At 36.3% G+C, this 72,089-nt stretch overlaps 5 protein-coding genes across 7 annotated transcripts in view; 1 reads left to right on the forward strand and 4 right to left on the reverse strand.

Moving 5' to 3' along the window:
* The window catches only part of LOC126715641 (nucleoid-associated protein At4g30620, chloroplastic-like), a 7,445-nt gene extending 4,660 nt beyond the window's left edge, over nt 1-2,785 (reverse strand). The window contains exons 1-2 of the mRNA XM_050416357.1: nt 2,597-2,785; nt 454-608 (exon numbers count right to left, since the gene is read on the reverse strand). Of these exons, the coding sequence (XP_050272314.1) occupies nt 454-608; nt 2,597-2,687 (246 nt within the window). The 5' untranslated portion in view covers nt 2,688-2,785. The remainder of the gene's footprint in view (nt 1-453; nt 609-2,596) is intronic.
* Nucleotides 2,786-10,061: 7,276 nt separating this feature from the next.
* On the forward strand, nt 10,062-13,065 carry LOC126715643 (uncharacterized). The gene is made up of 4 exons (XM_050416358.1): nt 10,062-10,983; nt 11,990-12,060; nt 12,165-12,558; nt 12,656-13,065. Exons 1-4 carry the CDS (start codon nt 10,855-10,857, stop codon nt 12,848-12,850), a joined length of 789 nt encoding a protein of 262 aa, XP_050272315.1. The 5' UTR covers nt 10,062-10,854; the 3' UTR covers nt 12,851-13,065.
* Nucleotides 13,066-15,520: 2,455 nt separating this feature from the next.
* On the reverse strand, nt 15,521-33,184 carry LOC126715646 (uncharacterized). Of its 2 annotated transcripts, none has more exons than XM_050416363.1 (3): nt 32,728-33,184; nt 31,747-32,162; nt 15,521-16,552 (listed from the first exon to the last, which is right to left on the reverse strand). In XM_050416363.1, the coding sequence occupies exons 1-3, from the start codon at nt 32,831-32,833 to the stop codon at nt 15,746-15,748; spliced, it is 1,329 nt and encodes a 442-aa protein (XP_050272320.1). In that variant the 5' UTR covers nt 32,834-33,184; the 3' UTR covers nt 15,521-15,745. The 2 variants fall into 2 exon arrangements, with proteins under 2 accessions (XP_050272320.1, XP_050272321.1); XM_050416364.1 differs by having other exon boundaries at nt 31,747-32,147; nt 32,728-33,179.
* Nucleotides 33,185-35,478: 2,294 nt separating this feature from the next.
* On the reverse strand, nt 35,479-59,700 carry LOC126715644 (uncharacterized). Of its 2 annotated transcripts, none has more exons than XM_050416359.1 (9): nt 59,281-59,700; nt 58,330-58,745; nt 40,361-40,750; nt 39,649-39,717; nt 38,679-38,770; nt 37,653-37,740; nt 37,182-37,532; nt 36,470-36,715; nt 35,479-36,353 (listed from the first exon to the last, which is right to left on the reverse strand). In XM_050416359.1, exons 1-9 carry the CDS (start codon nt 59,582-59,584, stop codon nt 35,769-35,771), a joined length of 2,541 nt encoding a protein of 846 aa, XP_050272316.1. In that variant the 5' UTR covers nt 59,585-59,700; the 3' UTR covers nt 35,479-35,768. The 2 variants fall into 2 exon arrangements, with proteins under 2 accessions (XP_050272316.1, XP_050272317.1); XM_050416360.1 differs by having other exon boundaries at nt 58,330-58,730; nt 59,281-59,698.
* A 3,105-nt stretch (nt 59,701-62,805) lies between these two features.
* LOC126704977 (uncharacterized) overlaps nt 62,806-72,089 on the reverse strand; it is a 14,993-nt gene continuing 5,709 nt past the window's right edge. Inside the window, 9 exon segments of the mRNA XM_050403954.1 lie at nt 62,806-63,390; nt 63,510-63,755; nt 64,236-64,586; nt 64,699-64,786; nt 65,553-65,644; nt 66,516-66,584; nt 67,208-67,365; nt 67,773-67,824; nt 71,507-72,043. Coding sequence (XP_050259911.1) covers nt 62,806-63,390; nt 63,510-63,755; nt 64,236-64,586; nt 64,699-64,786; nt 65,553-65,644; nt 66,516-66,584; nt 67,208-67,365; nt 67,773-67,824; nt 71,507-72,043 — 2,178 coding nt within the window.

A 72,089-nucleotide genomic window follows, 5' to 3' on the forward strand; every position in this document is an offset into this window, starting at 1 on the left:
CATGCAACAGAGAAACTTCTAACTACATCAAAATATCATCAAATTTGGTTAAGAGGTTTCTCAAGAACTTCAAGATGCACCTAAAATAAAAAAGTTCCTCCAAATGTTCATCATTAATACTTATGTTCAAACAAATTTTGATCCTTGATAGTTTGTGTTCTAATATTGACATGAATTGAATTAGGAGTACCAGTTCATATGAAGGAATGGAAATACAAAGAATCAGAAATACATTAAATTATGGTCAATCAAAGAAGCTTTACAAAGAATGTAATTATATGAATATTTTAGGCATAAACAAGGCATATTGAACTAGTCTAAAAAATGGATACAACATCTGTCTAGACATGCAAAATGCAAACTTGAATCACTAAAACTTACTATATAGAAACAAGCAAACAATTTAAACCTACAAATACTTCAGGACCAGAAGAAAAAGTTAATTTCATCAACCTTTGAAGGTGCATCTTCACTCTTCTCATTGTTTTCTTTTTTTCCTCCAAATAGACCACATACACGAAGAGATCTATGATTATGGCCATATTTTCCCCTACCACACCGAGAAAACATCTGCATACCCACTGAATTTGAGCTTGAAGTTAGGTTACCTGTAATGAGCAGGACAAGAGTCAGTTACCACCAACTCTTTTACTATCATAAAATAACTAGAAAAGCCAAAATTAAAGAATGAATTGTTATAGGCATGAATCATTATAGAGAATTTGAATGCCAAACTTCTATTGGCATAGTTTCCTAAGCCACAATACCACATTCTACAAACATATAAGAAACTCAAGAAAGCATCATATATCCAATTAGTTATAACAAAAGTAAGATCCATATTTACTTTTCATCTTCTAAATCCCATCTTCCTATTGTTTTTCCTTTTTCCTTCGGGGCTGGGGAGGGAGGGGGGGGAGGTGATTTTTTTCATTACAACGTTAAATTTTTAACCATTTTTTTATGAATGAGTTGATTTTATTAGACAAACAAGACTATTAAAAATCCTAATAGCTATCATAATACACTTTTCAGAAAGTATTCCACTCCATAAAATCTACCATTTCTTTGGATCCACAAATGATAGATGGTAGAAGCAAAGACCACTTTACTGATAGTTTGCAATCCTCCCTTTCAAGTTATGCAGTCCCCACTACAAAATATTATCCCAGCTGAAGATCAACCTTCTACAGAGACACATTTTCATCAAACACAGCCAGATTCTCCTAAAAAGGACATTCAAAGAGATATGATCCCTACACTCAATTGTCCCCCTGAAAAAGAGACAAAATGAGTCACCTTGATAACTCCAAGAAACCAATTTTTCATGAGCAGTTAAAGGATTCTTAACGGTCAACCAAGACATACATGCATGCTTTGGCATAGAACCCAAGAACCAAATTAGTTTGCTCCATTCAACATTTTACTGCCCAGCCCTGAAAGCAGATCTACAAGTGAACTGGGAGGGAACCATTGAACACCGTCTGTATCAACAAAATCATCTTGAAAATTGCTTGAACAGTGATTAACTCATGTGATATAACTGGAACCCCCCCCCCCCCCCTTCCCCCAAAAAAAAAAAACTCCAATAACCATTCTGCAAAACATTTGAAACCCAGGCATTAAAATTGCCAGCAGCATCATCTACAACCCCATAGCCAAATCTATCATAAAGATTTCCCTCATGAGTGCCAGTTATTCAGCCGTAAAATCGAATCTCCTTTGCCAACCTAATTAATAATTAAAGGTCTAATAGCATACCTTAATTTTAATATCTTTATCCAAAGTACAAGCCAAGTTTTTCACTTGCATCTAATCTTAAGTTGTCCATCTTCTCCAGCATCCAGTTCATCCGTGTTACATAGTGTTCCAACTTACAAATCTAGGGTAGCATGTCCTAAAAATTAATACCTACACAGATGGTAGATTTTCTCTTCTCATTTCAAAGATTGTTAGGTCATCCTCATCCTACATTCTTTGTGCAAAGGTAATTATTTTGTCAAAGACACCATTGTAGAGACATTAGCTGTTCTGTGAAACTATAATATCCCATTTCATTGTGTAAGTAATAACCCATTGGGCAAAACTTAAGCACAGTACTTAGGTGTTGTTCCATAAGTTCCCCTCTAAAAATTCAACCATGTGGCTTTTTTTCTCTTTGTGGAAGTGTATTTTAAGTTAAGTACAGCCAAATGGCTGAATCTTAAGAGATGGAACCAAAAACAGCACCTAAGTACTTCTGTCAGTGTAATAGCTTTAACCCACCAAAACAAGACACTCCCTAGACCCATAATGGCTCAATTTAATAACTTTGGAATTAAAAAAAGTACCCAAAATCATAAAAATCTCAACTTGAACTGGCTATCAAATCCATAGAAGTGCAATTACATACTCTAAAAACAATCCCAGAAAATAAATGCAAAATGAGCAATACATGATTGATCTTAACTAAAACCCACTACACAAAAGAAACCCACATCCCAGAAAATACTGATAACAATATATTTTGTTTCCCATTTGAAAGCATTATTCCCTAATATCCTAAGTTTTCTCAGCAAACAAACAGGTAATAAAGAAAGAGAGGAAAGAGAGATACAGAGTGAGAGTGATGAAGGGCAAGGCTTTCTCCAGTCATTTACTCCTTGTAGGTTCGATATCTGACCAACCAGAGACATCGTCGACGCCATTGCTCAACACCGTGAAAAAAAGTGAGAGAGTTACTTGGTTTTTGCTTCGAGAGGATAATGTATAGGTTTTTATTTCTTTGCTTCCTTTTGATTTTTTTTTTTTTTTTTTTTTTTTTTTGAGCGTTGAGAATTACTGTCACTTGCAGTTCAGCTGACACAAAGGACAGACAAATTATAGTTGAACACGTAGACTGAAATTCTAAAAGGTAAAGTTATTTTATTTGGGCAAAGTCATTGAACCCGTTGCGATAATAACATGTTGTCGTAACTAGTTCAATGCACTACTCATGGAGACTAGAACCAAACTAAGGCTGTATTTGGCAACATGTAAATTATTTTCCAAGTGTAAAATATTTTTGGGAAAGGAAAATATTTTCTAGTGTTTAGTTGCATTTTGAAAATTGTATTAAAAAATATTTTCAAGTGTTTGGTAACATTTTGAAAATACAAATTTTCTACTAGTTTCTTACATTTTCTCAATCTTTTTCTCAGCTTCCAAATAAATTTTAAATAGAAAATTGCAATATATAAACTTTTTAAAGAAACAAAAATCAAAATAAAACCATTAAAACTCTCAAACTCGATTAAACCAGAGAGAGGGAGGAAGAAAGAGTGAGAGATTAAGGGAAAGAGAGAGGTAGATCGAGAAACTTGGTTGAAATCAAGTCAAGGGGGGTTGATCTAGAGGGCAGCAGTGACAAGATTGAGAGAGGTGGAGGAGACGAGTTATAGGGGCGGCAACGAGAACGAGATGGTCAATTCGGGGTGGGTTTAGCTAGGTTCATCGAGGATAGATCGGTAGCTAGGTTCATTGGGGGAATGTAGTGCTCGAAGATGGGTTTGAGCACGACGGAGCAACTGAGGCGACGCAATCAGGAGAAGAAAAGCCAAGGAAGATAAGGAAATAGCACTGATCGACACGTGGAGGGGAATGAACAACATGATCTAATCAATGATGGGTTTGGGTGGATCGAAGACTAGACCAACCTTACTGCTATTCTCTCTCTCTCTCTCTCTCTCTCTCTCTCTCTCTCTCTCTCTCTCTCTCTCTCTCTCTCTCTCTCTCTCTCTCTCTGTTTTCAATTCGTAAAATGAGGTTTGAAGGTAATTCTAACGTGTAATATATTTTACACTTGAAGGGCTCTCATTTTACAGTCAAAGGATTTGATTTTCCCTTTGACTGAGTTTTACATGTGCTCCCAAACACACATGACAGTGTAAAATATTTTCCAACTTTTATTTTCACCCGAAACAAACACAACCTAAGTCCTCTTTATTACACTCCTTTGGATATTTTTACTTAGGCCAACTCAATACAATTGGAGGCTAAAAGCCTAAAAGTGAACACTAATATCTTAAATGAACTCTTTTATATTTAAATATGTATTAAATGATATTTATTATTTAGTTAATATTTTATATTATAAATTTTTTTAATTCATTATTCTTACTTTTCAATATAAGTAATTCATTTAATGGTGATCGCTTTGATATAAGATTTATATTAATCCATACTTTTTTTTTAATATAAATATATTTGTTGGCATTTCAACAAGATAATATAAAATGAGTACATGGTCTTATTATAATCAAATTGAAGGTCTTGTCCAGTGTTATTCAAGCATGATTTGGGCATTGGGCTGATCCGGAGTAAGCATGCACACCGATAGCCATTGGACTTTTCCTTTGGTCCCAACATTGAGTTCTGGGCTAGCTCCAAAAATCATCTTTGCACAGAATCTCAGAAAACACCAATTAATAAAATTACCCTAATTCATTTCGGCTTAGCATTGTCACCCCTAAATTGAATTCTATAATTGAGTAAATAAAAGATATATAATGATTATATTAATAAATTCTCCATTGAAACTCATAAAGTCTTTTATTCCTTTTATCTAAAACAAATGGAGAAAAAGTCTCTTTTCGCTTTATCAAATGAGTTGAAATGAGTTATATTGTGTCAATCCACTTATTAGGATATGTTTGGTATGGTGTAATATTTCTTGTAATTGAATAATTATTTACGTATAATAACAATTCGGTCATTTGGTTGCATTTTTATTACATGGATTAGTTATTACAAATGAATAACTTTTCTTTAAATTAAAGAATAAAAATTCTTCTTTAAAACGGATGTAATAATTATTTCTTAATGCTTATAATAGATCTTAAAATTAATATATTTTCAAACATATAATTTTTCCTTATACATCACATTTTACAAGTTTTTTATATGTAACAACCAAACTTATGAACAATAATAGTTATTCCCACTGTTTTAAAAACCGGACCGGACTGGCCGGTCCGACCGGTTCAACCGGGAACCGGAGGCCAATCCGGTCCGGTTAAAAGGTCAATAACCGGTCAAAAACCGGTCAATAACCGGAAAACCGGTCAAAAACCGGGGTTGAACCGGAAATTAAAAAAAAAACGGTTCTTTGACCGGTTCGGTTTTTAAAACCATGGTTATTCCATTACAATATTTTTTATTCTTAATAATAAAGATTATTATTCTTAATGTAATCTTCATTTAGTGTACTAAACATGCTCTTAATAAATGGGTTATGTTAGAGTTGAGAGGTTTTGACATGATTATTAAATGAGTTGAGTTAGGGTTGAGCTATATATTTTCAACTCACCTTACCATGACGCAAGAGGAACACAACCGCTAACAAATTGCCACCCCTATTCAAATTCCCTCCACCCTCACTTGTTATAAGCCGAAGGAAGAGAAACAAAACCCACATGTTTGGTCTCACTTTCATCTAAGCCAATAATTTTATTATACTCATCTTGAATCTACTGTTGACTTTACAAAATGCGATGCATGAATCAACTATCAATAGATTCTAACAATATGTTAACACAATAATACAAGAGGGATTTAGAATAAGGACTATTGCACCATGCAATTACCACACTTAGTGAAATATAAAAGTTGATGGGATTTTATATTAAAGAAAAATATATAAAATAACTTTTTTACCATATTATCTTATACATCTCATATGGGTAATGGGTGTGGTAATTTCATGGTGTAAGCCCTAGCTACTAAACCGGATTTCAATGCATACAGGAGGTTTGTTGTTTAGATTTATATGACTATGTCCACGAAGGTACTTATGTTTTTTTCTACTCTTTTTTTTTTTTTTAATCTATATATTTCGAATCCAAAGCATCCTCTCTTTTTTTTCTCTGTCCATTTCTCTGAACTTAAAGTTAAATACAGTTGCAACTTACTACTGCCTAAGGCATTATACATTCAAATTTTCGAAGTCTTTTGAGATATAGGGCAGGCAAGCAAGCAAGCATGTATTTAAATTCAAATTGTTCATCGAGGATTGAGCAAGATTTTCTAAACCACATTAATTTAGCAGATGACATTCAGAACTGCATTACAATATTTTCATTTTTCTCTTTAACCATGGTTTTAAAAGACCAAAGACTAAATGAAAACGACAGTCACTTAGCCCCTACGATACCAATTTTTATTTTATGTGATCGAAATATATCACAATTCCTTCACATGAGAACGGATCCGGGTAAAATCCATTCCCAGGTGGAGTGATATATCTCAATGATACTAAATACCTTCTATCATACGGTTATCAGCCTCAAGATCCACCATTGAATTAAATCTGAAAAAATTGTACATCATGGGTTTGTTGAAACTTCTGTGTTGGCCAATCTGTATGCAGCTCAACATCTTGTTCATAAAGAAAAGTCTAGCATTCAATCCATGTATTCAGGAACTATGTCTATGTGTGACTAAATAATTAATTGAAAAAAAAAATCATAATTCCCATATAATTATAGTCCTAAGTAGTCCTAACTCTCTTAACAAGAGGTGGCTTAGATTATTATTATTTTTTTTAAAGCAAGTCATTTGAAAATTCTCAAACACTATTGCTCTTCAAAGTCATTGTTGCGAATTATCTTCTTTTGATAAGCGGTGTTGGATTAGGAAAAAGAAAATTTAGCCAATGAAAGATACTTCGTCCTTATTAGCTTGAGGGAGTTGTCAACTCTTACAGACGGCTACTTTCTTGACTTGTTCCAACACATAGTTATGGTCATTTTGGAGTTTTACTTCTCTTTACAAAAAACGACATGACAATTGACAAAGCATTCTTTGCAATCATTTTGAATTTGATCACACACTACATGGTTGAGGTAGCAGCAAAAACTGCAAACACAATTAAATACAATGATAAAATAACATATCATTAGCCTTTAGGTATAAACCGTGGTTGTTTCAAATAGTATTGCACCTTGTTTAGTGCGTTGTTGAATGCATCAGCGTGGGGAGATGGTACTCCATGATGCCTGTGGGGGAGAGTTGCTTTGTCATTTTCCTTAAAATTTTCCTTACAAGTCATAATTAAACATTAATACCATTTCTCATACTTGACCTTGCTCATTTAAGAATTAATGCTTGCGGTGCCTCCAGTAGTGTTTGAGAATTTTCAAATGATCTAGCGGATCAATAATTTTTTATCCAGATTTGATCCAAAATTCTCCAACACTATTTCTCATACTTTTAAGTCTTTTTTTTTTTTTTTTTTTGCAATATGTTGTGTGTTTAATTTTTTTTTCTCATTTTTAAATTTGGTTACTTTATTAAGAATTTTTTTTACTCCTTGAGTATTGAGTAATTACTCATAATTATATTAACATAATATCAACACTACTATAATAAACACAAAATTAAAATTTTCTGCTCCACTCTGTACTCTATCAACTATTTTTTTTTTTTTTTTTTTTTTTTTTGAGAAGGCTGTACTCTATCAACTACAATATGACATATTTGGTTTTATTTCATTAAACTTTGATTACTTTGTAAGAAATAAAAAAGACATATAGTAGACTACGATTAATAGAGCATAAAGTGGAACGCTCAAAAGTGAATGAGGTTTTATTCTTAAACACATCTAACAAAATAAATTTTTTTTATCCCACTAAAATTGTTCCATTTAAATTCCACTAGTTGCAATATAACATATGTCCTCATTTTTCTTTTTTAAACTTCAGTTACTTTGAAAAAAAAAAAAAAAAAAAAAAACATGACAAGATTACAATTAATGAAGCTTATAATGGAGTGCCCAACCGTTATTATTATTATTATTTTTTTCTATTTGGCAATGATAATAAGTGTATAATGAATAAAAATATTGTGTCCACTTTAAGTGTTACATTTTATCTACTAAAAAAAAGCATTACCTTTTATGCCCCATCAATTGATTTGTCATGAGTAGGGGTGGCAATTCATGTTAAGAGCCATCATATTTGTGTTGTATCGAGGTAAGTATTTCAAATATATGTGGCTCAATACTTACTCAACCCAGTTGATTACTGTGTCAAAACTCCTCAACTTCAACCTTAACACAATCTGTCTATTAAGCGGCTCAACACAAAACAACTTATTTCAACTCATTTAATTCTTTTCAAAAAAAAAAAAAACTCATTTAATTAACATGTGTTGGATGAACATAGACCTAACCCATTTCTGTCCTTTTAAAAAATAACCCAGAATTATTAACATATTTTATATTTAGTCAACACATAGTTATAATAATTATTTACAAATTATTTTTTATAACAGCATCAATGAAGTACTAATAGCATTTCAAAATTTTCTTATTACAACCCAATTAAGTTCCACTCAAATTTAGAAAACACATAACCTAAAAATAAAATGAAAAGATTTTTTTTTTTTTTTTTAAATATATAGTTATGGGCAAATCGCCTTAAGGACTTTGGAGTTTCAATTAAGAATTTAGCAATTTAACCATTAAAGTTATTTTAATTACTTAATTTTATGTTTAAAATTTAAATTTATGTTGGATAAAATGATATTTATTTATATGTATTACGATATTTTGGATTGATTGTGACTTACATGAACCGACAAATTTATTAATCGTGTCAAAGCAAGTCATTTCGCCTATGACATTGAACTCATTTATACTCAACACTAAACCACAGAAAAGTCATGTTGTGTTCTAGGACCGTGTTACACTGGACACCCTATTCATGTGTCTATTTCTTTCTTTTTTCTTTTTCCATGTTAAACTCGGTGCTTTATTTGGTTGGGAGATGAAAAATTAGAAAAATCAAAATATTCGTGTATTCATTTTTTTTTTTCTTTTCTCTTTTCTCCTCAATTTGGTAGGAAAAAAAATGGTGACCCGAGTGAAACCTCATTTTCTTTTCTCTCCTCCTTTCACACCAATCAAACAAATAATAGTGTATGATTTAAGCACGCGTATCATCTTCCATGCTCTCCCTAACGGAAAAAGACGAATACTGTTAATTACCAGTTACCACCTATCTTCTGTATCACACTCACATGTCCACGTCACACAACGCACGTCTGTACCTTCTAGCAAATGAAAAATAACTTAGAAATACAGCCAAACACACAAGTCCTTTCTCTCTAAGAATCATAGTGAGGGCAAGGATCAAGGACTAAGGAGTGGACACCCACAACATTGTTACATAAATTAAGAGACCCATCAGTTTTTTTTTTTCTTCTCTTTCACCTTCTCAGCTTCTATGGAGGCTCCTTCCAAGGTTCTGTGACATTATATATGTTACATACTTATAATAAAGCTCCTACCATGGTGGGTATTCACAGTGTTTACCACTATGGCAGTGGCACAAGACAACTACTTCATGTAAAATGGAAATGGTTCCTGATTTCTTTTGGGTGTAAATGACTATTTTTGGTTGAAAGGATGTGAACTTTGTAAAATCTGGTAGAATCTTTGAGCTTTAGTTGGCCCCAACAACAATTCACCAAGAGGCTATGAAAAGCTTTTTCCATCATCTATTATTACTAGTGGTTAGGCAGGTAGAGTGGTGTCACACAAAGTCCAGAAGTTAGGTGTAGATATGGGAAACCTTTCTATTCAATAGGAACAGTGACACAAAACTTAATTAGTTTACCCCCTAGAAAGAGAAATTGTAAATGTCAAAGGGATACCCTTTCCCAATCCCAAACTATTCAGTGAATTTAATTATGCAAAGGACAACTTTGTATAAGTTTTTGGCTGGAACCAGAAATTGGGTATTGTTCTTACTTTTATCTGCTGAGTGCTGGAAAAGCTTATTGGGTGTAAAAACAGAAAAGAGACAGACAGCATCCTTGACATCAAAGCAAGACCAAAAACAAGGGGTACAAAAGTAAATTCACATTCATTGACCTAGTATAATTATAATAATGTGAAAAGGAAAAGAGGAACCCATTGAGAAAAAACACCACCATCACAAAACCAAACCCAAAGCCTAAAAATAGGGGGTAGTACCAAAAAAACAAAAGAGCAACTGCAACAGCACACATCAGATACATATATCAGTAACAGGCTATCATTCATACCCATTTAACTCTCTCTGCTTTTTTTCAGCCAAGTCCTCAACTTTCTCTCTCTAAAAGACTCTTATCTCTATCTCTCTCTGTCTAACACACAGGCCAACAACACATACAAAGAAAGAAGAAACATGGAAAATCCACGCACCCTCACCTCCCTATCAAAAAACAAAGGAAGAGTCCACACCACCCAACTCTCTCTCTCTTCTCTCTCTCTTCAATGGCCCAGCTGGACCAAAATTTATGTAGAAGAAAAACAAAAAAGAAAGAAAGAAAGAATGGGAAAGAAAAGAAAGAGAAGATAGATTTAGATGTCTTCAAATGTCCTCCAACCAAACCCACCTCACATACTCACTCTCTTTCATTTAAAAAAAAAAAAAAAAAACCATGTTGCCAACAATACCCTTCTGCAACCCCCCAAAAAATCCCCATCTTCATCACTGTCTCTCAAAAGAACATTATTTTTCACCGAGTTATGTGGGCTTTTTTGGGTTTCTTTGTCTAGGTCAGAGTTTTCACAGAGAAAACAGGGAAAGCAAGAACCTTCTCACCACTTCCCTTCTATCTATATCTTTCTCTTTCATATTTGTCTTTCTTGCTTCTTTCTCTCTTATCTTTCTTCCTCTCCTTCTCTCTTTCTTTCTCTCTTTCAAAGTTTCATTCTTTATCACCTATCTCTCTCTCTCTCTCTCTCTTCCTCTTTCTTTTTTTTCATTACCCATCATCTCTCTGTGTTTCTCTCTCCCTCTCTGTTTTCTCTCTCTTTAGTTTTTGGTTCTTGGCTTTTCGGTTGATCTGATGAAGAAGATGAAGATGAAGATGAAAGGGGTTGTTGCTAAAGAGTCTTCTCCATATGTTGTGGGTGAGGACCCAAGAACCAGGTTGAGGCATCAGAGTCTCTTACTGGACTTTGAAGAGCTACAGAAGGTAATTTCTATTGTGGGTTTCCAGGGATTTGTAATTTCTTTTGTGGGTTTCAACAGATCTGATGTTTTGTTTGATATTCTGGAGGTTTAGTGTTTTCTTTTTCTTCTGGTTTTATGGTTCTCTTTGATTTGGCTTTTTTATGGTGTTTGGTTGCTTAGAAAATCGAGTGCATGAAAGAGAAAATTAATATTTTGGATCTTATTTTTGATTTTGTAGTTTTAAACTTTTGATTCCAGGAAGCAAAAGATCTTGACTAAGCAAAGCCAAAAAAATTGATTTCTTTTTTTGTGTGTTAAAACTATTGGTTTCAAAATTTTATTTGCTTGATTTTCTTACCCTATCCTCTGTTTAATTGCTAAGAAAATTTGATAAAGAAGAAGTGGAATTGAAGTTTTATATAACATTTTTCCTGTTGGTATGTCTGGTTTTTTTCAAATATAATGAGCACCCATCAACATTCCTAATACAATTTTCTTTTCTTGGGTGTTCAGATTGCTATCTTCTTTGTATTCCAATTTTTCCCATCATCCTAACTGATCAAAGGGGAGGTTTTTGTTTTTAGTATTTAGTACTCATGTGAGTTCAATCTGTTATTCCCTTGCTTGGCACCTTTGCTGTTGTCGTTGCTGACTTTTTGTTCTTTTTTATTTTTGATGAATGAGTTTTGGCTGAGGGGAGGGAAAGATTCTATCTTCTGGTTATTGTATTTGTTAATTGGCAGTCCTTTTACATTGATTATATGCTTTAGATTCCCGTAAAATTCTTTTATAGTATAGAAGGTTCAACTTTAATTTGTAGGTTTTTCTTTGTAGTTTCTGAGAAAATTGCCTTTGGGTTTTCCTTGGAAATTTTTTTTGCCCCTACATCTGTTTGTGTTCTCCTCTTGCTAACTTGATTAGATATGTCTTGTTGGGTTTATGAGCTCTTGGCTACTGTGAATTATGTATGGCTTTTATCTTGAGATAGCCAGATATGGGGATATTTATAATATTGAAGCATATTTCAGGAAACGGAAGCCATGAAGAATAAACTGCAGATGATGAAACAGAAAAAATTGACTCTCTCAACGGAAGTCCGGTATGAATTGTGCCTTTTTAAATTTGGTAAATTGGGATAATGTACAATCATTTATCCAAGAAGGTAATAACTGGGGCCACATTTTATTATCTCTTTAATTGCAGATTTTTGAGGAAACGATACAAATACTTGATTACAAACCAGTCTCCAAAACCACAGCCAAAGCAAGATTTTGTGCAACCACAGAAGTTTGATACACGAAATAATGGTGCTACAAAGGGAAAGAAATACAGTAAAAAAGAAGTGGCATTGCGCCACCCAGTTCTAGTTTCTGATTTAAACCGAAAGGAAAGGATTTACAATGGAGGAGAAGCCACCTTGAGGAAACCTGCTTCAATTTTTGACTTAAACCAGAAGGTTAGGGCTTTCAATGGAAAGGAAGCCGCTTTACCAACTTCTGCACCAAAATTTGACCTGAACCAGAAGGAAAGGATCTATAGTGGAAAAGATGCCGCTAAGCGGAACAGTACTCCAGTTTTCGACTTGAACCAGATTTCGGTAAATATTTAGCAACCATTGTGAATGATGAGCTTTAAGTTATAGCATTTGCTATTTCTGCGAGCTAATGGCTTCTGTTGATTTTGTTTTACTGTAGACAGAGGAAGAGGAAATACAGGCTGATTGTGAGCCATTGAGAACAGAGGAGTCAAAGAAAAGTTTACTTAGAGGTGGAAGTGATGAGCAACTCAATGATATGAAGATATCAATTTGTAGGAATGTCGGAAGTGGGTCAAATCGAGCAGGAAAACGGAAGATTTCATGGCAAGATCAGGTGGCTTTAAGAGTTTGAGATGTTTCTTCAATTGCAATTGAAGATCCTATACTTTCTTGGGGGTAAAAAAAAAATGTTGCCATATCTTGTTGTGTACTTAAAATCTTCATTTTTCTTTTGTAGTTTTGTTGGGGTTCTTCCCTCCAGTGTAAAGTCGAAATAGTTTTATATATATTGAACATATAGATGAAACAATGGAATTGATGCTCAGGAATCGAATAGGTGTTGACATATCTTTGAACATCTCTTTTATGATTCTTTTCCTCCATTTAGTTTATGAATGCATGTGGCTTTTAAAAGGAACTTGCAACTCTATTCATTCTGAGAGGGTGGGCTCTGGGTATTTGCAGATGGTCTCAAGTCTCAACATCCATGTCACAACAAATAATATGACGTGAAACTTAGACACAGTTTCTTTCTTAGGTGTTGTTTTGTAGGTTCTTAATTAAATTTACGATGTGACCACATTGGCTAATGTATTAGGAAAGATGTTTTCTTCACCTAACAACAATTAAATTAGTCACATCGGGTAATGTATTAGGAAAGATGTTTTCTTCACCTAACAACAATTAAATTCAAGTCATATGAATGAATTTAATTGTGAAACTTAGGTTGTAACATATTAGAAAAAGTTTTATCCATTTATGTTGAAACAATGTCTACACCCTTTGTTTAACCTCCGTAATCATGATCATGTAACATGAATGTTCCCTCCCTTGCTGTTAAAATAGCACTATAATTTTGTGTTGACTGGGGCATTTCTTTTTTATTCTATCTAAAACATAATACCCCTATGCCAATTATGGCTGTGACAAAATAATCTCTTACCTCCCCAAGAAACAAAGATGATTAATTTGGGCTTGGGTAGGAACTGCCACATTTTTTTTTTTTGGGCTGTTACATTTCCAACTATTTCTGGAGGATACTAGTAGCATTGTATAAAGTAATTGTTAATACATATTGTTAGTTGTTGGTTTGAAAGGAAGGAAAGCAATGGCCACTAAGCAGATGAATGTTTGTTTTCTTGGTGGAAACAAAAGGAGTAATAATGTTGCTTCTTCTTATTCTTTGGCTACTCCTAGTAACGTTGTTTTCAGCTTACGTAGGGAACTACCACTTTTATGTTACTTTACTGTTAAGCGATTGGAAATTGTTTTGTGGAAAAAGGATGGGAAAGCAAAGGCCACTACTAACCAGGTCGACGTTAGTAAGTCTTGCGGTGGAAAATGAATCGGAGAATATTAATATTGGTAGTTGTGGTTCAAATGATATCTAACTTATCAATAGCAGTTGACGCTGTAGATTGTAATCGATGCATACAGTATACTAAAAGCAGTGTTAATGATGATTTTTATAAGAAAATAAAGTTACATTAATCACAATCTCCTGCTTATAAAATTTGTTATGTTTGTATATTATTATGTGTCTATTTGTTTGGCATCAACTTATAAGCTTTTTTTTTTTTTTTACAGCTTTTTAACACCTCACATTTTCCAGCATTTTTTTTTCATTTTTAAATTTTTTTTTCAAGATACAGGCATACTTTTGTACACTTTCATAGTATCTTGTGATCCTATCTGCAGCATAATGATAATGATATGTCATATGGGGGCAAAGAAATATTTACTTTGTACGATTAAGAAATTGATGCACTTTGACAAGTCATATATTAGTGGCCTTGACTATAGTGGACAGAAGACTTCACATCATCCTCATTGCCGGCAACTAAATTCAGCTCTTTGTTTATTGGGAAATATACTATTAACAAAAAAAATCCAAGTTTACAGCCTCATAACGTTGAGCAGCTAATTGTAAACAAACAAAAAGACTAACCAGAAAACAATTAGGACTTTTTCATTACAAAACAACTGTTGGGCTATAATATTTTTCATAACTGTTTTCCATGCAATAATGTGTAAAGAAAGTGGCGTTAACGATAGACTTAAGTGAAAGTAATATTCCAATTACTATAGGTCATGTCAATAATGGTAAAAAAATGTTATATCCCTAGCATTACTTTTTTCTATTTAATGCATACGAATCCCTGATCCCTTAGGTTGGCTACCAATTGAAGCAAGCTTGTCAGCAAATCAAACTGGCCTAATTTTAGAGTAATATCCTACAATCCCCTCCAGTCAAAGTAATATCCTACTAAGTATTGTAACAAGTAGTCCAGTAATGAGGAATTGATGCGGAGATAGAAGGAATTTATAAACTACAATTGAATCAACTACCAATATGAAGTTGAAGTCTGCAAAACCTAATAACTATGCTAATCTGAGAGCTCCGTGAACCGCCTACAATTCAACTAGGCAATTGGAAGTAAGCGAGCGTTTGGATCACGTCCACGTTTGAATGTTTTGCGTTTCAACACCCCCTTTTTTCTTTTTCTTTTTTGGAATAGCACTTGGTGCACTGTTTATGGGACATGAACAGTGTATCAAGGCATATGAACAGTATTTTTTAAATGTGAACAGTAACCGAAAATTAATTTTTTTATTATTTTCAGTTTTCAATTTTCAGCAAAATAAGCAGTATCCAAACGCATCCTAAATGCAACTTTAAATTAAAAACTCACCAGCCAGGTGCAATTGGGATCACATATAATACCTCTTGCTCTAGACAAGCCTGAATTACCTTTAGAGCCATCATATAGACCTGACCAAATTCTGGAGGGGTCCAGAAATCTAAGTAGGAATTTGACTTACTAAGAGAGTAGAGAGAGTCAGAAACAATGTAATCATCATTTAGTCTGTCGGGTTAACAAATGACAGTTGTCCTAAATGGAAACTGACCAAACTTAGGGACTAACAAGTAAAATACAGGGTCTAAATTGAACAGATATATTTCACAAGTTAAACAGAACCATAGTCGCAACCCCAAACCTGAATCTCATACTGGATATGAACCTGATTAATCTGCATCTACAATAACAATTACTGGTGTCCTCTTAATTGCTTCTTTGGCCATAACATCTGCTACACCTTTTGCCTTTTGAGTAGCATGTGACTGACTTGTTTTTTCAGCTACCAAATTTGTATCTTGTGCCTTTTGAGCAGAACCAGATGATGCTGTACTGACAACTCCATCTTTTTGACCACGTTTCTGAAGCCGAGCCCTGTGCTTCTTCCCCTTTATATGAGTCTCCATCACTACTCGAGAGTATGCACCTTTTTGACACATTTCACACCAAAACTTAAACATCTTGTTCCTTTCAAACCCTTCTGTTTTAGCAGATCCCTGCTCTGCTTTTGTACTGTTTGTCTTCTCAGAATCTTCTGCAGTTTGGTTTTCTGGCAGTGTAACTCGCTGATTTTTACTCTTCAAACATCCTGTCATCTCCATTTTCTGGCCTGAATCAACCCCAGTTTCATTCTGCTTAAGTGATTTCCCTTCTACTTTTGCCTCCTGTCCTGAGGTCCCAAAATCAGGGCTCTCTGTAAGCTTTGAATGCATTGTAGCTTTTTTTGTTGATGGTGTAGAGCTGGTACTCCTGCCCGTTCTCTGAGCTCTAAGCCCTGCTTCCTTGGCCTTGTGCTTCCTACCTTGAAGGTGTTCATTCAAAGCTCTCTCACTTAAGGCACTAACCTGACAGATAGCACAACTCCACTCCTCCTTGGGTCTCTTCTTTAAACCAAAAGGTGGGAGCTCACTAGTGTCCCCTGCAGATGCTGTTTCAGCTTTCCGCTTTGCTCCAGAAATATTTGGAGTGGGCTTAGCCTGCAATAGAATACTCAAACACAATACATAAGAGGAAACTCTTGTATATAATCACCTGGTGAATAGTGAAACCTCAAGCATCATTTCTCATGTAAATCCCACCCGCCACATTTAACAGTATAGGATAAATCTAACTTCCAATTACCTTATTTCAAGCAATTTAACAAGAAATATAATGTTTTGGAAATTTGACCAGATCTGAACATTGGAAAGGAGAACTAAGGATTTAGCATGAAGTATTTTTTATTATAGAGTTGGGGAATGTTGCTATATGTCATTTCTCAAGGGGTAAATCCAGTTCCTACCCATAACACTTTCATCAACCACACCCAATTCAACAATAACCAAGCCTTAGTCCCAAAATTTTGGGACCGGCTATGAATTCTCTACAGACTAGTCAAGATCAGCCACATGTATTGTTTTCCGCCATTCTATTCTATTTTGGAGTTATTCTATCTATGACTTCCTTAACTGATATGTCATTTTCACTCACTTTAACAAAACTTTTGGTATTTCAATAACTATTTCGTTCCCTCAACTTAAATTAACTTACTCTTTCTCATTGTCACATTAATCACTTTCCTCTAAACATAACCAAACTATCTTAAGTGACTCTCCCTTAATTGGGGACTCCCTATCTTTAACATTGTGTTTGAATGAAGAAATTGTTAAATACACAGAATTTTACAAATGACAAGGTTTACATCTCCATCATTTACAAATTTCATAATTTGGATGTAATGTGAGACTAATACTTCATATACTACAGAGACATCGTTTTGCATACGCCATCATTTTGCATAAACCACCATTTAAGGAAAAAAACCAAATTGTCTTTGATCAGATTTAAACCCATCATTTTCACAACAACCCTTCTCTCATGGTTGTGCTCCAATCTGTTCTGCACTAAATCTTCCTTCTCCCCCTTCCTCTTTTTCTAATCTTCTCTCTCACTTGACTTCCATGGCCAAAAACCTCTCCTCTCTCTCTCTCTCTCTCTCTCTCTCCTTACATTGATGATGGCGGCACAGGGTGGTTTGGCAGTAGCTCTTGGCTATATAGCTGTAAGTAGGTTCGGGCTGGGGAGGGCTTATTCTAGGATTTGGGCTTTCACAACCACATTCAACGGTCATGGGTGATGGTTTTGCAATGGGTTCTGATAAACTTACAATAGTCAGTAATATGCCGGAGGCAGTGGTTTTGATTTGTTCCTTGAACAATCATGGTTTTACTGTAGTGGGTGTTTAGGCTGGATTTGCCTGATTGAGGTGGAATTTGTGGTTGGGATTTTGGCCTTACAAATTTTGGCCAAAAGTTTTTGAGGATATTTTAATTTTCCACCTTTACAGCCAATCTCAGAATTTAAAATGATGGCTTAACTTCAAATTCTAGGCTTCTAGCTACAAATACCTTGCCCAAACACACAGTAAGTGGATTTCCTCATTTTGAATCGTATGTTTACTTTTATTTACTTATCATCTTGAACACTTTCAATTCAGCTACACTTCTCTACTTCATCCACCTTGCTATTATTCTATAATTCACATTTTCTTAAATCCCTGTATCTTTATAAATTATTTATCTAAGATATCAAAATCTTTCGCTCTTAGGTATCTCTTGGCCATCAAGTCTTTTACAGCCTCGTCATCTTTTTTCTATTTTGCTAAACTTTTTTTTTTTTTTTTGATAGATAATGGAATTGTATTAATCAAAAGTCCAGGTACACCGGGGGTGTACATGGATAACAGTGCATCAAACACATAAATTACAAAGATCAAGCATTTCTAAAAATTTAGAACAAGGAAAGAGATTAAAGGAAGAACTCCACTCCAGCAAGGTGTGAAGAAGAGATTTAAATTCTGAAATAGACCGTTCCTTCCCTTCGAAACATCTTGAGCTCCGTTCTCACCAAATACACCATAGGACAAAATGTGGGATAGCCCTCCATAAATCAATGCTCCGAAATTCTAAAGTGTCTCACCAAAATTCTAACTTGACATTAATTCCACATCTAGTTCCATGCACAACCTATATCATCTACAAAGGGCATATACACCAAGCAACTTCCTCTTGAATTGATTCAGTGAGCTTATCCATCACTAAAGCAAAGAAATATTGACTTAATGATGATTCTTGGTGCAAATCTAAAGTCATAGGAAACTCATTTGTGATGCCTCCTTTTCTTATCACATAAGTTACAACTCTGTCATACATATTCTTAATCAACTTAATATATAAAGATCTTTACTTTTTATATTTTTCCATTAGGAGTCTAAATACGAAAATTGCTTCCGTGGTAGATACCCTAGTATTAAACCAAATTATTTCTCTGTTGTTCAATGTCTTAACCTATATTCAATCACTATCCCAAATTTTTATAACGTAACTCATTAGTTTAATTCCTCAATAATTTGCAAGTTTTGAATATCTTCCTTGCTCTCATAAATAGGTATTAGACTACTTTGCCTCCACTCACAAGGCATTTTTGTTAACACTTAAGATCTCATTGAAATTGTTTGTCAATTAGTGTACATCCAAGCATTTCCAATCTTTAATAAAATTTCATAAAGTCCCATGACCTTTCATATTTCCATTCTCCTCAATGCGTCCTTTACTTGCTCATCAAAATTCTTTGAACAAACCTATGATTTATATTCTCAATTGGGTTACTCAATTCGCGCTAATCTTTTGTATTGCTTCCATTAAAAAGTTTGTTACAATAATTTTTCATCTCTTTTTAAAAAGCTCTTTAATGCAATTGAAACCGTTCAAGTCTCTTCTTTTCATTTCCCTTGTTTTGGCATGGTTATAAATGTTCTTTTCTTCATCATTCATCCCCAACTTGCCATACAATTTACTAATAATTTGCTTAGCCTCTTGGACAACTTTTTTTACTTTACTCTTCACCACTATATTATTTTCACAACCCAAATTTTCTCTACATCTAGGTAGGCTTCTATAGCTTCTTTTTAATCTAATTGATGCTTGAACCTCCTTACTCCACCCCAAAGTCTCCTTAGTTGATCGCCCAAATCCTTTAGATTCTCCAAAAATTTCTTTAGCCACTCCTTTAATACAATTAGAAATGTCATTCCATCTTATCATCATCTTTGTCTAAATTTCACTTTCCTTCTTTGATCATTTTATCTTTAAACACATTTTGTTTCTTCCCCTTCAAACCCCACCATCTCATCCTTGGGTTTCTTTGTCTTTTCCTTCTTCTAATGCAAATATTACCACCAACCTATGGTAAGTAATTATCTATTCTGGTATACCTTACAATCGTTACAACATCTACTACAACATCAATCCTTAGTTCCAAATTTTTGGAGTTGGCTATGGGACTAAGCCTTAGACCTAAATCATTACAACATCTCATGATGAAATTTATTTGACTAATGATTTAGGTCAAATATTAACTAACATCTCAAGTGTTAGTTAATATCCAATTATACACTGTTACAAAAAAATTTAGGTCTCCTCCAATAAAAATCTTTTCCACATTTGGTAACCCTTAAATCAATTCATCCATATCCTTCCCAAATTTTTGCTTTATGTATTCTTCCAATCTTATTTGAGGAGCATAAGCACTAATTAAGTTAATGGCCTCTTCTCCTAGGATAAGTTTTATTGACATAATTCTATCTCTTATCTCCTAACCTCAACAAGTTCTTTTTTAAGACTTTTACCTATGATTATATATACCCCATTTTCATTCTTATCTTGCATGTTCAAAATTTGTAGATTTCTCACCAACCCATTCAATCCCCAAAAGACATTATATTTATTCTCCACCTAGTCATTGTATATACTATTTCCATTAGTTTCCCTTATAAAAGACCCTATATTCTAAGGCTCTGGTTGGTTGGGAGAATGGAAAATGTTAGGAGGATAAGTGGAAGAATAAAAAATATTTGTGTTTGGTAGAGAGGATGGAAAAGTTGAAGGATTGAGAGTAAATTACTATTATGCCCTCATTATAAAAAGTAGAAGGATGGAAAGTAGGGATAATTTTCCATTTTTCTTCTCAACAACATTTTCCTTGCTCTTTTTTACCCAATTTGGAAGGAAAAAAACTGATGAGCCTAGGTGGAAAAATCCATCCACCCCATTTTCTTTCCTCTCCTTTTTTCACTCCAACCAAACAATAGAAAATCACATTTTTCTCTCCTTTTTCTTTCCCCCTTTATCCATCCTCCCCTTTTCACCCCAACCAAAGACAGCATAGTGCATACATCCTATTTTCTTGGACTAAATTATTTACCCGCATCTGTTCATCAAAGTGCGGTCACTTACCCATCTTTTACTAACCCTTCCCCCTTTTTCACTACATCTGGGGTTCAGTAAAGGACACCCTAACATGTATCTGTAATGCATTCATATTAGAGTGACTATATTTAATGATGAACATCAAACCTAAGGCAACCTATATCCATTTTAAAGCTTTAGACCAGTTGTGAACCAAATATATGAAACAAAACACAAACACAGACAGAGTTATCACCTACAAAAAATAACAGGTGAAAGTGAATTTCACAGGTTTTATTCCAGAAAATATGCTCATTGACTGCCTGCATTTAAAACTAAGGAGTGCATTTGAGGGATTGCTTGGAAAAAGAATACGGAAAATGTCAATGACTCTGACAGTGGGTACCTCTAACATCTAGCACAATAACTGTGTCAGGCCTAAAATGACAACAGATAATTTTCATTAATCACTTCCATGTACTACGAAGCAAATAAGGTAACAGTTCCATCAAAATCAACTTGTAATGTCATAAAGTGAATTCAAATCAAATTGTGATTCAAGTTGTATTTAGAAGGATACTTTAAAATGTTCAATCCATTAAAATAGGACATTAGATGCACATAAAAATAGACTGTTGATTGTTTAAATTCATACAATTACCCTAAATTTTAAAATACGCCTTAAGATTTATTAGGTTATACCATATCTTGTTCATTTCATAATCTATAGAGCCTAAAAATGTCACTCACATGTGGAATTTGACACATGACACGCATAAGCAAATTAAATTTTTTGAAAAGCCTTTTTTTTTTTTTTTAAGAAGCAGGCACACACAACTCATATATGAATTGATAAGATACGGGATTAATTACACAACAATGAATACGTTACACTTCCTCAAATTAACTTCTTAGGAAAAATTTGTAAAATAATACTTTTTTTAATATTAATTACTTAAATTGCCATTGTTTTGAAGTTGTTTGGGGATTTAGCCTTTTTCCTAAAATCATGTTTGAAAACACAACTTCACAGAAGCTTATCCAATTGAGGACAATTTTAAGTGAAAATGTGTTTTGAAAACATGATTTTATAAATTAAAAAAAAAAAACTACGTCACCAAATAACTTCAAAGCAGTGTTAATTTAGATAATTATTATTAAAACAATATTATTTTACAAATTTCTTCTAACTTATTACATATACAAAACAAAACAAAAAGGAACAAAAAAAAAAAAAAAAAAAGAAGCAAGTACTTTTATCCATACTTCTTGTTAACATAGGATTTGAGGATGCCAGTTTTTTTGACAGCATTAAGGATTTCAAATCATAAATCTTAAGATCTTTGAGACAACCATAGACTTCTATCAGAAAGGATTCATGACTAAGATTCTTTAAGTCCGACTTGCATGTGTTAAGCATGCCACCAGCGTTCATCCTTAGCCAAACGATTCATGACTAAGATTCTAATAATTGTGGTTAAGTTATTTGATTCAATTTGTAAATCATAGGATTTTGACAACTATAATTTATAATCATATTTGACAAAATCTTATGATTTGCAAAAAGAATTCTTTCAACTTTAGCCAAAATAATTTGAACTACAGATTTGAGAAAGTTTAACTTAACGTAATTTGAACAACAGTTATAAATCCGTTGTAGGAGAATCCTTCAGTTTTCTCTTTGAACTTAAGATAACTTGAATTTTGAATACCATTAATGGCTTATATATATATATATATATAATTTTTAAAAAGACAAAATTGCAGTTTCTACCTTTGTGTTTAGTAAGGAGGATGAAAAGGTGAAATGATGGAAAAGACAGAAAGGATAGAAAGAAGGAAGGGTGGAGTAGATACTAATTTTTCATTTTATGTGTTTGGTTGGTAGGATAGAATGTTTTTTTTTTAATTAGCTAAGAAAGTGTAATGACAGGAACATTATAAGAGTGTGGGATTTAAGGTTTTACAGAGCTTTCGAAGATTGGGAGCTTGCTGCATCTTTTTCCCTACTTCAGTTTATCCAACCTCGTATTCCACGGGGTGATAGGAGGGATTCTCTTTGTTGGCGGCTCAAAGGTAATGGTAAGTTTGACACTCGATCGTATTACCATGCAATCCAGGGTAATCCGAATTCTCAGTTTCCTTGGAAGGATGTTTGGAAACCTAAGATTCCTAAGCGAGTGGCCTTCTTGTGGACAGCTGCTCATGATCAGTTCTCATGTTGGATAATCTCATGCTTAGGGGTCGCATTTTGACAAATTGGTGTTGTATGTGTTGTTGTGATGGGGAGTCGGTTGACCATCTCCTTCTTCACTGTCCTGTTACACATAACTTATGGGCCTTCATGCTTCAGGCTTATGGTATTCATTGGGTTATGCCAAGATCGGTGGTGGGATTGTTGTCTTGTTGGCATCAGTGGCTCGGGAAGCACAATTCGAATATTTTGAATTTGATTCCAGGGTGCATAATGTGGATTGTTTGGTTGGAACGGAATCGTCGCTCCTTTGAGAACAAGGAGAAGACGTTGGATGAGTTGAAGGTTTTAAGCCAACGTAGTCTTTTTGAGTGGTCTCGTTGTTGGGATTTTACTGAGTCTTCGTCTCTTCCAGAGTTTTTGTTTTCCCTTAGATTATCTATTTGATTTCCCTCTTCTTCGTCTGGCTGTTTGTTTCTTCTGTTTCTTTTTGTTCATCATCATGAACAGCTTGTATTATTCATCTTTTATTTATTAATAATAGTTCTCATATTACCTATAAAAAAAAAAGAACATAAAATTGAAAGGCTAAATTTAAACTCACTTAATTATGTACAAAGGAGACTTGTTCGAAGTACAACTTTACATGGTACGATGCAGTCAAATTTTGCCGAGGTTTTTTCACCACAACGGCCTCATTGGTTTCCCAAAATTGGGAAATGAGCTGCACGACTCAGTTCTACTGATTTTGTCAGTTGACTCAGTTACAAAACAGAAGTCCAGAATTTTGTTTTTTTTGATAAGTAATAAGGATTCATTGATATCAAAACAGAGAGACACCCAAGTACATAGGAAGTATACAGGGGTGAACAAATTAAAAACGAATATTACAAAAGTCAAGTAAATCCAAAATAGTAGAAAAAGGTTGGTTTCTCCACACAGAGAACCAGTCAAATAAGGTTCGGAGAAAAAGAAGCTTGAGATCAGGCATGGAACGCTCAATGTCTTCAAAACACCTACTATTTCTCTCCTTCCAAATACACCACATCAAACAAAGAGGAACGACCTTCCAAATATCTCCATTACGATGGCGACCAAAACGACCTTGCCAACAAGCAAAGAGCCCAACAACAGACAATGGCATGACCCAACTAACTCCAAATAAACCAAAAACCATATCCCATATCTCCGAAGCAACCAGGCAATGAAGGAAAAGATGGTCAATACTTTCACTATTACACTTGCACATATAACACCAATCCAAAATACAAACCTTTCTTTTCCTTAAATTGTCAATTGTCAGACATTTCCCCAAGGCTGCGGTCCAGACAAAAAAAGCCACTCTAGAGGGGATCTTCTGCTTCCAAATGCTTTTCCAAGGGAAAAACTGCTCACTATGGCCAACAAGAAGATGGTAATATGCACTAACTGTGAACCCCTTACTCTTACAAGGCAGCCAACATCTCTTATCCTCCTCGATTCCCCTTACAGGAGTGCTATAAATGGAATTGATGAAGCTCCTGAAAGCTTCCAATTCACGATTATGCACCTCCCTACAAAACTGAATCTCCCAATGGAGGACTCCATTGGAGTACCTCATTAGATCTGCCACACTTGCCTCTTTACTACAGCTAATCCTATATAATTCAGGATAGTGGACTGTGAGCGAAGAAGTCCCACACCAACAATCTAGCCAAAACTGCACTTTTGATCCATCTCCAATTTCATACATAATAAACCGAGATAAAGAGTGCCACCCCCTTCTAATATTTTTCCACAAACTGACTCCATAAGGACCAGAGAAAGAGCTAAAACACCAACCACCCCAATCACAACCATACTTCACCTCTATCACTTGACGCCAAAGAGCATCCCTTTCTTGCCCAAATCTCCAAAGCCATTTCCCTAAAAGAGCTACATTGAAAGTTCTCAGATTCCTAATCCCTAATCCACCTGAAGAAAGCGGTGTACACACCGTAGACCAATCAACCAGATGAAATTTGGGCTCATCTCCTAGGCCACCCCACAGAAAATCCCGCTAAAGTCTAGCAATACAGTTGGCCACAGAAGCAAGAATAGGGAATAAAGAGAGAAAATAAGTAGGAAGATTAGAGAGTGTGCTTTTAATTAATGTGACTCTACCTCCCTTGGATAAATATAATTTTTTCCAACCTGCTAATTTTCTTTACATCTTCTCAAGAATTGGATTCCAAATAGACTTGTCCTTAAATTTTGCCCCCAAAGGAAGACCCAAATATTTCATTGGGAGGGACCCTTGCTTGCAGCCTAAGACAGCCACCAAAAGATCCATGTTATGAACAGCCCCCACAGCCACCAGCTCAGACTTACCCCAAGTAACCTTCAGACCAGACACAGCCTCAAACCAAATGAGCACCATACGGAAAATCAGCATTTGATCAATATTAGCATCACAAAAAATTAGAGTATCATTAGCGAAAAGGAGATGAGAAACCATCAAAGATCTACCAGCAGAAGCACCTACATTAAAACCTAACAAACGACCTTCATGGACAGCCTTATCCAACATTCTACCAACGGCTTCCATAACCAATACAAATAACAAGGGGGACAAAGGATCACCTTGCCGCAACAACCTTGAACTTCCAAAGAACCCATGGGGAGTACCATTAATAAGAATAGAAAAACGAACTGTGGATAAACAAAAAGAGATCCATTGCCTCCACTTATCAGAAAAACCACAACGCTCAAGCAAGAGAGTAAGAAATCCCCAGTTCACATGATCAAAGGCTTTCTCAACGTCCAATTTGCATAACAACCTTGGCTAACCATACTTCAATCTACTATCAAGACATTGATTAGCAATGAGAACAGAATCAAGAATCTGCCTATTAAGAACAAAGGCATTTTGAGGAGCAGAGATGATCTCTCCTAAAACCATGCGAAGACGAGAAGCCAAAACTTTAGCAAGAATTTTATAAACCACCCCCCCCCCCCCAAAACAAGGCTAATAGGCCGAAAGTCCTTTATGTCCACTGCTACAGCTATTTTAGGAATGAGAGCAATGAAGGTTGCATTCAAGCTTTTTTCAAATTGACCAGTGACATGGAAGTGGTGGAACACAGCCATGATGTCTGATTTGAGAATCCCCCAGCAAGCTTGAAAGAAAGCCATTGAAAAACTGTCAGGCCCAGGAGATTTATCCCTATTAAACTCCTTGATGACTTTTAAAACCTCAGATTCCTCAAAAGGTTTCTCTAACTAATCCACATTATCCCCAGAAATCCTTGGAAAATCCAATACATCCGGGAAAGGATGCTGCACATGCTGCTCAGAGAATAGGTTCATAAAGAATTGTTCAACATGGTCAATGATCCTATCTTGGTTGGTACTCACAGCCCCATCAATCATAAGGTTTTCAATACAATTATTTCTTCTATTAGAATTAGCTATCCTGTGAAAAAACCTCGTATTGGAATCGCCCTCCTTTAAAAAAAAAACACTTTGTGGACTTTTGTCTCCAACTAATCTCCTCAAGCAAGGCAACCTTCTCAAGATCGGCGCGAAAGGTAGCTTGATCCAATTTTTCCTCTTCAGATAAAGGTTGATTGTCCTCTTTTACATCTAAAGCATTCAACTTACTCCATAGTTGCTGCTTCTTGACTGTGATATTGCCAAAATCTGTTTCGTTCCACTTCTTTAGGTCCGTTTTTAGAGCAGTCAACTTCTTGGCAAGAATGTAACTAGGAGTCCCTTGAAAATGGTAATTCTCCCACCAGGACTTCACCTTATCTAAGAACCCCTCCGCCTTCAACCACATATTCTCAAAACGAAAAGGAATTTGCCCTCTTCGATGACTCCCACTCTCCAAAATAATTGGGAAGTGATCGGATAACACTCTAGGAAGCCTTTTTTGGGAGAAATGAGAGAAGTATTCTACTAGAGCCGGAGAGAAGAGAAACCAATCAATTCTAGAGGCTGAGGTGGAGTTAGACCAAGTGAAAAGGCCTCCCTCTAAAGGATTATCCATAAGCCCATGAAGAGAAATAAAATCCAAGAAATCATACATGCAGCGAGTAAATCTACCCGCCCCTAACCTCTCCGATGGAAAGCGAATGATATTAAAATCACCTCCCAAACACCATGGCAAATTCCACCAACTGATCAAGCCTGCCAATTCCTCCCACATAAGTTGACGCTTCCTATTCAAATTTGGACCATAGATACCTATGAAGGCCCACTCAAATTGGTCACTGACATTTTTGAACCTACACGAAATCGAAAAATGCCCCACTGCTTCCTCTATCTTTTCAACCACCCTTCTATCCCACATGAGAAGGATTCTACCGGAAGCACCCTCAGAGCCCAAATATAACCAATCAATGTAAGGACAACTCCATATGCTTCTAACTAGACCTCTAGTAACCCATTCCAATTTTGTCTCTTGCAAACAAACGATATCAGCCCTCCAAGAGCATAAAAAATTACGAACCTTGAGCCATTTTTCCTTCTCATTCAAACCTCTAACATTCCAAGATAAAATCTTCAAATTCATTGGGAAACAATAAGAGCTCTGTCCTTACCATAACTAGTGCGCCTTGAAGAAGCTAAACCATAATTGACAGAGCTAAATAAGCCCCTCAATTCCCTTATTCCTTTCCTCCCTGAGCTCTTCTCGGCTTTGTCAGTTTTTTCCTTAATAGCCCTCTGCTGTATCTCAGCCTCAACAGCCAACAGGAATTTGGTTGCTGGCTCTTCCAAACCTTTAAGGGAAGTCCCAAGAAAGTCATCAAAGCCACTGAATTTATCCTGAAACCATTCCGAGTAAATTTCCTTACCCAGCAAAGTCTCGACATCCAGAGTAGCTGGCTGATCAGAAATATCCATGGCACCCAAAGGCAAAGAGAAAGCCAGAGGATCGACATTGAGGGGTGGCGAAGAATCAGCAAACTGAGAGGCATCCTCGGAGCAAATATCTGAAACCCAAACCTCCACAATAACATCAATCCCTTTTTCCAGTTCTAAATTAAGCTCCTTAGATTCTAAAGCCACCCCCGGAACCATTGCTAACTGGTTTGAGTCATCCACTCCGACATCGACTGCTCCCGGTGGCAAAGAAATTTGAATCGGGACTACCACCCTCTTCCCATCTTGTAATTCGAGAACCCACTGCTTGGAATTCCCCCATTTCTTGATGACATTGTCTGTGTGCTGATGAATGATTTGTTGGATGTTACGTTGCAAAGCCACATCACCATCGGAGCACAAGGACTCATCCACAGAAGCATCGGAGGACATAGACTCAGTGTCGAAGGCATCGGAGTTGTCGGGCACTGAGAGAAGCTTCTCGGTGCACGTCGGTTCCATGTGGGTCAGAGTAGGCTCAGCGTCAATCATATCGCTACCCGTAATTGAAGATGCTGAAGAGAAAAGGTGAGAGGGAGGGGCTTGCGAGGAGTGTGGGTGGGTCTAATATTGAGTCAAAGAGGGCCGGTGGGGTTTGGGCTTCCATTTATAAACAGGTTTATGATTGGGCTTTGGGTTAGAGGCTGGAAGGGCTTTGGGTTTGGTATTAGGCCACCCGAAGGCACTGGTTTGAGTGGGCTTTGGGTTTGAGATGGGCTTTGGGTTTGAGGCTTGAAAGGGCTTTGGGTTTGAATATTGGCCAACTGGAGGGGTGGGTGTGTGTTTGGGCTTAAAGGAATCAATGGGCTTTGGGTTAGAGGATTGGCTAAATGAAGGGTCCACCTCAGTGACTTTGGACCAACTGATCTCCCATGTACCAAGAGGCCCACAAACCAACCTAATACAAAGGTCTAAGTGCACCTCACCTTCAGTCCCATCTGAGAAGACAGGAGAGTGCAGCGCCCCGATCAGAGCATTCTCCTTCCCAAGGTAGCTCTCGCGAGAATCCTGGGTCTGAGAACCCAGATTTGCTATGTTAGGAATTCGAGAATCCAACATTAAATGTTTAGGATTTACTTTGTCGTGAGAATCCTGGGTCTGAGCAAGCTCCTCCGCTGCCAGCCTGTGAACTTTGGGTTCACTCTGACGGCCTTGCACCACCGCTACCGCAAAGGATTTGGAGGCTTGAAACTCAGACCCAGGTAAAAGTTTTGGGGGCAGATTAATGGCAAGGTTCCCCAGAGCTAAAGCCTTCTTCAAGTGACAAACAAAACCTCTCCAACCACTGCCCAATTTTCCTTCCGGAACTACTATGAAGCCTTTCCAACGACCATGTGAAAGTTCAGAAATCATAAGAAAAGAGCCATGTGCATTGGAACCTGATTGTAGAATAAACACCGTCTCGCCATCTCTAACAGTACGCGCAAAGTGTCCAGGGGACTCAGAGTAAATAAAATTCTCCATCATAGAAAACAGTCTCTTTGCACTCTCTTTGCCCAAGAACACTGATCGAAGTGAATCTCTGCCTCTCTCAAAGATACGTAATAAGAAAAAAGAACCCCCTTCTTCAACAGAAAATTCAAAAGATTTTGACTCAACGAAGAAAAAGAGAGAGCCACCCATGACTCTGATAAATTCTTGCACTTATTAGAACTACCTGTCCAACTAACCAACAAACTAGAAGTCCAGAAAATTACAAACTCACAAACATCACCAGATATATAGTGGTGTGAAAAACTAAGGAAACAAAAACGGAGGACTCACTGCCAAAAATGGCTTTTATGGGTGGCAATGTTGAAAACAATCAACGATGACTATGCACAGCATCACCACAACCACAAGGCCAGATTGGCAGATCACATTTACATCTCTCTATCCTAGTTGAGAATTGAGATCGGGTGCAAGATTTGACAAAAGAGAAGGGGGACTTGGGAAAAATTATATATGAGAAGGCCAGTCAGCGAAATTTTAAGCAGTTTTCTTGATCTCTTGCCAACCACTGCATCGACCTAGTCGGTTTTGGCATATTTGGGACTGATCACCACCACCAACTCGTCGGAAACTGTTGTTTGCCGATCAGTTTGGTTCTGCAAGAAGGTCAATGCCAGTTGGTGTATTTGGTGACCTGAAGGTCCTGAACAGCTCTAGTAAAGTACTTAAAAATGTATGGACGAAGGTAGGACAGCAACCAGTAGAGCCTACTGCATATGCACATGGTAGCTTTCTCCAAGTGAACCCACACATGAAAAATCAATAACCAAGGATCATCAGAGGCATCAATCTAGATTATTTTGTGTCTAGATCACAATAACATCTCTATAAAAAATGTTATAGCAAACATTTGTAGCTGCAGTGATCTAGCAATATAATCTACCTAATCAATGACTATGATGCCCCTTTAGGACTGACTTTTAAAGTGATGTTCCAAAGTAGAAGGGCTACCAGATGCATATTAAGCAAGCCTAAATACATGTGATGCAATTCTAAATATGAACTCTTAAGCTCATTCTTTTTATCTCTCATTCATATTCAGTTTCACATCACATGTATTTAGGCTTGCTACATATGTTGCTGCTCTAGCTATCAAACTAGTTAGTTCAAACAAGAAAAGGAAAATCATATAGCTAGTTCAAGCTATCAAACTAGCAAGAACACATAAACTCAATCCCTAATTGAAAGGGAGCGAAAAACCACAAAAGTTCGTTAACAATTCTTTCATTTCTCAAGAACAAGTTGCCATTTCAACTACAGAAAACTCTTAAATAAGACAACATGATGCTGCTCTAGCTAAAACGAGATCATAACCACTAATTCAAATCTAATCTAACGATTCTACATCTGTGCAACTATCTGTGCTGCAGTTGCAGACTCAAGCACGTACATATAGCATGCATTAAAACATGGATACATTATGCAAATGTGCACACAAACATGCATGCAAACGCACATGTTTATGTAATGCTAGTATACTTTTCTATATATTTAGATACATCTACGTACATATTAACCGAGGAAAAATGTAAAGAAAAAAATTATAACAAACTTCCAATGAATATATCCCCTAGGAACGCATTTGTTTGCATTTATTGGCCTCAAAATTTTTTTGAAGTGGAGGCCTTTTACAATTAAGTGTGAAAAGAGCGTTTGTCAACCTAGAGCAAAAGGTAACTTTGGATCCATTCATTTGACAAGAACCTCATTATGTATAAGTGAAAATTTGACACCTTTCTCTTTATACGACCTAAATCTAGCAATATTTTCCTAATATTAGGAAAAGCTGTACGTCACAGCTACATTGACAAACTTTATAACTTCAAGAGGTGAATATAGCAATTTCAAATTGGACAAAAGTTTTCTCCATACCAATTTGGAGGAATTTCCTCTAATCCATTACATGGTGATTCATAAAATCACACACATTATTTAAATAAGTCACACAACTCATTTAAGAAGTCATGTGACTAAAAGTATATATGGATGGTTTTATCAATTGCCACATGGTGGATTAGAGGAAAACTTTTTCCTTCCAATTTAAGATCCCCAAGAGTTCTTGGAGTAACTACACCATAAAGTTTATAAAATCATATCCATTCACTTTGAAAGAAAGGATTGAATTTTGATACATTATCAATAATTTAAATAGATACCAAAATGGAATAGTCAAAGTTTATTTAAACTTTTGATGATGTGTAAAAATCCAATCTTTCTAAAATGAATGGATAAGATTTTAGTAACTCCAAGGTGGAGTCACAAAGGAACTCTGGAGGATCTCAACCCTAGTAGTTTCACCAAAACTAGTTGAAAACACATTGAGACAGCATATAACATAACATCAACAATTAGGCGAGATGTAAGATTGGTAACTAACCAGTACAATCAACTTATCCTTGTTGGTCTCCGATGGGGCCCTGACATCGACTGGCATAGCTTCCGGTAACCTTGGCGGTGGCAGCATTGGAAACATATCAAATGTGTTGATACAACTGGGAAATGCAAAGCCACCATCAAATGCGTGCATTGACAGTCCATACTCGAACGAAATCCTGCCCTCAGCTGAGAGCCTCCGCAATGCCATCTCTCGCTCTATCATCAGCTCCCTCCTCACCTCCGCTTCGAGCAGTCTACGCCGAGTTATCTCGGCTGCAATTATTTCCTCTCTAATCCGCGCCTTCTCCAGCTCACGCTGTACTATTGCTTCCCGGGTGTCATTAGGGTTTTGAATTTGCTCCAAGTTTGGTCTCGGACTGGTGGTTGAAAATCCAGCTGATACTGATATAGGATTTGCTAAAAAATTCAGTCAATTACATTAAGGAGAAAGTTGTGCTCTGTTTGCTAAGAAAGTTATGCTTTCAGTAATTGGGCCTAATCAAAATTTCATAAATTTCCTTTCCTTTCTTTTTCCTTGGTTTTCTTAGCAAACAAACAGAAGAGACAAGCATTGTATATACATATATAAAAGAAAACAAAAAAGATTATTTTATAGTAAAAAGGTTCTCTGAAAGCTTTATAAAATTAGCTAAAAATAAAATCATTCAATCACATGAAAGAGAAAGTTATGCTTTGTCAGCTAAAAAGTTATGCTTAATTGAACCTCATCTAAATTTCAGGTATTTAAGTTCCTAGGTTTTCTTAGCAACCAAACGGAAAGAGAGAAGCACTTGATAAATCTTTCATAATAAACCAAAAAAAAAAAAAAAAGCAGTTCCATTCACAGGGAAAAGCAATTCGGAAGCTTAAACTTGGAAAAACATTCTTTTTATTATTATTTGTTTTGGGATATTGAAATATAAAACAGGAAAAAGGAAAAAAAAAAGGTATAGAGGAGGAATAGATAGAGAAAAGAGGAGACCTCTCAAAGCTTGTTTGGAGACGTAGTTGAAGGTGGAAGGAGCGGTGGGATGCGGTGGTGGTGGTGGTGGTGGTCGGTCATCAACAGCTCTAAACTTGAACTCCATCACAGACACAGATCTATACACAGAGAGAGTGAGAGAGAATTTGAAATTTTGAGAGTGTGGGTAGTAGTGGAATCAATGAAGGATGTGTGACTGTGAGTACTGGAGTGGGGAAGATAAAGTAGGCGCGTGACTGGAGATGCCAAGGATGTGCATGGTGGGAAGGTCAAAAGGTTAGGGCAGAGAGAGAGAGGGAGAGAGTGGCGTATCGGTATGTCCGTGCATATGTATGAAATTGTGAAAATAAGGTGTCGTGTCGGAAGTCAAAATTGTACTCTTGTATGTGTGAGTGTCCCAAGTCCCAACCCGGGAACCAGTTTGAGTTCTTGTGGGTGCGTCCACACTGCGGAGAAGTGTGATAACAAATTCCGCAACTTTTCTTTTTTTTTTTTTTTTATGAGAAACAATTCCGCAACTTTATTCACAAGTCTCACGTGTGTCCCTCTGGCCTCCATCTCATCTTACTTGTATTTTTTTTTTTTGATAGTCCCTCGTCTTACTTGTATAGTTCATACTAGTAAACTCACTTGAATTTGAATTTGAATTTGAAAACAATATTTTAAAAAAACCTCACCTGTACATCTCATAATCATGATTAGGATTGCATAGAAGTTATTTCGCAACCGACATTCCAATCGGGTTTCACACAGCTCAAATTGTTAAAGGAGGTGGTTGATAGGGGCAAAGGTGGTGATTGATATACTCCTTTCCAATGTCGGTCAACTAGTATGTCAATCATATGTTTTGGATCTCAACAATCATCAAACCGATTGTCAACCTTATATATATACCTATATATTTTACAAAATACTTTAAAAAATACCCAAAAACCAAAGTTCAAATTTATGTTACGAGATTTCCACATCAACCCAAGTCAAATTTGAGACTTCCTCCCTCACACCCACAACAAAACCAACTACCATTTCATATGTTGTCTTTGATCTTCAAGCAAAAGTTGGAGTTGTCATATCTTCCATTGTTTCTTCCTTTGCCTACCATTTTTCTTAGATTCAATTACTTGGATTGAGCCCAAAAAACTCACTCGACCAAGACCAACAAATCGACACCTAATGGGGTTGATCAGTACAGTTCGGGCCTAACCAACTAGAATGGTTCAATTACATAAACCCAAAAAAATCCAATCATTTTAACCAATGAACAATGCTAATTATGACCTTGTCAAGCAAAGTAAAAGATATTTGAATTATACAAAGGGGGGGGGGGGGGGGGGGGAAGAAAAGAAAGAAAAAGTAGAGATTGAGTGCAATGCCTCAAGTGCATTGGACCAGTCGCAATAATACACATAGTAAAAAATGAACACGTATCATCATCAAAATGAATCTAATATATTAGAGTGCACTAGACTCAAGTCAAGTCCTCAAATCAAAATCCAAGAGGTTTCAACCCCTCACAAGATTTTATCTTACACTTACACACCATTGCTCTTTATTATCAACCTTGAAATTAAAAACGAATTGGCACCAATATACGATGTTACAGTGGATGGCTTCCCATGAGCTCATGAATAACAAGATTAAAAGAAGACAAGGAGGTAGAGTCGATGAGGTTGCCCAGACCTACTCGCATAGCCCTTTCACTTCCAATTTGATCCAGTAATTGAGATCGCAATGGCAAGATATAAGGATTGACTAATTTGTAAGATCGTGAGTTCTATTATGGTAACTATTGTACCAATAATATCTTAAAAGGAAACACATTGAATTCAAAAGGAATGCATATTTCATTGTTCATTAATCCATAAAAATATAATTTTACAACAACCTTCTCCTATAAAATGTAATTTGGGATGGGGCAAAGGAGGTCAAGCCCCCGATGCCAGACAAAATTGTCATCTCAATGTACTTATGCTAATAAGTATTACATTATGGACAAAATTTAGTTACAAAATTAGTTATAACATAAGGTTATAACCTTACTTAATATTTTTTTATTAGATATGAATTTTGATAAATCTACCGTTGGATTATTTCTTCTTTATATGTCCCCCATACTTGTAAAATTTATAAAAAAATTAAAGATCAATAGTTATGTCATCAATAAATTGTTTAAATTGTAAGTTTTTGTAATTTAAAATTATGCATAAAATATAAGATTATAAATCATATAATAAATAACATCCAATTAACACAAAAGTTGACATATGTATTAAGAGTATAAAGAAAATGCAACTCACCAGTTAAAATTTCAAAATATGCAATAATATTTATTTTATTGAGTAAGGTTGTAACTTTATACTACAATCAATTTTGTAACTAAGTTTTATCCTTACATTAGGGCTACTTACTAATAGGGTTGTACATGAACTAAGTGTAACCATATATTACACCTTTAGAATTGCTTATTTAATTTGATTTTGAATATGAGTTGAACTCAAGTTAATTACCAAACTAAATATATAATATGGTTAAGCTTGATTCAATTTTTTTGTCAAAATAGGTTTGAGCTTGTTTATGAGCTACATAATTAACTTATTATTTTTTCATATATAATGAACACTACAACTACATTTTTTTATCACCCACAAATCTATACTAATAATTTATAAAAATTAAATTCATCAACCTTATATTATTAAAAAATATATACCATTTTTTACTACAAAATAAACTATCTGTATTATCTATAAATAACAATTAATAAGTTGATATTTTATCAACCTATTATAAACTTATAGTTTACACAGTTCCATCTTAAGTCTATATAATCTAAAGTTTTATACCAAGCTAAGCTTGGTATAACATCTTGAGTCATTTAGGCCCTATTTGGTAGAGTGGTTTTACAACACGTTTTCAGTATTTAAACAACATTATATTACACACATTTCCATACACTTTTTCACCCACACAAATTTCAAAAAAATACAAACAACGTTATTAGAACAATATTTCCAAATGACCCTTAACATTCTACTAAAATATCACTCATCATCAGATGCTTGTGATTCCAAAACACTCTGTCCAGGAGTGGAATTAGCAAGCCGCACTGCTGCACCAGATATAGTTTTTTGCAACCGCTCATCTTCCACCTTCATAACCACCTTATTCACCACTGTAAAATCCAAGACCCCAGCCAAAACTAGTTTCCCAATAATTTCACCAAAACCATTTGGTGCTTTGGGTACATCAAGACTAACATCATCCAACATTGAGCCATAAAGTAAACATCCAAGCTCTATGTCTCCATCTGCAAGAACTTTCTCAGCAAACAGATACTCAAGAAGCTTCGCAACTGGTTCAGCACATGGTGGACTTTTCTCTAGTCCAAGGGAAATAGCTTCCTTGACAACCTCAGGGTGGTAAGCTGGATAATTTAGTTCCTTCACACACTTTAGCGCTTCGTCCAAAAGCCTGACAGTGAAATATTCCTCAACAAGATAGACTGTTTTTCTCTGAAGATTATTCAACCTTGCAGTTGTTTTGGTCATGGGGAGGAAGCCACCTGGGCTGCTATCCCCTAGATTCTGTGATTCTGAGTATTTTTCAGGGATATTTTTGGCTTTTACCTGCAAAAAATAAAGATACAGAAAAGGGATAGTTACACATTTACAAATCAGTACAACAAGAAGCAAATCAAAAGTTTATGGACACAACTTTTGTATAAGAAATTAGCTATGTGTACCTCTTCAGGCCTGGCAACCCAATTGTTTGCTCTCAAATCGAGCAGATCACGAATCATGAACCTCAGTAGTGGGGCCAGTTGCATGCTGGTGCTCATATCATTCAACTGCCTAAAGTACACATCATTTTTACAGCGTGATGTTGGGCTCTCATCAAACTGCTTACCAACAGTGATTAATAACTGGCATAAGGCTTCAACATTTTCTTCATTGGGTTGAAACTTGCTATCAGCTGGTCCAAGAAGATCCTGTTCACGTACACAAGTAACCATGAGCCATATAAATAACAATCAAAATATTTACAATGTATTTGAACAATATATGGCATAAGCCTATTGTATAAAAAAATATTACATTTAGAAAGAAAATAAAGAAGGCAAAGAGAAAACACTATGGATTTAACATGGTTCAACCAACATCCATGACAGAAAATTTTTAACAATTACATTTTTAATATATTTTTGTTGGCTTGATGATAATGAGCAATCATCATGAAGTAAATTGAAAATTTATCGTCTATAAAGTTTATATTAAAAAATGTATATATAGTAAACTCTTGAAAATTCTATCTTATCATAAAATAAAATTCATCTTTTATCAAATTCCATAATGGAACCTTAAAATTTTCATTTTACCAATTTGGACAATTCTTTTTTAAGAGTACCATTGGACTAGTCCAAATATTTGGACCTCGACTAATATCAGAATGAGAACCTGAACAACATGATGAACAATCCTTTCAAACATTATCCTCTGCTTCATGAGCTCTCCAATTAACTGAATGTTTCCAAGAAAACGACGCTTGAGCATTCTTTCTCTAACCCTACGGCCCATTGTTTGCTCTGGAGCAGTCATACGCCGTATTTCTTTTGTCAGTTCATCAACACCCTCAAATGTCTCCTGGCATTTATTCAATAGGACTCGCGTGACAGTTATGTTTCTACCATCAGGTTCATCAGATGGGAAACTCGGGAGCTTTTGATTAAGATCAGAACACAGGAGAGCGTACATGGGACAATATGCAGGTTCTGTCACAGCCTTGTTATATATCAGTGTGACAGTCCCCTGTATTCCAAGTCACAGGAAAATTTTCACATAAAGGTAAACAAGACAATGTTTCTAAAATGTGGCATTTGGATGTGTTAATTAATGAAACTTAGAAAAAAAAAAAAAAAAAAGCTTAACCACTAAGGTTTCAGCTGAATTAATTCCACTGTAAACTGGGTGATCCTGTAGCCGATCAAACTTAGCTGGGGTATGCTTGTTCAGTATCCTGCAACGGAATAGAAATTAGTATTTAGCATCACCTGCATCTTTTATAACTAAATGCTTTAAAACCAAGGCTATACATTTGGGTTGGGGTTTTTCTCTGGTGGGGGGTGTGCAAGTTACTGATAATAAAATGGAATTACCATATGACATTAAACAATGCTGTCATTAGGTTCCAGATTAATAGATTATTATGATATAAGTTATCTTTACTGTTTTGAAACAAGTGTCAAGGTCAACAGTGGCAGCTAACAAAAAGTAAGGATATAAGAATGCAATGATTCGTTTAATCATATAGGCAATAGTGAATGCATCATCAACATCAATTTTATCCTATCTAAGGAAAGGTTACTGTTAGAATTGTGTGGTTAAATGATTAAATTTACCATATCCCAGGAGCTTTTGGGACAATTGGTAATTTAATAGTTACAATCATTTAAAACATACCCTGTACATCACATCTTTTGTTAAGGACAGTACTAGTAAAGAGTCTTTACAAAAGACGGTTCAAGGGATGGGGGTGGAGATTTGTTAATTCTAATCCATGAAAGGAATAAATTTGGAGGTTTTCTAGTTAGTTTTGCAACCCCACATTAGCTAAAAGAATAATATGGAGGTGCAATATTCCTATATATTAAGAATTTAAGAGTACTGTTAATCCCAAATTGATAATAATAAGGTAGAGAGGTTGGATAATCCCTATAAATAGAGTGATGGTTTTGTCTGATAGAGCATTTTTCTGACAGCATCTAGAAATTTCAAGATTTGGATTATTGTTAAAACTTGAAAAGGCTAACAAGGTTCAGAGTCAACAATCCATGTTAACTATTGATCTATTCATAATTTCATATAACAAAGGGAAATCAAAGAGTTAATCAGCACATGAGGTAAGAATCATATATCCTGCAGAAGCAGCACAACTATGATATTTTAATATATCACCTATCTGCTGCTGTTTTCAAGATACGTTCGTTTTCAGAGAGATTTTCACTTCTAGCTGACCATAATAAGTCAGATTTTTGTTGAGGTCCTTCCTGATAATTAAAACAACAGCAACAATTAAACTCAAGTATTCGAAGTAAAGCCAAAGGAAAGCTACAAATACACAAAGGCATAATTTTGATGTAAAATTTGCCCAGAAAAAGAGGCAAAGGATAAATTGCTAATTCTGACATTCATACATACTTTCAAAATTAAATGTTGACATTTCATTTAGACACAAGACCAAAAGTATCCATTCTAAAGCTATTTTATATACAGTATAACAGAGTCTATTTCCTATCAGAAGTAAGGGAAGGATGTAAGCAAAGTTAAAAAGATCCAATTAATCATGCTTATATTCATGCATGTTTACAGCATGACCTACATACATACATGCATAGTCTCAATTCAGCCAATCAAAGAAGAGAAAGTGAATCTATGATAATATATCTTTCTTTTAAATCTTGACACTTGAGAGGTTGCACAACTCAGTATAGACTTTGTGATGGCTACAATGTTAAACTTTTGACTTCAGGATATAAATTAGTAATTTTATGAGTGTGTTTAGATTTTGCTTATTTTCAACACCTTATTTGCATGGTGTTTATCAAAAAATACAATTTTTGATAATTTTTATGTTAAATGTGTTACACAAAAAGTTAAAAGTTAGATTATTTGCAAAAAAAAAAAAATTTAGACAAAAGGCAAAAAAACAAAAAAAATTTAAAGCAATTCCCCAACACACAATCACATGGTAATCTGTTTACCTCTAGTGACAAACTTTTAGCTTTTATGTACAACTTTTTAAAATCTAATTCTTTCTAATTTTTCAAAGTACAAGAATATTTCAGCGCATTTTCAATAAAAGCCATCAACAAAAAACTAAATAAACTGATACTAAAGTAATATAAAGTGCTGAAAGTTTATTTACTTTTTTTCTTCTAGACAACCATCGGTTTCTGGTCTCCGGATTATTTGTCAAATGCTGATTAAATTGTACCTAAAAAAATGAGAATATATGTTAGTAAATAAGATTTTTCTTTTGTTGAGAAGTGCAAGTAAGAAAGTTACGGAACCAACCAACCGACACTACAGTGTGTCCGATCGTGACAGTAAACTCATTAACAAAAAGTAAAAGATTCCTAGCACGTAAATTTCCTACTTAAAAGACCCAACCAACCAATACACCAATTTAACACTAAATTTTATAACTTGGTAAACTGGCAGATCATGTAAGTTGTGAGGGAAAAAAAAAAGCCCTGTTCATGAAATCTAATATAAGACATATGGCAAGTGGTGTCATATTGGGTCTAGTATACTGGATACTAAATCCAAGCCATGTTCAAGAAAAATAATAATAGGTCCATATAAAGAGTGGCGGGCAGAAAGCATTAATATGAGCATGTGTGCTATTTTTATCACATGTCCGCATCGTGTTGACTCTAGCGCATTGGAGCTAAGTCTTACTCTTATGAAATGGGGTATGAAAGCTTAGGGGCTTGTTTTTTTAAAGGGTATTCTTAGGGACCCGAACACAAAATCCTGCAGTGTTTCACTATTTAAGAGTATATAATCTAAAAGATTCACTAATAATAGTTACGTAATAATACAAGTTAGTATGAGATTTGACGATAAGTACTGACCATCTTACTCTTAGTAACATCCGAGTGAGGCTTAACATTAGATGCCACTAATTCCGGAAACATATCTAGCTCTCGTGGCTGCATTGTTGCTTCTTGGATGTTGTTTGGATTTTGCTTTGAAGGCATTGTAGTTTTTTTTGTCGATGGTGTAGAGCTGGTACTCCTGCCTGTTCTCTGAGCTCTAAGCCCTGCTTCCTTGGCCTTGTGCTTTCTACCTTGAAGGTGTTCATTCAAAGCTCTCTCACTTAAGGCACTAAACTGACAGATAGCACAACTCCACTCCTCCTTGGGTCTCTTCTTTATACCAAATGGTGGGAGCTCACTAGTGCCCCCTGCAGATGCGGTTTCAGCTTTCCGCTTTGCTCCAGAAATATTTGGAGTGGGCTTAGCCTGCAATAGAATACTCAAACACAGTACATAAGAGGAAACTCTGGTATATAATCACCTGGTGAATAGTGAAACCTCAAGCATCATTTCTCATGTAAATCCCACCCTCCACATTTAACAGTATAGGATAAATCTAACTACCAATTACCTTATTTTAAGCAATTTAACAAGAAATATAATGTTTTGGAAATTTGACCAGATCTGAACATTGGAAAGGAGAACTAAGGATTTAGCATGAAGTATTTTTTATTATAGAGTTGGGGAAAGTCGCTATATGTCATTTCTCAAAGGGGAAATCCAGGTCCTACCCATAACACTTTCATCAACCACACGGTCCACACCCAATTCAACAATAACCAAGCCCTAGTTCCAAAATTTTGGGACCGGCTACAAATTCTCTATAGACTAGTCAAGATCAGCCACATGTATTGTTTTCCGCCATTCTATTCTATTTTGGAGTTATACTATCTATTACTTCTTTAACTGATATGTCATTTTCACTCACTTTAACAAAACTTTTGGTATTTCAATAAATATTTCGTTCACTCAACTTAAATTAACTTACTCTTTCTCATTGTCACATTAATCACTCTCCTCTAAACATAACCAAACTATCTCAAGCGACTCTCCCTTAACAGGGGACTCCCTATCTTTAACATTGTGTTTGAATGAAGAAATTGTTAAATACACAGAATTTTACAAATGACAGGGTTTACATCTCCATCATTTACAAATTTCATTATTTGGATGTAATGTGAGAATAATACTTCATATACTACAGAGACATCGTTTTGCACATGCCATCATTTTGCATAAACCACCATTAAGGAAAAAAACCAATCATCTTCAATCAGATTTAAACCCATCATTTTTACAACCACCCTCTCTCATGGTTGTGCTCCAATCTGTTCTACACTAAATCTTCCTTCTCCCCCTTCCTCTTTTTCTAATCTTCTCTCTCACTTGACTTACATGGCCAAACTCTCTCTCTCTCTCTCTCTCTCTCTCCTTACTTGATTGATGGTGGTGGCACAGGGTGGTTTGGCAGTAGCTCCTGGCAATAGCTGTAAGTAGGTTTGGGTTGGGGAGGGCTTATTCTAGGATTTGGGCTTTCACAACCGCGTTCAATGGTCATGGGTGATGGTTTTGCGATGGGTTCTGTTAATCAAACTTACAACAGTCAGTAATATGAGCGGTTTTGATTTGTTCCTTGAACAATCATGGTTTTACTGTTGTGGGTGTTTAGGCTGGGATTTGCCTGATTAAGGTGGAATTTGTGGTTGGGATTTTGGCCTTACAAATTTTGGCCAAAATTTTTTGAGGAAATTTTAATTTTCCACCTTTACAGCCAATCTCAGAATTTTCAGTTAACAGAACTTAAAATGCAGGCTTAACCTCAAATTCTAGGCTTCTAGCTACAAATACCTTGCCCAAACACACAGTAATTGGATTTCCTCATTTTGAATCATATGTTTACTTTTATTTACTTATCATCTGAACACTTTCAATTCAGCTACACTCATTTATGAATATGTTACTTCTTAACAACCAACATTCAATACACTTGAGCATAGCTTATCTAGATTCTAGTAACTTTCTTATAAAAATTTTCCAACTTAATAGGTTTTTTACCACACAACACTCCCTATATGCTTGTCTACTTCATCCACCTTGTTGTTATTCTATAATTCACAATGTCTTAAATCCCTGTGTCTTTATAAATTATTTATCCAAGATATCAAAATCTTTCGCTCTTAGGTATCTCTTGGCCATCAAGTCTTACAGACTCTTCATCTTTTTTCTACTTTTACTAAAGTTTTTTTTTTTTTAATAAGTAATGGACTTGTATTAATCAGAAGTCCAAGTACACCAAGAGTGTACATAGATAACAGTACATCAAACACATAAATTACAAAGATAAAGCATTTCTAAAAAATTAGAACAAGGAGAAAGATTGTGAAGAAGAAAAGATTGGAATTCTGAAATAGACCGTTCCTTCCCTTTGAAACATCTTGAGTTCCATTCTCACCAAATACACCATAAGGACACAATGTAGGATAGCCCTCCATAAATCAATGCTCCAAAATTCTAAAGTGTCTCACCAAAATTCTAACTTGACATTAATTCTACGTCTAGTTCCATGCACTAAAACTATATCATCTACAAAGGGCATATACACCAAGCGACTTCCTCTTGAATTGATTCAGTGAGCTTCTCCATCACTAATGCAAAGAAATATTGACTTAATGATGATTCTTGGTGCAAATCTAAAGTCATAGGAAACTCATATGTGATGCCTCCTTTTATTATCACACAAGTTACAGCTCCGTCATACATATTCTTAATCAACTTAATACACTTAATATATAAAGATCTTTACTTTTTATATTTTTCCCTTAGGAGTCTAAATACGAAAATTGCTTCCGTGGTAGATAGCCCCAGTATTAAACCAAACTGATTCTCCGTTGTTCAGTGTCTTAACCTATATTCAATCACTGCCCCAAATTTTTATAACATAACTCATTAGTTTAATTCCTCGGTAATTTGCAAGTTTTGAATATCTTCCTTGCTCTCGTAAATAGGTATTAGATTACTTTACCTGCTCATCAAAATTCTTTGAACAAACCTATGATTTATATTCTCAATTGGGTTACTCAATTCATGCTAATCTTTTGTATTGCTTCCATTAAAAAGTTTATTACAATAATTTTTCATCTCTTTTTAAAAAGCTCTTTTATGCAATTGAAACTGTTCAAGTCTCTTCTTTTCGTTTCCCTTGTTTTGGCATGGTCATAAATGTTCTTTTCTTCATCATTCATCCCCAACTTGCTATACAACTTACTATATAATTTGCTTAGCCTCTTGGACAACTTTTTTTGCTTTACTCTTCACCACTATATTATTTTCACAACCCAAATTTTCTCTACATCTAGGTAGGCTTTCATAGCTCCTTTGTAATCTAATTGGTGCTTGAACCTCCATATTCCACCCCAAAGTCTCCTTAGTTGGTCGCCCAAATCCTTTACATTCTCCAAAAATTTCGTTAGCCACTCCTTTAATACAAGTAGACATGTCATTCCATCTTATCATCATCTTTGTCTAAATTTCACTTTCCTTCTTTGATCATTTTATCTTTAAACACAATTTGTTTCTTCCCCTTCAAACCCCACCATCTTATCCTTGGATTTCTTTGTCCTTCTTCTAATGCAAATATCTAGTACCACCAACCTATGGTAAGTAATAATCTATTCTGGTATACCTTATAATCATTACAACATCAATCCTTAGTTCCAAATTTTTGGAGTTGGCTATGGGACTAAGCCTTAGACCTAAATCATTACAACATCTCATGATGAAATTTATTTGACTAATGATTGTCCCATTTTTGAAGATAATTAAGTGTGATTCCCTCTTCTTGAACCAAGTGTTAGCTAAAATCCAATCATACATTGTTACAAAAATATTTAGGTCTCCTCCAATAAAAATCTTTTTCACATTTGGTAAACCTTAAATCAATTCAACCATATCCTCCCCAAATTTTTGCTTTATGTATTCTTCCAATCTTATTTGAGGAGCATAAGCACTAATTAGGTTAATGGTCTCTTCTCCTAGGATAAGTTTTATTAACATGATTCTATCTCTTATCTCCTAACCTCAGCAAGTTTTTTTTTTTAAGACTTTTAACCATGATTATATATACCCCATTTTCAATCTTATCTTGTATGTTCAAAATCTGTAGATTTCTCACCTACCCATTCAATCCCCAAAAGACATTATATTAATATATTTCTTCTCCATCTAGTCATTGTATATACTATTTCCATTAGTTTCCCTTATAAAAGACCCTATATTCTAAGGCTCTGGTTGGTTGGGAGAATGGAAAATGTTAGGAGGATAGAGAAGTTGAAGAATAAAAAATATTTGTGTTTGATAGAAAGGATGGAAAAGTTGAAGGATTGAGAGTAAATTACTATTATGGCCTCATTATAAAAAGTAGAAGGATGGAATGTGGGGATAATTTTCCATTTTTCTTCTCAACAACATTTTCCTAGCTCTTTTTCCCCCAATTTGGAAGGAAAAAAACTGATGAGCCTAGGTGGAAAAATCCATCCGCCCCATTTTCTTTCCTCTCCTTTTTTCACTCCAACCAAACAATAGAAAATCACATTTTTCTCTCCTTTTTCCTTCCACTTTTATCATCCTCCCCCTTTTCACCCCAACCAAACATAGCACAAGTGCAAACATCCTATTTTCTTGGACTAGATTATTTACCCGCATTTGTTCACCAAAGTGTGGTCACTTTGGCCCATCTTTTACTAACCCTTGCCTGTTTTTCACTACATCCGGGGTTCAGTGAAGGACACCCTAACATGTATCTATAATGCATTCATAATAGAGTGACTACATTTTATGATGAACATCAACCTATGGCAACCTTTATCCTTTTTAAAGCTTAAGACCAATTGTGAACCAAATATATGACACACAACACATACACAGACAAAGTTATCACCTACAAAAAATAAAAGGTAAAAGTGGATTTCACAGGTTTTATTCTTAAGACGGAGATTGAGGCAGCAAAGTTGGTGCACAGGAAAGATGCTGCACACCGAAAAGCTGTCTCTAAGGTCAAAGGGAAGAGGGAGTTGAGGAATTTGATTTCCTCGGTTAATTATGATGGGAGATAGTTTCCTTTTCTTTGATTTTTTTGACTGAGGTTGTAGTAGGGAGTCTACAGTTTCAATGAAGTTAAGAATGGTGTCATGGAATGTTCAAGGTTTGAATGATTCGCAGAAATGTTTGATAGTAAGAAATTTATTACGAGAATGGAACTGTGATGTAGTTTGCCTTCAAAAAACCAAGCTTGCAGGCATGGATAGACAGTTGATTTGCAGTTTATGGAGTTGTCCCTATGTAGACTGGGTAGCTTTGGATGCGGTTCAAACAGCTGGTGGGGTTTTGACGATGTGGGATAGAAGGGCTTTAGAAAAGTTGGAGGTAATAGTGGGTCAATTTTCTGTCTCAATTCGGTGGCAGGGTTTGGGGGATGGTTTTATTTGGGCATGCTCTGGGGTTTATGGCCCAAATAATAATAACTTGAGGGGGCAGATGTGGGATGAGCTAATTGGAATTCAGCAACTTTGGGAAGTTCTATGGTGCTACATAGGGGATTTCAACATTGTTCGGTTCCCAAGTAAACGGCTGGGGGATTACATCTTACCCCAGCTATGGAGAATTTTTCTGAGTTCATTGAGGAGCTTAGCTTGATAGATTTTCCATTGGAAGGAGGGAGTTACACATGGTCGAGTGGTTCAGATCAGCCTTCGATGTCTAGGATAGACAGGGTTCTGGTTTCTAATGATTGGGAGGATCACTTTCCGGATATGACCCAACGAGTTTTATCTCGTCCCATTTCAGACCACTTCCCCATATTAGTGAAGGCAGGAGGGATCTAAAGGGGGAAAAGTCCTTTTAGGTTCGAGAACATGTGGCTAAAAATGGATGGATTCAAAGATAGGGTTCATTCTTGGTGGAATCGATACTCCTTCTTAGGTACTCCCAGTTTTGTTCTTGCCAATTGCCAAGAAGCTGAAGGCATTGAAGGAAGATATTATTCAGTGGAACCGGAGTGAGTTTGGAAATGTAGAACGTCAGAAAAAAGATTTGTTGGAGGCTTTGAAATTATTGGATGTTAAGGAAGGGGAACTTGGCCTTTCTGAAGTGGAGTTAGGTGAGAGGGCGTTGTTGAGATCTCAAATATAGAACCTTCTCTCATTGGAAGAAGTCTCGTGGAGACAGAAATCGAGGATGCTTTGTATTAAGGAAGGAGATAATAATACCAATTCTTCCACAAGGTGGCCAATTCACGGAGAAGGTATAATCATATTAGTATGTTGGAGGTGAATGGGGTTACCTATGAGGATGAATCCGAGATGGCAGACCAAGCTGTACAGTTTTATAAAAGCTTGTACAAGGAGACAGAGGAGTGGAGGCCTTTTGTGAAAGGTTTGGAGTTAGATCAGATTGAGAGGTTGGACAGGGACTGGCTTGAACGGAGGTTTGAACAGGAGGAGGTTCTTCGAGTTGTCAAAGAGTTGGAGGGAGATAAAGCTCCAGGTCCTGATGGTTTCTCTTTGGCTTTCTTTCACCATTGTTGGGGAGTTGTGGAAAGAGATGTCTTAGCCGTGTTTGAAGAGTTTTATCAACACAGTAAGTTTGAAAAATCTCTTAATGCAACTTTCATAGCCTTAATCCCTAAGAAGAATGATGCCTCTAATATTTGAGATTTCAAACCTATTAGTTTGGTGGGGAGTGTTTACAAGATTTTGGCTAAGGTGTTGGCAAACCGCTTGAAAGAGGTTTTGGATGAGCTGATATCTGAGTCTCAGAATAGTTTCATGGGTGGTAAACAGATTCTTGATTCAATTCTCATTGCTAATGAGTGTGTTGATAGTAGGATGAAGAGTAAGATTCCGGAGGTTATTTGTAAATTAGATATTGAGAAAGCCTATGATCATGTGAACTGGGAGGCTCTTCTTGATTTGTTGAGGAGAATGGGATTTGGGGTGAGGTGGATCCACACATACATATCTACTGTCCAATTCTCTGTCTTGTTTAATGGGTCTCCAGCTGATTTTTTTGGGAGTTTGAGGGGTCTAAGACAAGGGGACCTGCTATCCCCCATGTTGTTTCTGGTTATGATGGAGGTCCTCAGCAAGATGATGAAAAAAGCTGAAGGGGCTGGTTTGCTTCAAGGCTTTAGGGCTGATGGTAGACGGGGTGGAGGGGTATGTGTCTTGCATCTTTTGTTTACGGATGACATGATTCTGTTTTGCGATGCAAATGAGGAGCAAATTCTACATGTTCAGATGCTTCTTCTTTGTTTCCAAGCAGTGACAGGTTTAAAGGTTAATTCGCTAAAGAGTGAGATGGTTCCCATTGGGGAGGTTCCTAATATCCATATCTTGGCTAAGATTTTGGGATGCCGGATCGGGTCTTTGCCTATGACCTATCTTGGTATGCCATTGGGGGCGTCTCACAAGTCTTCTACTATTTGGAATCCTATCTTGGAAAATATTGAGCGTAAGTTGGCCTGTTGGAAGAAGTTGTATTTGTCCAAAGGAGGAAGACTAACGTTGCTTAAAAGCACGTTATCTAGTCTTCCCACTTATTATTTATCCCTTTTTACCATTCCTATGCATGTGGCCAATAAAATTGAGAGGCTGCAAAGGGATTTCTTGTGGGGGGACTCCAAGACTCATTTGGTGGGATGGGACAAGGTGTGTACATCTTTGAAAAACGGTGGGTTAAGAGTAAGAAAATTAACTACTTTTAATAAAGCCTTACTAGGGAAGTGGTTATGGCGATATGGGATTGAGGAGACAAGGCTTTGGAGAAGGGTTGTAGCCCTTAAGTTTGGGGAAGAATGGGGGGGATGGACTTCTAAGCTAGGTAGAGGGGTTCATGGGAGTGGCTTGTGGAGAAGTATCTGCATGGGATGGGAGGATTTTAGCAAGAATATTCGCTTTGAGGTAGGGGTGGGAGATAGAGTGAAGCTTTGGACAAATCAATGGTGTGGGGATTCTCCACTTAAATCGACTTTTCCAAGTGTGTATGGGATTGCATCCAATAAAAAGGCATCGGTGGCTTCTTCTCTCGAATGGTTGGGGATAGAGGATCGGAGAAGCTGAGATGTTCATTTTACTCGGAGACCAAATGATTGGGAAATGGGTGGTGTGGATGATTTTCTCCGTACCTTGGGCTCAAATCTACCTCCTACTGAGAACGGAGATCGTATGCAATGGAAGTTGACAAAGAATAGGGATTTTGATGTCCGATCGTTTTACAATAAGTTGAAAAGCCCCTTGCCCATCATTTTTCCTTGGAAAGGTGTTTGGAAGATTAAGGCTCCGCGGCGTGTTTCCTTCTTTGTGTGGACTACTGTGTGGGATAGGATCCTTACAGGTGATAATTTGAGGGGTAGAGGGATGGATTTTGTCGACCGGTGTATCATGTACCATAGTAATGGGGAGACGATGGATCATTTGTTACTACATTGTGGTAAGGATCGGTTGTGGAGTTTGGTGTTTAGATCTTTTGGGTTTTCTTGGGTCTTGCCAAGATCGGTTGCGGATACTTTATTTGGTTGGTGGAATTGGCCTAGAAAGCATTTGTCTAGCATTTGGAATTTAGCTCCTTTATGCTTGATGTGGTGTCTTTGGAGGGAGTGAAATAGGAGGACATTTGAGGACATGGAGAGTTTGAATAACCAATGGCTTTTTTCAGTGGCTCTCTGTTTGACAAGTCTAGGGCTTGGGGATTCACCTCTAGTGATTCTCTCCCTATGTTCCTTAGCTCTCTCTTGTGTATTTAGTATCTTTTCCTTTCTTTTTCTTTTTTCTCTTTCTTTTCCCTTTGTATTTTTCTCTCTGCCTTATGTTTTTCTGCATAAGGTAGTTTTCTTCAATATATATCTTTTTTACTTATCAAAAAAAGAAAATATGCTCATTACTGCCTACATTTAAAACTAAGGAGTGCATTTGAGGGATTGCTTGGAAAAAGAATATGGAAAATGTCAATGACTCTGACAGTGGGTTCCTCTATCATCTAGCACTATAACTGTGTCAGGCCTAAAATGACAACAGATAATTTTCATTAATCACTTCCATGTACTACGAAGCAAATAAGGTAACAGTTCCATGAAAATCAACTTGTAATGTCATAAAGTGAATTCAAATCAAATTGTGATTCACGTTGTATTTAGGAGGATACTTTAAAATGTTCAATCTATTAAAAAAATAGGATATTAGATGCACATAAAAATAGATTGTTGATTGTTTAAATTCATACAATTACCCTAAAATTTAAAATAAGCCTTAAGATTTAGTAGGTTATACCATATCTTGTTCATTTCGTAATCTAGAGCCTGAAAATGTCACTCACATGTGGAATTTGACACATGACACATAAGCGAATTAATTTTTTTGGAATTTTTTTTTTTTTTAAGATTTAGGCACACACATTGATGCGGGAGATGCAAGAATATTTTTATTTAGTATTATTTATGTTTGCAAGTCAATTGTATTTTTATGTTTTAGGTCCTAGTAGTTTATTAAGCTATTAGTATTTTAATTTGGATGCAAGGTTATTTTTGTAATAAGACAATTAGGGTTTCCTAGGCCGATTAGAACTAAGATTTAGCAATCCTTTATAGGCAATTTATTGTACTCCTCGAGGAGATAGTTGATATTTTGATGAATGAAAAAATGGTCATTTGGTCTCTTTTGGTCTGGTGCTGACTCCAGGTCCATCCTAGGTGCTGACTTCTAGTGGTTTCCCCACTTGGTGTTAACTCCAAGTAAGGCCTAGGTGCTGACTCCTAGGTTATATCTCTTTATTTTATTGTTGTTTCAATTTTGTTCTGGTTGTCCTGCGTCACACACACGTGTATGTATATATTTTTATAAGTAGACACTCATATATGAATTGATAAGATAGAGGATTAATTACACAACAATGAATAGGTTACACTTCCTCAAATTAACTTCTTCGGAAAAATTTGTAAAATAATACTTTTTTAACATTAATTACTTAAATTGCCATTGTTTTGAAGTTATTTGGGGATTTAGCCTTTTTCCTAAAATCATGTTTGAAAACATAATTTCACAGAAGCTCATCCAATTGAGGACAATTTTAAGTAAAAATGTGTTTTGAAAACATTATTTTATAAATTAAAAAAAAAAACTACGTCCCCAAATAACTTCAAAGCAGTGTTAATTTAGATAATTATTATTAAAATAATATTATTTTACAAATTTCGTCTAACCTATTACATATACAAAACAAAACAAAAAGGAAAAAAGAAAAGAAAAAAGAAGCAATTACTTTTATCCATACTTCTTGTTAACATAGGATTTGAGGGTGTTAGTTTTTTTGACAGCATTAAGGATTTCAAATCATAAATCTTAAGATCTTTGAGACAATCATAGACTTCTATCAGAAAGGATTCATAACTAAGATTCTTTGCGTCCGACTTGCATGTGTTAAGCATGCCGCCAGCATTCATCCTGAGCCAAAGGATTCATGACTAAGATTCTAATCATTTTGGTTAAATTATTTGATTCAATTTGTAAATCATAGGATTTTGACAACTATAATTTTATAATCATATTTGTCAAAATCTTATGATTTGCAAAAAGAATTCTTTCAACTTTAGCCAAAATAATTTGAACAACAGTTATAAATCCGTTGTAGGAGAATCCTTCAGTTTTCTCTTTGAACTTAAGATAACTTGAATTTTGAATACCATTAAAGGCTTTTTATATATATATATATATATATATATATATAAATTTTAAAAAGACAAAATTGCAGTTTCTACCTTTTTGTTTAGTAAGAAGGATGAAAAGGTGAAATGATGGAAAAGACAAAAAGGATAGAAAGAAGAGAGGGTGGAGTAGATACTATTTTTTCATTTTATGTGTTTGGTAGGAATGATAGAATGTTTTTTTTTTTATTAGCTAACAAAGTGTAATGACAAGAGCATTATACTTGAACATAAAATTGAAAGGCTAAATTTAAACTTAATTACGTACAAAAGAGACTTGTTCGAAGTAGGCCTCTACATGGTTCAATGCAGTCAAATTTGGCCGAGGTTTTTTCACCACAACAGCCTCATTGGTTTCCCAAAATTGGGAAATGAGCTGCACCAGTGCATGGGGGTGCCAAGCTGCACCAGACTCAGTTCTACAGTTCTACTGATTTTGTCAGTTGACTCAGTTACAAAACAGAAGTCCAACAAATTAAAACCTCACAAACATCAACAGAAATATAGTGGTGTGAAAAACTAAGGAAACAAGAACGGAGGACTCACTGCCAAAAATGGCTTTTATGGGTGGCAAATGGCTTTTATGGGTGGCAATGTTGAAAACAATCAACAATAACAAAGCAACGATGACTGTGCACAGCATCACCACAACCACAAGGCCAGATTGGCAGATCACATTTACCTCTCTCTATCCTAGTTGAGAACTGAGATCGGGTGCAAGATTTGACAGAAGAGAAGGGGGACTTGGGAAAAATTATATGTGAGAAGGTTGGTCAGTGAAATTTTAGGCAGTTTTCTTGACCTCTTGCCAACCACTGCATCGACCTAGTCGGCTTTGGCAAATTTGTGACTGATCACCGCCACTGACTCGTCGGAAACTGTTGTTTGCCAATCAGTCTTGGTTCTGCAAGAAGGTCAATGCCGGTTGGTGTGCTTGGTGACCTGAAGGTCCTGAAAAGCTCTAGTAAAGTACTTAAAAATGTATGGACGAAGGTAGGACAGCAACCAGTAGAGCCTACTGCATATGCACATGGTAGCTTTCTCCAAGTGAACCCACACAAGAAAAATCAATAACCAAGTATGATGTTAACATGTATTAGGGTATGTGGGCTTTAGGCCCACCTTGTTTACTTGTATAGCACACTTACTTGTACTGCACACTCTGTCTCCTATATAAAGGCACTTATGTATATTCTATTATTCATGAAATACAATACAATTATTCTGTATTTCTAACATGATATCAGAGCCATTACTCTAATCCTTTGGTGTGCCGCTCTTAAGTAGTCTTGTCTTCTTGGGTGTCCTTCGCAGCCGTTTTTGTGAGCAGCACCGCTGCCTTCACCGCGACTCCAGTACATCAAAGACCACTGCCTTGCCGCCACCACCGCTTCCGCTTCTCCGATCAGACCACAGATAGCATCATTGGAAAGTAGTCTCTCCGATCTGCCGTTCTGTAAAATTTCGTCTTCATCGGACCTTCCACGCGCCTCCACGCACCACCAGAATTCTCGGCATCACCTACACGCGCCCCACGCGCCGCCAAAACACGTCACGTGCCGTCACGCGCCTCCACGCGCTACCACGCGCCAGACTTTTTCGTTGACGTCATCATCTGCTTGCTTACGTCAGCACCACATCATCTGCTGACGTCATCCGTTGACTTTGACCAAGTTGACCGTTGACTGTTGACTTTTGACCAGAGTTGACTTTTTGCAGTCCGGGTCCTCCTTACCCAGTTTTTCGCGTAGATTTCATTTTTGCGCTCCATTTTTGCATATTTTGCTTCTAAATGAGAAATAAGGACAGGTCTTCTTCTTGCAATAATCGTCGCCAACAATCCAACAAACGTTTTTGCAGTTTTTGCAAACGTTTTGGCCACAATATTGAGACTTGCTATATCGTCGCAAGTATCCACTACTACTGTTGCTAACACTGAGAGTGTCCAACCAATGGCTCCCATCTCTGCACAGTCTAAGTCTTCAGGACGCACTTTCACCATGTCCACAGATGACCTTAAAAACATCATCGCCAATGTCATTCGTATGGTTGGTAATGCATCTTATTCCTCTTCTCTCAACTTTATCTGGTATGTCTCCTTCCTCTTGGCTTATGGATTCTGCTTGTTGCAATCACATGACTCCTCACTCGTCCTTATTTTCTGAACTTAAACCTGCACCACACCCTCTTAATATTCACAAAGCAAATGGTTCCACTATGTCTGGTCATAATATGGGTTCTGTTTCAACCGCCAATCTCTCGGTTCCTAGTGTCTTTAATGTTCCTGACCTTTCTTACAATTTATTTTCTGTGGGCCAATTAGCTGAGTTAGGTTATCGCATTATCTTTGATTATTCTGGGTGTATTGTGCAGGATCCAAGGACGGGACAGGAGCTTGGGACCGATCCTAGAGTTGAGCGTATGTTTCCCGTGGACAACCTTTGTCTTCCACTTGTTGCTCCTGTTTCTGTTGTTGCAGCTGCTGCAGTTTCTTCTACTCCTTCCCTTACACTTTGGCATGCTCAACTTGGTCACGCATCTTCCTCTCGTGTACAACAATTGGCTTCTAGAGATTTGTTAGGTTCAATGTCTACAGAAAATTTTGATTGTGTTTCATGTCAGGAAAACAACCAGTGTTTCATGGTCTTGATTGTGTTTCATGGTCTTGCAGTGTTGATGCGACTTCTAACGGTGGCTTGGCTATACCGGAGAGTTTTGACGGCAGCAGTAGGAAGCCAAAGAAGATGAACGCAGCGAAAAAAAACACCGAGGAAGACAAAGATTGCTCTTAAATATACCGCAAGGACAGAAAACCATGACCACAGGAAGGTGGCTCTAGTACCTCTCAACAAAATGGTAGAGCTGAACGAAAACTTCATCATATTCTTGACACTGTTTGTGCTCTTCTTCTCTGCCAAAGTTCCTGCTCCTTTTTGGGGTGAAGCTGCCCTTCATGCTGTTCATGCTATTAATCACATTCCAAGTCCTGTTATTCAAAATCAAACTCCATATAAGCGCTTTTTTGGGTCACCTCCAGACTATCACCACCTTCGCTCCTTCGGTTCTGCTTGTTTCGTTCTTCTTCAGCCACATGAGCATAACAAACTTGAGCCTCGATCAAGGCTTTGTTGTTTTCTTAGCTATGGTGAAACTCAAAAGGGGTATCGGTGTTATGATCCTGTCTCTCATCGTCTTCGTATCTCTCGCAATGTTGTCTTTCGGGAACATCGCTCCTTTGTCGAGCTCTCTCACTTTCGTGCCTCCCTATCTTCCTCCTCTGTTTTAGATCTTTTTCCAGATGAGGCACATATTCCTTCTGTAACTGTTCCTGATCCGCCTATAGACTTCTCTGTCCAACCACCAGATACCTTTGATCCCTTTCCTAGTTCACCCTTTAATGAACAAGTGAAAGATGCACAGGTTGAAGACGAGCTACCCAACCCTGAGCTTGGGTCCCCTGCTCCTGCTCCGCCTGAAGATCTTGCACAAGACATTCCACCTCGTCACTCAACTCGGGTAAGATCCATTCCTACACATATACTTGATTATCATTATTACACTACCCTTGCTACACTACATGAGCCTCACACCTATCGTGAGGCTTCCACTGACCTTTTATGGCAGATTGCAATGAAAGAGGAACTTGATGCATTATCTAAAAACCATACTTAGGATTTGGTGAATCTCCCCCCGGGAAATCTGTGGTTGGTTGTAAGTGGATCTATAAGATTAAGACTCGCTCTGATGGGTCCATTGAGCGCTACAAAGCTCATCTTGTTACAAAAGGTTTTACACAGGAGTATGGGATTGATTATGAGGAGACCTTTGCTCCAGTTGCTCGTATCTCATCTGTTCGAGCTCTCTTAGCTGTTGTTGCTGCCAGAAAATGGGACCTTTTTCAGATGGATGTCAAAAATACATTCCTTAATGGGGATTTAAGTGAAGAAGTTTATATGCAACCTCCTCCTGGTCTCTCTGTTGAATCAAATAAGATTTGTTACCTTCGGCGTGCTCTTTATGGCCTTAAACAAGCTCCACGAGCTTGGTTTGCCAAATTCAGTTCTACCATTTCTCGCTTAGGTTACATGGCCAGTCATTATGATTTTGCCTTATTTCTTTGTCGCACTGATAAAGGCACTATTTTACTTCTCCTGTATGTGGATGATATGATCATAACTGGTGATGACCTCAGTGGCATTCAAGAACTCAAGGATTTTCTCAGTCAGCAATTTGAGATGAAAGATCTTGGTCATCTCAGCTACTTCTTGGGTCTTGAAATTACTCATTCTACAGATGGATTTTATGTTACTCAAGCCAAGTATGCATCTGAACTCTTGTCTCGAGCTGGACTCACTGATAGCAAGACTGTTGACACTCCAGTTGAGCTTAATGCGCATCTGACTCCGTCAGGGGGGAAACCGTTGTCTAATCCCTCTCTTTACAGACGCTTGGTTGGCAGCCTAGTTTATCTCACTGTCACTTGTCCAGACATTTCCTATGCTGTTCATCAGGTGAGTCAGTATCTATCTGCTCCACGATCGACTCACTATACTGCTGTTCTGCGTATTCTTCGATACCTAAAGGGCACTCTCTTCCATGGTCTTTTCTACTCTGCTCAGTCTCCTCTTGTTCTCCGTGCATTTTCTGATGCTGATTGAGCAAGAGATCCCACTGATCGCAAGTCCACCACTGGTTATTGCTTTCTTCTTGGTTCTTCTCTGATTTCTTGGCGAAGCAGGAAACAAACTCATGTGGCCCGCTCCAGTACTGAAGCAGAATATCGTGCCCTTGCTGATACCACATCTGAGCTCCTTTGGTTACGGTGGCTTCTCAAAGACTTAGGTGTATCCACATCCTTTGCTACTCCTCTTTATTGTGACAATCAGAGTGCCATTCATATTGCTCACAATGATGTTTTCCATGAACAGACTAAACACATCGAGATCGATTGTCATTTTATCCGTTATCATCTTGTCCACGGTACTCTCAAGCTGATCTTAGTTTCTTCTAAAGATCAACTTGCAGATATCTTCACCAAGTCACATCCTAAGGGACATCTTCGCACTTTGGTTGACAACCTCAAGTTGGTCTCACATCCACCTTGAGTTTGAGGGGGGCTGTTAACATGTATTAGGGTATGTGGGCTTTAAGCCCACCTTGTTTACTTGTATAGCACACTTACTTGTACTGCACACTCTGCCTCCTATATAAAGGCACTTATGTATATTCTATTATTCATGAAATACAATACAATTATTCTATATTTCTAACATATGATACGACCCCCTCCACAGCCGCATGCAGATCCTCTTTTCCCTCGAGGGGCTATGATTAGATCTAAGGATTTTTAGAAATAAAACAGTAGACAAGAGGAAATTTATGGCTATACTTCGAGGGATAACCAAGACCTCCTTAACAAGCAAAGCTTGATTTTTACTAAAATATTCTCATACCTCTTTATTAATCATAATAGGCCTTATATAGGCTTACAACTGAACGTAAAAACAAATCCAACACCTAAACGATAGAAACAATTCCTACAATTGCTAGCCTACTAATCTGATAAGGATAAAGACAATTGCTATCCTACTAAATAACAAATACTTGAAATATTAGATAACAATCAATAGCTAAGATAAAGATAAACTCCTAAGCAAATTCAAAAGCTAGAACCAATCTGGTATGGCAGCTGGTACGTAACAAAGGATCATCAAAGGCATTGATCTAGATTATTTTGTGTCTAGATCACAACATCTCTATAAAAAATTTTATAGCAAACATTCGTAGCTGCAGTGATCCAGTGATATAATCTACCTAATCAATGACTATGATGCCCCTTTAGGACTGACTTTTAAAGTGATGTTCCAAAGTAGAAGGGCTACCAGAAGCATATTTGGCAAGCCTAAATAAATGTGATGCGATTCTAAATATGAAAGAAAAAAAAAAAAGAAAAAAAAGAAGCTATTATTTCCTCTTAAGCTCATTCTTTTTTTCTCTCATTCATATTCAGTTTCGCATCATATGTATTTAGGCTTGCTACATATGTTGTTGCTCTAGCTATTGAATTAGTTAGTTCAAAGAAAAACCACAAAAGTTCGCTAACAATTCTTTCATTTCTCAAGAACAAGTTGCCATTTCAACTACAGAAAACTCTTAAATAAGACAACATGATGCTGCTCTAGCTAAGACGAGATCATAACCACTAATTCAAATCTAATCTAACGATTCTACATCTGTGCAACCATCTGTGCTGCAGTTGCAGACTCAAACACGTACATATAGCATGCATTAAAACATGGATACATTATGCAAATGTGCACACAAACATGCATGCAAACGCACATGTTTATGTAATGCTAGTATACTTTTCTATATATTTAGATACATCTACGTACATATTAACCGAGGAAAAATGTAAAGAAAAAAATTAAAACAAACTTCCAATGAATATATCCCCTAGGTACGCATTTGTTTGCATTTATTGGCCTCAAAATGTTTTTGAAGTGGAGGCCTTTTACAATTAAGTTTGAAAAGATTGTTTGTCAACCTAGAGCAAAATGTAATTTTGGATCCATTTATTTGACAAGAACCTCATTATGTATAAGTGAAAATTTGACACTTTTCTCTTTATACAACCTAAATCTAGCAATATTAAAGCTTCACGTCACAGCTACATTGACAAACTTTATAACTTCAAGAGGTGAATATAGCAATTTCAAATTGGACAAAAGTTTTCTCCATACCAACTTGGAGGAATTTCCTCTAATCCATTACATGGTGATTCATAAAACTATCACACGCTTTATTCAAATAAGTCACACAACTCATTTAATAAGTCATGTGACTAAAAGTATATGTGTGTGGATGTTTTTATTAATTTCCACGTGGTGGGTTAGAGGAAAACTTTTTCCTTTCAATTTAAGATCCCCTAGAGTTCTTAGAGTAACTACACCATAAAGTTTATAAAATCATATCCATTCACTTTGAATGAATGGATTGAATTTTGATACATTATCAATGATTTAAATGGATACCAAAGTGGAATAGTTAAAGTTTATTTAAACTTTTGATGATATGTCAAAATCCAATCTTTCTAAAATGAATGGATAAGATTTTAGGAACTCCAAGGTGGAATCACATGGGAACTCTGGAGGATCTCAACACTAGTAGTTTCACCGAAACTAGTTGAAAACACATTGAGACAGCATATAACATAACATCAACAATAAGGCAAGATGTAAGATTGGTAACTAACCAGTACAATCAACTTATCCTTGTTGGTCTCCGATGGGGGCCTGACATCGACTGGCATAGCTTCCGGTAACCTCGGCTGTGGCAGCATTGGAAACATATCGAATGCACGGAAACAACTGGGAAATGCAAAGCCACCATCAAATGTGTGCATTGACAGTCCATACTCGAACGAAATCCTGCCCTCAGCTGAGAGCCTCTGCAATGCCATCTCTCGCTCTATCATCAGCTCCCTCCTCACCTCCACTTCGAGCAGTCTACGACGAGTTATCTCGGCTGCAATTATTTCCTCTCTAATCCGCGCCTTCTCCAGCTCACGCTGTACTATTGCTTCCCGGGTGTCATTAGGGTTTTGAATTTGCTCCAAGTTTGGTCTTGGACTGGTGGCTGAAAATCCAGCTGATACTGATATAGGATTTGCTAAAAAAATTCAGTCAATTACATTAAGGAGAAAGTTGTGCTCTGTTTGCTAAGAAAGTTATGCTCTCAGTACGTAATTGGGCCTAATCAAAATTTCATAAATTTCCTTTCCTTTCTTTTTCCTTGGTTTTCTTAGCAAACAAACAGACGAGACAAGCATTATATATACATATATAAAAGAAAACAAAACAGATCATTCAATTAAAGTTATGCTCTGTTAGCTAAAAAGTTATGCTTTTTCAGTAATTGGACCTCATCTAAATTTCAGGTATTTAAGTTCCTAGGTTTTCTTAGCAACCAAACGGAAAGAGAGAAGCACTTGATAAATTTTTCATAATAAACAAAAAATTTAAAAATTAAAAAAAAAAAAAAAAAAAAAAAACAGTTCCATTTACAGGGAAAAGCTATTTTGAAGCTTAAACTTGGAAAAACATTCTGTTTATTATTATTATTTTTTGGATATTGAAATATAAAACAGAAAAAGAAAAAAGAAGAAGAAAAAGGTATAGAGGAACAGATAGAGAAAAGAGGAGACCTCTCAAAGCTTGTTTGGAGACGTAGTTGGAGGTGGAAGGAGCAGTGCGATGCGGTGGTGGTGGTGGTGGTGGTGGTCGGTCATCAACAGCTCTAAACTTGAACTCCATCAGAGACACAGATCTATACACAAAGAGAGTGTGGGTAGTACTGGAATCAATGGAGGATGTGCGACTGTGAGTACTGGAGTAGGGAAGATAAAGTAGGCGCGTGACTGGAGATACAAAGGATGGGCGTGGTGGGAAGGTCAAAAGGTAAGGGAAAAAAGATAGAGAGAGAGAGAGAGTATCGGTATCTCCGTGCATATGTATGACATTGTGACAAAAAGGTGTCGTGTCGGACGTCAAATCTGTACTCCTGTATTTGTGTGTGAGTGTCCCAACTCCCAAACCCGGGAACTAGTTTAAGTTCTAGCGGGGGCGTCCATACCGCAGAGAAGTGTGATAACAAATTCCGCCACTTATTCACTAGTCTCACGTGTGTCCCTCTGGCCTCTACGTCCATCTTGTATTTTTTTTTTTTTTTGATAATCCCTCGTCTTACTTGTATAGTTCATACTACTAAACTCACTTTTGAATTTGAATTTGAATTTGAAAAGAATATTAAAAAAAACCTCATCTGTACATCTCATAATCGTGACTAGGATTGCGCAGAAGTTATTTTGCACCAACATTTTAATCGGGTTTCATATAGCTTAAATTGCTAAAGAAGGTGGTTGATAGGGGGCAAAGGTGGTGATCGATGCACTCCTTTCCAATGTTGGTCAACTAGTATGTCAATCATATGTTTTGGATCTCGATAATTATCGAACCAATTGTCAACCTTTTATATATATACACCTATATATTTTACAAAATACTTTTAAAAATACCCAAAAATGGAAGTTCAAATTTGTGTTACTAGGACTATGTTTGTTTTGGTTTCAAACTAATTTCATAAATGCTTTTCCGTAAAATAGGCTGTTTGGTTGGTCCGGAAAATTGGGTCAAACTGAAAATGTTTTCATTGTTGACCGTAAAACAAGAGCAATGCGGTGGAAAATATTTTCTGTCGTTATTTTCACTTCAAACCATTTCCGGAGACGCGCAAAGAAAGAAGGGACTCACAGACCCACAAACGCACAAACACAAAGAGAGAGAGAGAGAGCTCGAGCATGAGCACACCCACAAAACCCAGATCACACCTCACCTCAGCCAAGCTCCAATCACGCTGGCCCACTGCCCAAATCACGCGCCGACTAAACACCCAAGACCCACAAACACCAGTCGACCCAGATCTCAGCCCACCCCTCCCTCATCACTGATCCACCTCTCCACCAGCCATGCACCAACAAGCTCCGATCTTGACAACCAACTGCAGGCCTTGCTCCACCAGGCTCTCCAACGCATTGGCCGCCACCACCGATCGCCGATCTGGCCACCACCGACCACTAGCCACTCCACTCCACCCCCAAATCCACCCGATATGACCGCCGCTGCCTCCATCCACTCCGATTCTCTCTTTCCCAATCTCTTTTTCCCTCAATCTCTCGCTCTTTCTTCCCCCTCTCACTGAGTTTGTGAATAAATGATGTTTTTGTTTTGATTTTTGTTTCTTGTGTTGTTTATATATTTTGATTCAATGTAATAATATTTGTTTAGATCTAAGAAAATGTGAGAAATATGATAAAAATGGGTTTTCTTTGGAATGCAACCAAACACTTTAAAATATTTTCTTTTCCCGAAAATAGCATTTCCGGAAAATATTTTACATGAACCAAACACAGCCTAGATTTCCACACCAACCCAAGTCAAATTTGAGACTTCCTCCCTCACACCCACGACAAAACCAACCACCACTTCATATGTTGTCTTCAATCTTCAAGCAAAAGTTAGAGTCGCCATATCTTCCACTGTTTCTATCTTCACCTACCCTTTTTCTTAGATTCAATTACTTAGACTAAGCCCAAAAAACTCGCCTAACCAAGACCAACAAACCGACACCTAATGGGGCTAATTGGTACAGTTCGGGCCTAACCAACTAGAATGGTTCAACTACATAAACCCAAAAAAATCCAACTGTTTTAACCAATGAACAGCACTAATCGTGACCATATCAAGCAAAGTAAAAGATATTTGAATTAAACAAAAAAATAGAAAAAAAAGTAAAGATTGAGTGCAATGCCTCAAGTGCATTGGATCAATTGTGATAATACACATGGCCAAAAGTAAATTTATGTCATCATCAAAATGGATCTAGTGTATTGGAGCACACTAGACCCAACCCAAGACCTCAAATCAAAACCCTAAAGGTTTCAACCCCTCACAGGATTTTATCTTAGGCACTATCGCTCTTTATTATCAACCTTGAAACTAAAAACAAATTGGCACCAATATACGATGTTATAGTGGATGGCTTCCATGAACTCATGAATAACAAGATTAGAATAAGACAAAGAGGAAGAGTCGATGAGGTTGTCCAAGCCTACTCGCGTAGCCCTTTCACTTCCAATTTGATCCGGTAATCGAGATCACAATGGCAAGATATAAGGATTGACTAATTTGTAAGATCGTGAGTTCTAATATGGTAACTATTGTACCAAAAATATCTTAAAAGGAAACCCATTGAATTCAAAAGGAATGCATTTTTCATCATTCATTAATCCATAAAAATATAATATCACACCAACCTTCTTCCCTGCAATGTAATTTGGGATGGGGCAAGGGAGGTCAAGCCCTCAATGCTAGACAAAATTGTCACCTCAATGTACTTACGCTAATAAGTATTACATTAGGGCTACTTACAAATAGGGCTGTAAATGAACCAAGTGTAACCATATATTATACATTTAGAATTGCTTATTTAATTTTATTTTGAATATGAGTTGAACTCAAGTTAATTACCAAAATAAATATAAAGTAGATTCAAGTTTGATTCATTTTTTTTTTGTCAAAATAAGTTTGAGTTTGTTTATGAGTTACATAATTAACTTATTATTTTTTCATATATAGTGTGCATTTGGTTTGTGCATCCACGTTGGTCGTTTGTGTTTTTAGCTTTTTTTTTTAGCCGCATAATTTGACTTTTCAACCACTTTTCAGCCACACAAGTAGGTCCTATGTACTGTTCACGGGACTCACAAACATCACTTTTCAGTAACATTTTCATTAAAAATGGATTTCACGATACTATTTACATATTTAAAAATTATTTTGTTACAATGCTTTCAGTTTATAGATTTCAGCTGTATTCAAACGGATCCATAATGAACACTACAACTACATTTTTTTATCACCCACAAACCTATACTAATAATTTATAAAAATTAAATTCATCAACCTTATATTATTAAAAAATATATACTATTTTTTACTACAAAATAAACTATATGTATTATCTATAAATAACAATTAATAAGTTGATATTTTATCAACCTATTATAAACTTACAGGTTACACAATTCAATCTTAAGTTTATATAATTTTAAGTTTTTTACCAAGCTAAGCTTAGTATAACATCTTGAGTCATTTAACATTCTACTAAAATATCACTCAGCATCAGATGCTTGTTATTCCAAAAAACTCTGTCAAGGAGTAGAATTAGCAATCCGCACTGCTGCACCAGATATAGTTTTTTGCAACCGCTCATCTTCCACCTTCATAACCACCTTATTCACCACTGTAAAATCCAAGACCCCAGCCAAAACTAGTTTCCCAATAATTTCACCAAAACCATTTGGTGCTTTGGGTACATCAAGACTAACATCATCCAACATTGAGCCATAAAGTAAACATCCAAGCTCTATGTCTCCATCTGCAAGAACTTTCTCAGTGAACAGATACTCAAGAAGCTTCGCAACTGGTTCAGCACATGGTGGACTTCTCTCTAGTCCAAGGGAAATAGCTTCCTTGACAACCTCAGGGTGGTAAGCTGGAGAATTTAGTTCCTTCACACACTTAAGCGCTTCGTCCAAAAGCCTTACAATGAAATATTCCTCAATGAGATAGACTGTTTTTCTCTGAAGATTATTCAACCTTGCAGTTGTTTTGGTCATGGGGAGGAAGCCACATGGGCCGGTATCCCCTAGATTCTGTGATTCTGAGTATTTTTTAGTGATATTTTTGGCTTTTACCTGCAAAAAATAAAGATATAGAAAAGGGATTGTTACACATTTACAAATGATCAGAACAACAAGAGGCAAATCGAAAGTTTATGGACACAACTTTTGTATAAGTAATTAACTATGCGTACCTCTTCAGGCCTGGCAACCCAATTGTTTGCTCTCAAATCGAGCAGATCACGAATCATGAACCTCAGTAGTGGGGCCAGTTGCGTGCTGGTGCTCATATCATTCAACTGCCTAAAGTACTCATCATTTTTACAGCGTGATGTTGGGCTCTCATCAAACTGCTTACCAAGAGTGATTAATAACTGGCATAAGGCTTCAACATTTTCTTCATTGGGTTGAAACTTGCTATCAGCTGGTCCAAGAAGCTTCTGTTCACGTACACAAGTAACCATGAGCCATATAAATAACAGTCAATATATTTACAATATATTTGAACAATATATGGCATAAGCCTATTGTATAGAAAAATATTACATTTAGAAAGAAAATAAAGAAGGCAAAGAGAAAACATATAATGGATTTAACATGGTTCAGCCTAAAGTTGAAATTTATCTTATTTATAAAATTTATATTAAAAAATGTACATATAGTAAACTCTTTGAAAATTCAATCTCATCATAAAATAAAATACATCTTTTATCAAATTCCATAATGGAAACTTAAAATTTTCATTTTATCAATTTGGACAATTCTTTTTTAAGAGTACCATTGGACTAATCCAGATATTTGGTTCCTATATATTTTGTAGGCTAAATTATTAAAATGTTTAGACATCTTAATAGGCTTGGACCTCGACTAATATCGGGTCTAATTATTTTTAACAAGACAGAGGGAGTCGGAATGAGAACCTGAACAACAAGATGAACAATCCTTTCAACCATCATCTTCTGCTTCATAAGCTCTCCGATTAACTGAATGTTTCCAAGAAAACGACGCCTGAGCATTCTTTCTCTAATCCTACGACCCATTGTTTGTTCTGGAGCAGTCATACACTGTAATTCTTTTGTCAGTTCGTCAGCACCCTCAAATGTCTCCTGGCATTTATTCAATAGGACTCGCATGACAGTTATGTCTCTACTATGAGGTTCATCAGATGGGAAACGCGGGAGCTTTTGATTAAGATCTGAACACAGGAGAGCGTACATGGGACAATATGCAGGTTCTGTCACAGCCTTGTTATATATCAGTGTGACAGTCCCCTGTATTGCAAGTCAAAGGAAAATTTTCACAAAGGTAAACAAGAACAATGTTTCTAAAATTTGGCATTTGGATGTGTTAATTAATGAAACTTAAGGAAAACAAAAGCTTAACCACTAAGGTTTCAGCTGAATTAATTCCACTGTAAACTGGGTGATCCTGTAGCCGATCAAACTTAGCTGAGGTATGCTTGTTCAGTATCCTGCAACGGAATAGATATTAGTATTCAGCATCACCTGCATCTTTTATAACTAAATGCTTTAAAACCAAGGCTATGCATTTGGGTTGGGGTTTTTCTTTGGTGGCCGGGGGATGTGCAAGTGACTGATAATAAAAGGGAATTACAGTATGACATTAAACAATGCTGTCATTAGGTTCTAGATTATTATGATATAAGTTATCTTTACTGTTTTGAAACAAGTGTCAAGGTCAACAGCGGCAGCTAACAAAAAGTAAGGATATAAGAATGCACCGATTCGTTTAATCATATAGGCAATAGCAAATGCATCATCGACATCAATTTTATCCTATCTAAGGAAAGATTACTATTAGAATTATGCAGTTAAATGATTAAATTTATCATATTCCAAGAGATTTTGGGACAATTGGCAATTTCACAGTTACAACCATTTAAAACTTACCCTGTACATCGCATCTCTTGTTAAGGACAGTACTAGTAAAAAGTCATTACAAAAGACAATTCAAGGGATGGAGGTGGATAATCCCTATAAATAGAGTGATGGTTTAGTCTGATAGAGCATTTTTCTGACAGCATCTAGAAATTTCAAGATTTAGATTATTGTTAAAACTTGAAAAGGCTAACAAGGCTTAGAGTCAACATTCCTCGTTAACTATTGATCTATTCATAATTTCATATAACAAAGGGAAATCAAAGAGCTAATCAGCACATGAGGTAAGAATCATATATCCTGCAGAAGCAGCACAACTATGATATTTTAATATATTACCTATCTGCTGCTGTTTTCAAGATACATTCGTTTTCAGAGAGATTTTCCCTTCTAGCTGACCATGGTAAGTCAGATCTTTGTTGAGGTCCTCCCTGATAATTAAAACAACAGCAACAATTAGACTCAAGTATTCGAAGTAAAGCTGCAAATACACAAAGGCATAATTTTGATGTAAAAATTGCCCAGAAAAAGAGGTAAAGGATATATTGCTAATTCTGACACATTCATACTTTCAAAATTAAATGTTGAAATTTCATTTAGACACAAGACCAAAAGTTTCCATTCTAAAGCTATTTTATATACAGTATAACAGAGTCTATCTCCTATCAGAAGTAAGGGAAGGGTGTAAGCAAAGTTCAAAAGATCCAATTAATCATGCTTATAATCATGCATGTTTACAGCATGACCTACATGCATACGTGCATAGTCTCAATTCAGCCAATTAAAGAAGAGAGAGTGAATCTATGATAATATATCTATCCTTTAAATCTTGAGACTTGAGAGGTTGCCCAATCTCAGTATAGACTTTGTGACGACTACAATGTTAAACTTTTGACTTCAAGATATAAATGTAGTAATTTTATGAGTGAGTGTGTTTAGATTTTGCTTATTTTTGACAACTTATTTGCATAGTGTTTATCAAAAAATATGATTTTTGATAATTTTTATGTTAAATGTGTTACACAAAAAGTTAAAAGTGAGATTATTAGCCAAAAAAAAAAAATTTAGACAAAAGGCAAAAAAACAAAAAAATTTTAAAGCAATTCCGCAACACACAATCACACGATAATCCATTTGCTTCTAGTGACAAACTTTTAGCTTTTATGTATAACTTTTTAAAATCTTATTTTTTCTAATTTTTCTAAATACAAGTATATTTCAGCGCATTTTCAATAAAAGCAATCAACAAAAAGCAAAATAAATTGATAATAAAGTAACGTAAAGTGCTGAAAGTTTATATACTTTTTTTCTTCTAGGCAACCGTCGGTTTCTGGTCTCCGGATTATTTGTCAAATGCTGATTTGATTGTACCTAAAATAGTGAGAATATATGTAAGTAAATAAGAATTTTCTTTTGTTGAGAAGTGCAAGTAAGAAAGTTACGGAACCAACCAACCAACACTACAGTGTGTAACAGTAAACTCATTAACAAAAAGTAAAAGAATCCTAGAACGTAAATTTCCTACTTACAGTCTCAACCAACCAATACACCAATTTAACACTAAATTTTATAACTTGGTAAACTGGTGGATCATGTAAGTGGTGAGGAAAAAAAATGCCCTGCTCATGAAATCTAATATAAGACATATGGCAAGTGGTGTCATATTATTGGGTCTAGTATACTGGATACTAAATCCAAGCCATGTTTGAGAAAAATAATAATAGGTCCATATAAAAAGTGGCAGGCAGAAAGCATCAATATGAGCATGTGTCCTATTTTTATCACATGTTCGCATCGTGTTGGCTCAAGTGCGTTGAAGGTAAGCCTTAATCTTATAAAATTGGGTATGAAAGCTTAGGGGCTTGTTTTTTTAAGGGACCTGATCACAAAATCCTGCAGAGTTTCACTATTTAAGAGTATATAATCTAAAAGACTCACTAATAATAGTTATGTAATAATACAAGTTAGTATGAGATTTGATGATGAGTACTGACCATCTTATTCTTAGTAACATCCGAGTGAGGCTTAACATCAGATGCCACTAATTCCGGAAACATATCTAGCTCTCGCTGCTGCGTTGTTGCTTCTCGGATGTCGTTTGGATTTTGCTTTAGCTCTGAGTTTGGTCGGAGACTCATGCTTGGAAGACCAGCTGACAACATATATATAGGATAAGCTCAAAAAACAATAAATTTATGAGGTAGTAGGTAATTGATGACATGTTTGGTTCCCGGGAAAATGTTGAAAAAAATAAAATCAAATGAAACTATTTAATTAATGTCTTAAAGTTAAAACCCTGATATTTTATTTCAGAAACTGAACTTTATGGACATTACCACATTATTTTAAAAAAGGAAACAATTCTTGCTCTCCTGTCTGAGCTGAAATTGACAAAACAATTTTCATTTCATGATTCGAAATTAAAAACATCACAAACCGTAAATAAAATAAAATAAAATGCAAAAGCTTTGTGTACTTTTCCTTTCGTTTCACTCATTTTCTCATCAACCAAACAATAGAACATATTGTAAAAATTAAAGGATTGATATGTGTACGGACCGATCAATGCTTGCTCCATGAAGTAGACGATGTTGGAAGAAAATATGGGAGAGGTATATACGTTGGAAGTCAGTTATCAATGGCTAGGAACACGAACTCCACGAAATTGCAGAGAGAGATCAGAATTGAAATTTTAGGATTTTGAGGTCTGGGTATGGATGTGTGAGTAATGGGAAAGTAAATAAGTGAGAAGATAAAAAAGCACTGCAACCTTCACCATTACGTAAAGTCTTTAAGAACAGATACTATTTAAAAAGTCAAGTCATATGAACAGAATCAACAGACTTCGAGACATAAAGGTTTTAGAGTGGGGACAATAAACTTAGGTAAAGACATTCGCATTGAATGTTGTAATTTGTAAAACCACATATAAAGCTATTTTAACACTCCCAATGTCAAAACATATACTACATCATAGGTGTTATAGCAAAAATGTAGCAACTAGCTACGATGATCGGTTAATCGTCTCAAAGCTATCCTTCCGTATATCATTTCAAAAAATCAAAGTACCTTCATTGCTGACCGACTTATCACTGATAATGTTTTGGTGGCATATGAAATCATGCACTTCCTGAAGCATAAGTGTGGGGGGAATGATAGCTTCATGGCTGCAAAGCTAGACATGAGTAAAACTTTCGACAGGGTAGAATGGATTTTCGTTGAAAAAGTCATGAGGAAAATGGGCTTTGATGAGAATTGGATCAATCTAGTAATGAAATGCATTTTCTCGGTGTCTTACTCAGTCATTATTAATGGCATAACATACGGGAACATTATACCCACTAGAGGGTTTCGACAAGGCGACCCACTTTCTTCGTACCTATTCCTCTTATGCGCAGAAGGCTTCTCTGCCCTAATTCATGACACTGCTCGGAACAATCAGCTCCACGGCATTTCCATTTGTAGGGGGCTCCAAAAATCACTCACATTTTTTTTGCAAACGACAACCTTCTCTTCTGTAGGGCAAATGGTAATGAATGCAGCAAGCTAAAAGAAATTCTTAGTATGTATGAGTCAGCTTCGGGGCAGAAGATCAACACCGACAAATCCTCTATCTTTTTTAGCCCAAATACCTCCCAAGAGCTCAAGGATGAGATTATCAACATTCTTGGGTCAATGCATGACTCAAATCATACGAAGTATCTTGGCCTCCCTTCCATCATTGGCCGATCCAAGAAGCTTGTGTTTGCGGATATTAAGGAGAAGGTTGGCAAGAAACTTGTAGGCTGGAAGGGTAAGCTGCTCTAAACTGGGGACAAAGAAGTTCTTATCAAAGCAGTGGCCCAAGCTATTCTTACTTACACAATAAGCTGCTTCCAACTTCCAAAGAGTCTCTGTGAAGATCTTGAAAAGTTGATGAGAAGTTTTTGGTGGGGACAGAAACATCAGGAGACAAAATGGCCTGGATTGGGTGGAAGACAATGTGCAAGCCCAAATCTCAAGGGGGAATGGGCTTTAGAAACTTGCAGGCCTTTAATCTTGCCTTACTTGCAAAACAAGCTTGGAGAATTCTTACAAATCCAGGTTCCCTAGTGGCTCGTATCCTTAAGGCAAAATACTTTCCTTTTTGTGATATTCTCCATGACAATCTTGGTAGCAACCCCTCCTATACTTGGCAGAGTATTTTCAACAGTTTAGAGGTTCGAAGATGTGGAATAAGATGGAGTGTGGGAAATGGATGGCTTATCCACATTTGGGATGACAAATGGATCCCAAACCCCATAACTTACAAAGTCATCTCCCCTCCCCGCCCTTTTGAAGACTATCCAATGGTCTCTTCCCTCATTGATCTGGTGACTAGATGGTGGAAACTGGGGGTTGTCTGTGCTCTCTTCCTCCCTTTTGAGGCTAATATGATTTTAAAAATTCCCCTCTGTTACAATCTGCCTGAGGACATGCTCATCTGGATAGGGAATAAAAGAGGGGTTTTCACAGTAAAAAGTGCCTATTTTGTTGCAGTCAAAATCCTTGACACAAGAGTTGATGGGGAATGCTCGTTTGGTGATTCAAATGCTCGGATTTGGAGGAAAATCTGGTCTCTAAAGCTTCCAGAAAAAATCAAAATTTTCTCTTGGCGTGCCTGTGTAAACGACCTTCCTGTGCTCACAAATGTGTCTGCAAAAGGTATTCAAACCTTCTGTACTTGCCCAGTGTGCGATGAGGAGCCTGAAAGCCTTGTACATGCCTTGATCTTTTGTGATTTTGCTCTCTCAGTGTGGTCCCTTTGGCAAGACTGCCCAATTGATTTGCTTCTTAAAACAAAGAACTTCAATGATTTAGTGTTCCAATTATGCTCCTCCTTATCTGCCTTGAACCTTGAATTGTTCTTTGCCATTTCTTGGTCAGTTTGGTATAACAGGAACAAGCTTCTCCATGGTGAGAATGGGCTACGATCTCTTCAAATTCTAGAATTAGCCAAGAGCATGATTGAGGATTACAGGGAGGCTTTTTTGTTGGACACTCCCCCTCTGCCGTCCCCTCAAAGCAACTGGATTGCTCCTCCACCCAACTACTTCAAGGTAAATGTTGATGGTGCTTCCTCCATTGATGGTAGCGGAATTTTTGGTATTGGGGTCATCATTAGAGATGAAATGGGAAGGGTCATCGCTGCTCTCTATAAAGCTCTCCCTGTGCACTACCCAGCTGAATTAACAAAGTTTTTTGCCTTGGAACACGGGGTACTCTTAGCTCAAGAAATGAATATCTCAAAGGTGATTTTCGAATCAGATGCTTCCTCTGTCATTTCTGCTGTTTCTCAAGCCTGTCATGGTGCTGAGCATTCAATCTGCGAAGTCGGTCTTCTCCTGTTGTTCGTTCAGTCATGTGAAAAGGGATTACAACAGGGCTGCTCATGAGCTAGCCCAATTTGCTAAATGTAACCAAGCCACTAATCTATGGAAAGGTGTTATTCTGCCCCTCTTAGCTTATTTACTTCATTTTGGCCTAGGATGATCTGTTAGCTCCACCTCTCTATTATACTCCTTTTCTGCTATTAATGAAATACAAGCTTTCTTCTCAAAAAAAAAAAAAAAAAAAAGATCTGTTAATGGTTTTTATTTCTCTCTCCTCTCATTTCTCCGTGCTCCTTCTCCGCAAGACCGGCTCTATCTATGAGGCAAGTGAGGTGATTGCCCAAGGTTTCAAGTGGAAGAAAGCCCCAAATTTAGGTTATAAATAAGCCCAAATAAAAATTAAAAATGTTATAACTACTACAAATTTTACAAATTGATATGCTAATAAATATCTCCCACAGCTGAAACATTCTCTGTCCCTCTCACAGACACAACAACCAAAGCAAAATTAAAGTCAAAAGAGGTCAAATAAATCAATTTCCAGCCTGTGTTATTGTCCTCATAGTTTGCCGGCTTGTGTGTAAACAAAAGTAAAAAAAAAAAGGGTGATTCTTTTAATCCTGCTGGTAGTGGCAGTGTTGTTAACTCTGCTTCAGATTAAGTCTTCTTATTATAGACTATTTATATTATTAAAAATTATATATTATTTTTTATTACAATATAGACTATTTATAATATCCATAAAAAAACAAATAATAAAAGTTGATATTTGATGAGTTTATTTACAAAGTCACACAATCCAATCTTAAAGCCTATATAAAATCTAGATAAACAAACTTTTTAACAAGTTCAACCTGTGTTTATAACAGCTCAATCCATTTACAAATCTACAAAATATCAGTCATCATCAGATGCATAATTGTGATTCCAAACACTCTATCCATGATTAACAGTCAGCTCTGCTCCATCAAATATAGCTTTCTGCAACCGCTCATCTTCCACCTTCTTCACCACCTTATTCACCACTGTAAAATCCAAGACCCCAGCCAGAACTAGTTTCCCAATAATTTCACCAAAACCATTTGGTGCTTTGGGTACATCAAGACTAACATCATCCAACATTGAGCCATAAAGTAAACATCCAAGCTCTATGTCTCCATCTGCAAGAACTTTCTCTGCAAACAGATACTCAAGAAGCTTCACAACTGGTTCAACACAGGGTGGACTTTTCTCTAGTCCCAGGGAAATAGCTTCCTTGACAACCTCACGGTGGTAATCTGGAGAATTTAGTTCCTTCACACACTGTAGCGCTTCGTCCAAAAGTCTGATAGTGAAATATTCCTCAATAAGAGAGACTGTTTTTCTCTGAAGATTACTCAACATTGCATCTCTTCTGAACCTAGGGATGTATTTACCTGGGCTGATGTTCCCTTGATTCTGCGATTCTGACTGTATGTCAGGGATGAATTTGGGTTTTACCTGGAAAAGCAAGGTAGTAAAGAGATGGTTAGATAATCCAAGCCAA

Source organism: Quercus robur, chromosome 2 (assembly GCF_932294415.1).
Source record: "Quercus robur chromosome 2, dhQueRobu3.1, whole genome shotgun sequence".
Lineage (NCBI taxonomy): Eukaryota > Viridiplantae > Streptophyta > Magnoliopsida > Fagales > Fagaceae > Quercus > Quercus robur.

Excerpts from the sequence above, each read along its gene's own strand:
- LOC126715646 (XM_050416363.1), bottom strand. The coding sequence starts at position 32,833 with ATGGAGTTCAAGTTTAGAGCTGTTGATGACCGACCACCACCACCACCA. Across the intron at positions 32,163-32,727 it reads CTCCAAACAAGCTTTGAGAG|CAAATCCTATATCAGTATCA; the intron begins GTCTCCTCTTTT and ends TGAATTTTTTAG. Across the intron at positions 16,553-31,746 it reads AGGATAAGTTGATTGTACTG|GCTAAGCCCACTCCAAATAT; the intron begins GTTAGTTACCAA and ends ATTCTATTGCAG.
- LOC126715643 (XM_050416358.1), top strand. The coding sequence starts at position 10,855 with ATGAAGAAGATGAAGATGAAGATGAAAGGGGTTGTTGCTAAAGAGTCT. Across the intron at positions 10,984-11,989 it reads ACTTTGAAGAGCTACAGAAG|GAAACGGAAGCCATGAAGAA; the intron begins GTAATTTCTATT and ends AGCATATTTCAG. Across the intron at positions 12,559-12,655 it reads TCGACTTGAACCAGATTTCG|ACAGAGGAAGAGGAAATACA; the intron begins GTAAATATTTAG and ends GTTTTACTGTAG.
- LOC126715644 (XM_050416359.1), bottom strand. The coding sequence starts at position 59,584 with ATGCACGGAGATACCGATACTCTCTCTCTCTCTCTATCTTTTTTCCCT. Across the intron at positions 39,718-40,360 it reads ATGTTACTAAGAGTAAGATG|GTACAATTTAATCAGCATTT; the intron begins GTCAGTACTTAT and ends TCATTTTTTTAG. Across the intron at positions 36,354-36,469 it reads GGGTTGCCAGGCCTGAAGAG|GTAAAAGCCAAAAATATCCC; the intron begins GTACACATAGCT and ends TATTTTTTGCAG.